Source organism: Xenopus tropicalis, chromosome 2 (assembly GCF_000004195.4).
Source record: "Xenopus tropicalis strain Nigerian chromosome 2, UCB_Xtro_10.0, whole genome shotgun sequence".
In the NCBI taxonomy this organism is placed as follows: domain Eukaryota; kingdom Metazoa; phylum Chordata; class Amphibia; order Anura; family Pipidae; genus Xenopus; species Xenopus tropicalis.
The window spans coordinates 77,693,249-77,764,883 of record NC_030678.2 but is presented as its reverse complement, the minus strand read 5'-3'; the positions used below and the strand labels follow the sequence as shown (position 1 = coordinate 77,764,883).

At 41.3% G+C, this 71,635-nt stretch overlaps 3 protein-coding genes and 1 long non-coding RNA gene across 8 annotated transcripts; 2 read left to right on the top strand and 2 right to left on the bottom strand.

The window, feature by feature from the left end:
- The first annotated feature begins 7,052 nt into the window (after positions 1–7,052).
- Positions 7,053–9,827, top strand: gpn2 (GPN-loop GTPase 2). 2 transcript variants are annotated; one of them, XM_012957094.3, is made up of 5 exons: positions 7,053–7,541; positions 8,197–8,353; positions 8,497–8,657; positions 8,846–8,973; positions 9,623–9,827. In XM_012957094.3, exons 1-5 carry the CDS (start codon positions 7,104–7,106, stop codon positions 9,693–9,695), a joined length of 957 nt encoding a protein of 318 aa, XP_012812548.1. In that variant the 5' UTR covers positions 7,053–7,103; the 3' UTR covers positions 9,696–9,827.
- A 418-nt stretch (positions 9,828–10,245) lies between these two features.
- Positions 10,246–15,663, top strand: LOC105946735. 2 transcript variants are annotated; one of them, XR_001170154.3, is made up of 3 exons: positions 10,246–11,348; positions 11,721–11,878; positions 15,278–15,663. It is a non-coding gene; the product is annotated as an uncharacterized LOC105946735 (long non-coding RNA). The 2 variants fall into 2 exon arrangements; XR_004221302.1 differs by lacking the exon at positions 11,721–11,878.
- Positions 15,075–18,441, bottom strand: pigv (phosphatidylinositol glycan anchor biosynthesis class V). 3 transcript variants are annotated; one of them, XM_002934645.5, is made up of 4 exons: positions 18,301–18,441; positions 17,291–17,408; positions 15,730–16,821; positions 15,075–15,516 (listed from the first exon to the last, which is right to left on the bottom strand). In XM_002934645.5, the coding sequence occupies exons 2-4, from the start codon at positions 17,375–17,377 to the stop codon at positions 15,274–15,276; spliced, it is 1,422 nt and encodes a 473-aa protein (XP_002934691.1). In that variant the 5' UTR covers positions 17,378–17,408; positions 18,301–18,441; the 3' UTR covers positions 15,075–15,273. The 3 variants fall into 3 exon arrangements, with proteins under 3 accessions (XP_002934691.1, XP_004911603.1, XP_031752747.1); XM_004911546.3 differs by having other exon boundaries at positions 15,184–15,516; positions 18,232–18,318; XM_031896887.1 differs by lacking the exon at positions 18,301–18,441 and adding an exon at positions 18,222–18,280 and having other exon boundaries at positions 15,184–15,516.
- A 20,435-nt stretch (positions 18,442–38,876) lies between these two features.
- Positions 38,877–69,205, bottom strand: arid1a (AT-rich interaction domain 1A). Its single transcript, XM_002934639.5, has 20 exons — positions 66,627–69,205; positions 53,697–53,897; positions 51,633–52,037; positions 51,399–51,512; positions 50,739–50,979; positions 50,469–50,558; positions 50,222–50,389; positions 47,856–48,141; positions 47,579–47,718; positions 47,267–47,376; positions 46,550–46,759; positions 46,259–46,463; positions 45,431–45,563; positions 45,041–45,195; positions 44,779–44,914; positions 44,541–44,657; positions 44,328–44,418; positions 42,982–43,876; positions 42,702–42,832; positions 38,877–41,891 (listed from the first exon to the last, which is right to left on the bottom strand). Exons 1-20 carry the CDS (start codon positions 67,293–67,295, stop codon positions 40,227–40,229), a joined length of 6,162 nt encoding a protein of 2,053 aa, XP_002934685.2. The 5' UTR covers positions 67,296–69,205; the 3' UTR covers positions 38,877–40,226.
- Between the last annotated feature and the right edge of the window lie 2,430 nt (positions 69,206–71,635).

Below are 71,635 nucleotides of genomic sequence, written 5' to 3'. Positions count from 1 at the left end.
TTTAACAAACCTAAACAAATCTATGCACATTGTGGCATTATTTATGCTAATTGCTGCACTATCACTTTAATGTTAATGTATAATGAAACATTACCATATTTAACTATAGCATTTTTTACACAAGGTATATTATATAATGACCCTTCACTTATGTTTAACTTGTTAACTTATTATACTATCACTTTAAGAAAGTTTCCTGAAATGCTGTGTGCTTGGTGGGTCATAGGTCAATTTGGCTTTAAATGAGATCACATGGTTATGGTCTTTGTACACTTGATAAAGGGTATTAACCCGAAACATGTCGTGTTACCACTACCCATAATAAATGTTTTGCAGTTAATCTGCTGGAGCTTTTTTTCCTATTTTTGGATTTTTGCAGTTGTATTTGGTTGCAGCACAGAGCAACAACTAGGAGCTAAAGCATTTTTCGTAAGTACTTTATACAAAGTTCACCAATAATTTTTCATTTTTGGGAGAATATAAGCAGTTTGCAACAGTCAAAGAAGAGTTTAATTTACCCCCTGCCATGTACTTTCACTATCTTCAACGTAGACATGCCTTTTAAAGGAACAGTAACACCAAAAAATGAAAGTGTATAAAAGTAACTAAAATATAATGTGCTGCTGCCCTGCACTGGTAAAAGTTGTGTGTTTACTTCAGAAAGTCTACTATAATTTATATAAATAAGCTGCTATGTAGCCATGGAGGCAGCCATTCAAAGGAGAACAGGCACATAGATAACAGATATAAGACTATTGTATTCTACAGAACTTATCTGTTATCTGCTATGTAACCTGTGCCTTTTCTCCTTTTTTTCAGCTTGAATGGCTGCACCCGTGGCTACACAGCAGCTTATTATATAAATTATAGTAGTGTTACCGTAGCAAACACACCAGTTTTACCAGTGCAGGGCAATAGTGCATTATATTTTTATTACTTTAAAGCTCTTTCATTTTTTAGTGTTACTGTTCCACAATTTCCAAACGGACTACTGCAACTGAAAGAAACTAGCCTGGAGCTGTACCTAAACAAGCCCACTCTGCAGAAGACACTTTTGTTGTGCTATGCTCTACTGTGGCAATCTACCCCTAATTTTCTAGCCAGATTTAGGCAACAAGATGTTGGAAGATGCCCTAGTGTAAGTTGCAGAAATAACAATGTCAATCAGAGATAGATTCATTCAAATACAATTTTTGAACCAGGATTTTACCCATGTCTTCTGGGATTATGGTTGAGAACCACTGTGCTGCAATATATCAATGAAACACTATCATTTGCTAACATCGTTTCCTAGAGTGCGCCTTCTGGGTGTTCTGGAAGGCCTAGGGTGTCATACTGTTAACATCTATGTTATTTATAACTGCTTTTCTACATTAAAAAAAAAAAACTTTTATTGCTATGGAAATCTACTTCAGCCCCATCAGTTGGTTTTTGGAATAAACTAGTTAACAACGTATTACCTAAACAAAAGCTGGTTAATATGACAAGAGTTTGTCCAGCAAGTTTACTGCTGTTTGGATCAAATGGCTAAACACAAAATCTTGCACGTTTGCAAGTTTTCTTCTTCTTTTCTACTTAAGTCTTCTTTTATGTCAGAAAAAAAGTAAAATAAACATATTGCCTGCAGAGTGGTGCTGGGAACTGCATGATTTGTACAGTGAACAGCAGGTTTGAAAAAAGGGACTGCACAGGATGAATCGCAGAGCTTGACTTGGGAGGATGCAATCCTATTATTGTGCCTAGAACTGTCAAGCTGGTCGAACGACTTAGGGTAAAGTTGATTTGTCACGGAAAGCGAAGGGACAAAACACTGCAAATATCCATTTTACCACTTTAGTAGCTGTGCTGCATAGCAACAGGCAATTATGACTTGAAAATGGCGCAGCCTGGCATTTTTGATTGTGGAGGTTTGTAGTTTTGTCTTCTTTTGTTTTTTTACCCCTTACTTGGAGTGATAAATTGCTGCAGCAAAACTAGCAATATTCTTGCATCATATTAACTTTAATTGGCTCCCCTGTCACTTGCACGGGCTGGTGCTACCATTTTCCAAACTCATTGCAATTTTTTTTTTGTCTTTTCACCGCATGTAGGTATGCATACTATTTTAATCAGAACTACTTTAGGACCAAATAGTGGTGACTATTTCATAAGGTATGTGCAAAAACTAGCATCCTCTCCCTTTCAGCCAGGGACAGGGGGCGGTTTCTGATTAAAACAGCTATACATGGGCCTATAATACCAAAGGGAATAGGAAATTCAGCTCTCTTCAACACTTTGTTTATGTAATTATGGGATAATCAGGAGCTGAGCAGTACAGTGTTCTGTGTGTTAGAGGTGAAAGCTGTGTGAATGGTTCAGACTGTACTGTATTGTTATTACTAAATACTGGTTTGGAGACTAAGTAGATATTTAGAGAAGATTACCCAAAGTAACAAATTTTTAGTTTAGTTTTTACACTTTTACCTGCAGTAAAACCAACAAAAGCAAAATCTTGTTTACAACATACATTTTACTTTTCATCAAGCTTACTAAAGGGTGTTTGAGCGGAAACATGTAGTTTGTACATGTTAGTTTGCAGTTATTCTGCTGTCATACAATTTCCCACAAAATACCTTTTCTGTGTATTAAATTGCTTTGAGGTGAAGGCAAGACTGGGGTGAAAGATTTGCCATGGTATCCGGGAAAAGTTTTCACTCCACCCCAAAGTCAGTTTTATCATAAGGGTTCATGGTGTACTGATGCACATTGTTATTCACTTAAACTGTAAATGAAAGTAGTAGATAAGGTAGAAAAAATGCAGACATCATTAAGTTCCATCTTGTGCTCAAACAATTCTGGTACCTCTACTAGAGCTGTTTAAATAAAATTGCACATTCCTTCCAAACCTTCTTCTGTACATATTCTCTTTCTGCATTTAACATATTCATAGTTTTATACCACTATAACCTCCATTTCTTTAAAAATAAATGTTTAATATGAGGGGTGTGGTGGAAGCAAACCATGAAAGAAAACCATGTAAGAAAGAGTTAATTCAGGACAGAATTGGTTCACACAGAAATACCAAATGTATTGCCACAGATAACAATAATTTAGGTTGAAAAATAATAACACACTTCTATCATGTTTTTCGTGTAAATAAAACCTGGCTTAAGCTGGCATATACATTTGCTAACATTGCTTTTAACATCTTAATGGAGAAGGAAAGGTGTAAATAGATGAACACACCTATAGTTTTATTTCCTGAATGTAGACTTAACTGCTACATTTTTATTTTCAGAAGTGTGATGTTCAAGGTGATGTTCATGTTTAAGGGCTGTCACTTTGTGCAGCCCTTGATTGCTAATGGGCATATGCCAAACACCATGAAGTAGTTAAAAAGTGTTTCCTGTAAAAAGTTGTTAAACTGTTTGCCTTCAACAAATCAATAAAAACTTACCCAGTAAAGCCCTGTAAAGTATAGACGTGCTCTGTTTAATGATGTATCGCTAATTTCTCACTAGAACAGCGCGGCTGTGCAGAATTGACCTGGCAACAAAGGAGCACAATCGGATTGGAATTTAGAGTAGTCAAGGCTGGGCATATAAGGTTAAGCGTAAAAGTGCTTCCTGGCATAGTATGCTAATAAAAATAAAAGAAGGAATCCTACTGACTAAAGTGCACATGTTTCTGCCTGGGGCAAGGCTTTTACATGGTGAAAGGAATCTGGCCGAATAAATACAGGTATCTGATTCCACTAAAGCACTTGCCTGTTTTCCTGGCAAACTAATGTGTGCAAAGCAGTGCTGGGGGAATATGTTAGTACTGATGTAATGGCTGCAATATTTAAAGGAACAGTAACACCAAAAAATGAAAGAGCTTTCAAGTAATAAAAATATAATGCACTGTTGCCCTGCACTGGTAAAACTGGTGTGTTTGTTACAGTAACACTACTATAATTTATATAATAAGCTGCTGTGTAGCCACGGGGGCAGCCATTCAAGCTGGAAAAAAGGAGAAAAGGCACAGGTTACATAGCAGATAACAGATAAGCTCTGTAGAATACAATAGTGTTTTATCTGTTATCTGCTATGTGCCTGTGCCTTTTCTCCTTTGAATGGCTGCCCCCGTGGCTACATAGCAGCTTATTTATATAAATTATAGTAGACTTTCTGAAGTAAACACACAACTTTTACCAGTGCAGGGCAGCAGCACATTATATTTTAGTTACTTTTATACACTTTCATTTTTTGGTGTTACTGTTCCTTTAACCCTATCTCAGGCCCAGCCCTTGGCTTGATTAACGCTTATGGGTATTGCTTGAAGTAAAAGTAAGCAAAACCTAAACATTCTTGCACTAATAATAAAAAAAAGTTTTCAAAAATGTCCAGAGTGGATTGTTGTCCCTTAATGACACAGGGTTGATGTGTATGGATGCAAGTTTTTGAAAATTTGCCCTTCAGTTTACTCCAGCATGGTGCCCCTTCCTGTGAGCCTGGCATGTGGCCAAGGCACAGCACTTTCCTAGTGAGCTGGGTATTTGCAGGGCCAGAACTAGGGGTAGGCAAAAGAGACAAGTGCATAGGGCAAAACAGTGGGGGGCACTAGGCACGTACCTCTGTTGCCTACCCCTAGTTCCAGGCCCTTTCCCCCCCACCTTCTGCATGTGGGAAACCTACCTCCGCTGTCTTCAGTGTCACTAGCAACCCAGCAGTGCTTCTTGCCATCCACCTGTTTGCATGCCCCCAACCGCTCGTTTGTGTACTGGGTATTTGTATGAATAATAGATAGAAATAATATAAATGCCATGCTCTGCTGTAATACACTAAATAATAGTGTGTTGAGGGGCCGCCTAAATTGAAAAAGATCTGGGGATTTTTGTGGAAAGCAAGCTGTGAAACTCTGGACAGTGTCATTCAGTGACTACCAAAGTCAGTGCTTTAGCATGTCTTGCATAAAAAAGCCATTAACTTAAGGGATGAAAGCATAATTTTGCCTCTTTATAGATCCTTGATACCTTGACTCTTCAGTGCAGTTTGAGTTCTTAAAAAGCATATAAATGAGCTGGAGAGAGTGCAGAAATGTGCGACTAAACTGGTAAAGGGGATGAAAGAATAAAAAAAACAGGGGGATAAGATTACCAATTACAGGTACATTAGAGGGCCTTTTAGACAGATGAGAATATTTTTCCACACAAAAAAAGATCAAAGAACTGAGGAACTGAGCTTTCAGTTGCAGAGTTGTCAACTCTCCCAGTTTACCAAGGAGTTAACCAATTCAGGCCTACCATCTCTCTATGTCAATCTGTTCTTTTAAAAATTGGCGTGTCTTGTTTACTGTGCATGCGCAATAAACATTCAGCTCTGAGGAATCCCCTTTGCATTGTGCATTCAGCGCCCACTGACATCGCTGCGGCTTTGCACACAATGACATCACAGAGTCCCTGCACATTTAGCCACACCCATAAATGTATGCAGTGCACTTCATATGCCCCAGTTAAACCCCAGGCCTGTTACAAGTTCACATCTCTGTAGTCGAAGTAGTGAAAATGGGCAGTAAAGTTGTGAAATGCTCTGCTGGTTAAGGTTGTGATGGCAGATTCTATGAATGCCTTTAGGAGTGGCTATTTCTTGAGCAAGAATAATGTCCAAGACTATTGCAATTTTAAGTTTATATATGAGGGTGTATAAATTCGGATCAGATGAAAGCGCTCACAGTCCATTATAACTGACTTCAGATCGTAATTGTTCACACCATAAAATGCCAACATGGTACACGTTCGATCCATTGTCAATACACAAGAGACTCCTGTCTCTCCTTCTCTGACCATATTAACACCACTATCAAAACCTGTCACTTTTTCCTGCGCAATATTGCCAAAATCCGTCCCTTTCTTTCTACTGCAACAGCTAAGCTGCTCATGCATGCTCTCATCCTGTCACGACTGGACTACTGCAACCTGCTATTAACCAGCCTCCCTAACTCCCATCTTTCCCCCCTACAGTCTATATTAAATTCTGCTGCCAGAATTCTCCTCCTCTCATCCAGGAGAGTTCAGGCCCTTCCCCTGCTAAAGGCCTTATCGTGACTTCCTATTAAACAAAGAATATCGTGCAACCTTCAAAGCCCTCCATTCCTCTGCTCCTCACTACATCTCTTCCCTTGTGTCTCTGTACGTTCCTGGTCGACTCCTTCGTTCCACGCAGAGCAATCGTTTGGTTGCGCCCCCCACTACAAGTGCGGTTTCCCGCCTTAAACCTTTCTGCCTTGCTGCCCCTTACATTTGGAATGCCCTCCCTGATTTCCTCCGGAGAGAATCCTCCCTCAGTATTTTTAAAACCAAACTAAACGACTACCTTTTGGAGCACTCGCACAGCCCCTGCGAACTAGCACTTATATTGTAGTGTCACCCACTGTGACCTACAGCACTTATATTTGCCTATTTGTGTCTGTAAGTTACCCTCCCATATAGATTGTAAGCTCTACGGGGCAGGGACCTCCATACTCTTGTGTCTTTGACTCTTAACTTATTGCAACTGTATCTTGTATTTATTTGTGCTTATTATAAAACTTTGTATTTATCTATTTTAATACCCGTTTATATTTATGTATTCTACTGTACAGCACTGCGTACATAAGTAGCGCTTTATTAATAAAGTTATACATACATACATACACTGGGGTTGAACTTGATGGATGTTGCTCTGTATGTAATTAAGCAGCATCACAAAATGTCCAGGGACACTATTTGTTTGCACTTCTGTCGTACTACAAATGCACTAACTTAATGCTTGGTGTTAAGATTTATAATAGGAATATTACCCTTCTATGACATTTTAAGAACATTTTCCATAAAGAGTGAGGACAGAGACAAACCGCTGATTTTTACCCAAAAGCTCATGTAAATGCTTTTATAGTGTTAGTTTTATATTTAGCGACATTTCTAGGGACAAAATAAGGCGACTATAAGCTATCCCTGGAAATTGTCGCCAGCTACGAACCCTCTTTCTCTCAAGCTTGTAGCCCTATGAAACGACAGGTCAGTGAGAGCCGACTGAACGTAATGTACGCCTGTGTGGACGTATTACGCACGCACGCACGCACGCACCGGTCACGTGACAGCTGCAATGGCCGACACAGACTGTAAGTGGGATCCTGGAGCAGATAAGTATCCGCTGCTTGGATTCGGACAGGCGGTTATTGGACCCCCGGGCTCAGGAAAGAGCACGTATGTGCGAGCAATGCAGGCTTTGCTTGCTCAGATGGGCCGCAAATCCGCCATCATTAACCTGGACCCAGCGGGAGAGGACGAACCCGGGGCAGCAGTGAGTCTGCGGGAACTGCTTGGACTTGAAGAAGTGATGTCGGAGTTGCGGCTGGGACCAAACGGGGCTTTGCTGTACTGCATGGAGTATCTGCAGGAGAACTTGGACTGGTTGCGGGGCAGGCTGCAGGGCCTGCGGGGGACATACTTCCTGCTGGACTGCCCAGGGCAAGTAGAGCTCTACACACATCACCCGGCCCTGCCCGACGTTCTGCGGCGCCTGGGTGCCTGGGGGCTTCGGGTGAGAGGCTGGTGCATTTGGGATTAAAAGTCTAAGGGTGACATATATTGGACATAAAGCGTAAAAGTTATTTAACTGATGGCCAACCTCTCTGTGCTTTTAGTGAGCCACAAGAACTGCCTGCCAGCTGTAAGCTTGCAGGGAATGCTAGGAGCTGTAGCACTGTAGTTATCTATATTGGATGTATTTGGCCAATGGTACTGTCTTGGATATTCAAGGCTGCTGAACATCTTTATTGCACAACAGCTCTTTGAACCAGCACTTTTGGGTGTACCCTTTGTGGCATTTCTTTAATATGTAATTGCTTTGGTAATGTAACATTGTGTCGGCTAGAAAAATTAGTTTTAGCATGAAGATGGGCCTAGCATCTTACAGGCTCATGTTCTTGCTCTGTTCAGATAAGTGTGTATTTATTAGCTGTGAGAAAGTTAAATTAGTCTTATGCGTCCATGTTTCTTCTTGTTGGTGTCTTGTATGCTTGCTGAAGGAAGGTGGGCCATTTGTCTTAGTTGCCCTATTACATTTTTGTGCATCAGTGATAAAGGAGACTGCATTGGTTGATGTCATTGTCACTTTTTATGCTATTGTTATTTATAAAGTGCTTACAGCAAAGCAGCCTTGTAATGTTTTTTTTTTTTTGTGTGTCTCCTTCTAGTTATGTGCTGTTCACCTAGTGGACTCCCATTACTGCACAGATCCAGCGAAGTTCATCTCTGTTTTATGTACTTCACTTAGCACTATGCTTCATGTGGAGCTGCCACACATCAATGTCCTGTCCAAGATGGATCTCATTGAACAATATGGCCGCCTGGGTAAGAATGTGTGAAACCGTAAAGACAGTCAACTAAAATATAGTGCTTACAGAAACTGATTAAAATTAACTAGAACAATTTGTTTGTTACTAGTTGGTATTTGCAAATGGCAGTGCTGCTGACATACCTGCTCCCATCCACAGCCTTTAACCTGGACTACTACACTGAGGTCATGGACCTTTCTTATTTGGTTGAACAACTGACATCTGACCCCTTTTTCCGCCGCCACAAACGTCTCCATGAGAAGTTGGCAGAGGTTATCCAGGATTATGGATTGGTGACCTTCATGCCACTGAGTATTAAGGTAATCAATCTTTGATGATGCTTAGTACCGATAAGAGGGAGAGAAAATGTACCAGTAACTAAAAAGTTCTTTAAATTTGTAAAGTAATGCCATGCAAGGTTTAGTTAGCTATTTCTATAGGCCAACTGGGGTAATATATACACAAACAATATATGTACATTGCACTGAAATCTTTCATTTTCTCCTAGGATGAGAAGAGCTTGCGGTTAGTTCTCAGTGCTGTGGATAAAGCCAGTGGATTCTGCTTTGGGGAGACAAAGCAATCACTTGGGAATCTTATGTCTGTGGCAGTGGGGGCAGATTTCCAATTCACATCGTATCCTTCACATGATTGTAGGGGTTAGTAGTAGGACTGGCGAACATTCTTCAGTGCACAGATTGAGGGGGCACAGTTAGGTATCATAATGCACTGTTGTTTTTCCTGTGTACCCCTAAATGCATAACAGTCCACTATCTCTCCCTGTGTTCTTCTCTCCATAGCTGCTGTATAAGGAGGGGTAAGGAGGGTGGGTAAGGAATGAGTTTATGATGTTTACTTTAAAATGTAAAAAACAAAGTCACATTGAGATCTGTTGAGTGTAGGCTCAACTGAACGATGGGTTTGTTTCATTGTTTCCCCAAAAAACTGTCACCTTATTTGAAGTATATGTCACACAGCAGAATGTTTTCCCAATGCTCCTATTGCCTGTAATTTAATTTATGTGATTTCTGTTGGCTGTTTTAACTTTATTCCAACTAAGCCCCATTAGCCATTTGCTACAATTTTTTTTTTTCGAGGTATACTGAAATATATGCCTTCAAATTTACATACATAATTAAATTAGACAAACTGCTCAAGTTATATGTCTCCTTTAATTGTAGAGACAAGCATTAAGTGGTAAAATAAATGGTGGGGGAAATTCTCTGCTTACATATCAGTTTCACTTCATTCTACCAAGGTTTCTCCTTAACCAATGCTATCCCAGGACACTGGCATTCCAGGAGAAATATGTGGAGAAGGATAAACGCACCGTGGAGGAAGAAGCTTTAGACCTATGAACAATTCACCTTTCCAGAAAAGGCGCTGCTTCTGTATTCCATTTTCTTGAGTCTAGTGCTACAGCATTTTTGGGTTATATTTGAAGGGGTTTGCTAAATTATGTTTTTTTCTAATAAAAATGTAAATAGACATGTCTCTAAACAGCTTTTTGACTACTATAAAGTTTGGTAGAATGCAGCTCATAAGTATTCAAATGCTGCAAGCTTTTGTGGGATGATGGGAGTTGTATTTTTTAACAGCTCTAATACAAGTTTTTCACCCTACTCTAGATCCTTGGTGCATGAGTGTGTGTTCACCAGATCTTTGGCCTGTGATTCATCATCTCAGTGATTTGGTTGGATAATAGTGCAGCCCTCCTGCCTGCAGAATGGCCAGAGTTGTACTCTAAAGTAAAGCAAATTACTGTCCAACAAGAGTCTCCAGTTTGGGTAGACTCTAAGGCTGATGCATATTACTTGGGGTTAGACCAATATCCGCATAAAAACACGAGAGAATGCAAAGTCTTGCGTTTTTATGTGTATTTTGGCTACAAGTGCCTGCACCTGAGCATATTCCATTCATTTGGGTGCAGGCACAGGTAGGAGGCGTATGGCGGTATTTTTGGCAAGCATTTTTCTGCTTGCCGATAATATATGGCATATGCCTGGTCTGACGTTAGCCTTAAGGATTAGTTTCTGTTTTAAATCTTGAACACTGCCTGAATGTATAATGCTGCCTGTTAAGTTTGGTGGAGGCAGAATAATACTCTATTCTTTATGGTTACTGCTGGGGCATCTGGTACTTAAACAACAACCTTAATTGTACACAAGAAAATCATATTATACAAGATTTTCTTTTCCTGGACTGGAACATGTGGATTGCCAGAAAAAAAACTTCTCCCCTGGCCGCCATCTTAAAACTACTGAAGTCTCCACTATTGGGTGGGAAGTAATGTCCACTGCCATGTTCCAGTCCAGGAAAAGAAAATCTTGGTAAGTATGATATGACTTTCTTGTTTACTGTTCTTTTCACATAACACTGGGCCGATAACGGGATGTACCAAAGGCCAAACAAGAGGACCACGGTTGGGGTAAAGAGATAAAAAATTTTCAGCGAGTAGAGCAGACTGGAGGACAGCTGACCCAAAAGAAGCAGACTTCTTAAAAAACACATCAAATTTGTAATGGTTAAAGAAAGTATGGAAAGAGGACCACGTTGCAGCTTTGCAGATATCTTCTGATGAAGCCCTGGCTTGGAATGCCCAGGATGCCGCCATAGCCCAGGTAGAGTGTGCTCTGACAGAGTAGGGCATAACACTGGATTGAGATATGTACGCAGTCAGGATACATAGCTTGATCCAATTGGCAATAGTAGAATTGTGGAAGGTTGAGTTCCTGCTCTCTGTCCTGGTTGGATAATCAAAAGGGAGTTAGTCTTCCTGAAGGGTTTAACTCTAGAGAGACAGATCTCGAGACATCTTTTAACATCCAAGGTGTGCCAGGCAGCCTCCTGGTCAGAATTTAGGTGAGAAAAGAAACAAGGCAGAACAATGTCATGTGAGATGTGAATTGTAAAATTATTTTGCTTTCTTTAGGATGACCCTATCCTAAAGAAAGATGATTTTCCCTTCTGAACTGGATAAAGCATGAATCTCACCAACTCTTCTACCCAAGGTATTTGCTAGTATGAAACACACTTTGAGGTTGAGGAACTTGAACGGAACAGCTTCCAGAGGCTCACACGAGTTTGCAGTCAAAGCATAGAGTACCAGGTTAAGATCTCACTTATCTTGGCATTATCTTGTTTCTGCTCAAGGCCGTGGGGTCTAGAGAGAAAGGACCCCAAATGTACTGATCATGTGAAATGCTGTCTGGTAAAGTTCCCATTCTCCTGACTGAGGCAAGATCCTCTAACTGGCGATCATTCCAAGCAAAAATAAGGATGATCAAGTCTAACAGATTCTTTGACTTTGTCCCTTTGTGTTTGTTTACATAACTTACCGCTGCCATGCCAGACTCAACTCTATGGCTTTTAATTTCTTCCAGTTGGTGGAGGAGTTTACTCTCAATAAAGGCCACATGCCCTGAGTTCTCAGGTTTCCAAAATGGGCACCCCATCCTGTTCTGTTGGCATCCATTGTGATGATGATCCAGGACAGAGGATGAAGACTGACCAGAATGCTCAAGTTAAAATTTTTGGACAGGTGAATAATCTGGTCTGAAAAAAGGTTATTGTGACTCCACAGAAAATCGTATTGGAGGGTTGTGGAATGCATTTGAGCCCATTTGATGCAATCCACAGTTGCATCCAGCTTCCCTAAAACCTGCTGACAGTTCCTTGTTGTTGAGGCTAGAAACCTGATGAGGGATGAGACACAATTCTGAATGTCTATCAACCTGCTGTGGGTTAGAGAAAGGCTGGAAGACACGGTCTATTAGGACTCTCTGGAACTCCAGAGATTGAACAGGGATTGGATAGCTCTTCTCCCAGTTTATAATCCAATGCTTTGTAAATAGGAGGACACCTCCTGAACCTGTAAGGAAAGAAGTTCCCTGGACTGTGCTTTGATCAGCATATTACTTAAGTAGGCACATTTTTGTATGTTCATCAGCCTCCACCAGCTGTGGAGAAACCAAACGGTAAGGGCCCTGTACTGGAATTGTTGATTTAACACCTTGAATCTAAGAAACTTCCTGTGTGTTGGCCCAATGGAATTGTGAAGGTGAGAGATTGTCTTTTAGAGTTTTCATCTTGAAAGTTGGAACTTCCAGGTGTGCTAATTTAGGTTTTTGAGGTTCAGAATAACTCTGAACTCTTTATTTGGTTTCCTCTTTGGAAAAAAGTGTTAGTAGCTTCCCTGGTTTCTTTGTGAAAAAGGGACTTGAGAAATGATTCTTTGTGATAGTAGCTCTTGAATTATGGCTGCAAGCGCGTTCCTGCCCTCTTTGCTAGACAATGACACAAATGACTGCTTTCTTAACTAAGGTATTTTGGTCTTAGTAGATAGGAAACTGGCTACAGGATCGGGTACAGAGGGTGGTTGTTAATGGTACAGTCTCTACTTGGAGTTAGGGACCCCTCTGAAGGTTCTCAGAGGGGTCCCTCAGGATTCTGTTTTACGTGTTTTTTTAACTTGTTTGTTAATGACTTAGGGGAGGGTATTGTGATAACACAAAACTCTTCAGACCAATTAATTCTACCCAGGATGTGGCATCCTTGCAGTAGGATCTTGACAAACTGGCAATCTGGGCGGCTAAGTGGCAGATGAGATTTAATGTGGATAAATGTTCGGTCATGCACCTGGGATTTAAAACTATGCAAGCCACTTATACCCTTAATGGGACTGCACTAGGCAAATCCATAATGGAGAAGGACCTTGGAGTCCTTGTAGATAATAAACTTGGCTGTAGCAAGCAATGCCAGGCAGCAGCTGCAAGGGCAAACAAGGTTTTGAGCTGTATTAAAAGGGGCATAGATTCACAGGAGGAGGGGGTTATTCTTCCCCTTTACAGAGCTCTAGTAAGGCCCCATCTAGAATATGCCGTTCAGTTTTGGTCTCCGGTGCTCAAATGGAACATTATTGAACTAGAGAGGGTACAAAGAAGGGCAACTAAGCTGGTAAAGGTTATGGAAAGTTTCAGTTATGAAGAAAGACTGGCCAATTTAGGTTTGTTTACACTGGAGAAGAGGTGCTTAAGAGGTGACATGTTAACTATGTATAAATATATGAGGGGATCATAATAACCTCTCTAATGCTTTATTTACCATTAGGTCCTTCCAACTGACTGATTAGAAGAAGGGAGGTTCCGTTTAAATATTTGGAAAGGAATTTTTTACTGTGAGAGCTGTGAAGTTGTAGAATTCCCTCCCTAAAACAGTCATACTGGCTGATACATTAGATAGCTTCTATAAGGGGTTGGATGGCTTTTTAGCAAGTGAGGAAATACTGGGTTATTAGGGACTGGTCCGATTGCCATCTTGGAGTCAGGAAGGCCCATCACATGGGAGGATTCACAGCCTGTGGATAGACACAGACCAAGAATTCGCCCCATGCTTCAAAAAGCTGATTGTTGTGCCTGCACCCAGAGATATTGCAATTGCAAATTCCGCTTTGTGTGCCTGCACCAGGGCTGGAGCAATGGTGCCAGCACATCAGTAAGAATTTTTGAGCTGGCCGAGAATCTGTGTGTGTGGCATTGGTCCAATGTATTGCTGTCTGATATCAGCTCAGAAACACTGCACTGTGCACTGCTGTTGTTCTGAGAAATTGCTTAATTAATATGTTAAATAATATAATTAAAGATAAAGGAGTCAATTAATCATGCCCCAATACTTTTTACCATGGGTAACTGATTAACAATTGGTAAAAAGATATCAGGCTTTACTAAGTTTTCAAAGAGGAAATCAGCTCCAGCTGAACACATTTTAATAAAGTGACACAGGCTTCAGCATTGATAATATGGCAATTTATTAAAAACTTTTCCTGACAGTCGCAAATGTGTTGATAAATGGAAAAACTATTGAAATGCTAAAAAAACTCCTTCAGGAATTCCCCAGTTCAATATTAATAAACCTGCCGCATACTTTTCATTTACCTTTGCTTTTTGCAAATTTCCCGACAGTGTTTTATATATTTATATATATATATATATATATATATATATATAATGCACTTCTAGGATTTAAAGAATTGTGAGCAAAATGTAAATGCAAAAATAGAAAGGTTTATTACTAGGGTAATAAACCTTTCTGTTTTTGCATTTACATTTCGCTCACAATTCTTTAAATCCCAGGAGTGCTGTCCTTGTTCCAGTGCATTTTGTTTGGTACTAGCTATTTTTGCTACAATAAATACACATCACTTTTAAAATCATGATTCTGGTCAAGCTGGTCTTCACTACAATAAATATATAAATATGCATACTATTGCCTGGACTGGCAATCTGTGGATTCAGGCAAATGCCAGAGGGGCTGCTGTAAGATGGGGCTATTTTGTATCCCAGTCAGGGCCTACAAGCTGATATGTTTAGCAGCAGCACCTTGGCCTTTCTTGCATGTTTTTGGGTGAGCGCATATGTGCAAAGTCGAAAGCATTCACAGCCAAAATATATGCAAAAAAATATTTATTGCTCCACACTCATTTCTACACTTTTCGATCCTCCAGGGATCTTCGTCATGATATATTTGGCTGTGAGTGCTTTTGACTTTGCACATATACTGTATATAAATATATAGATATTTTTTAACAGGTCAATAAGAACATAAAATTAAACAAGGAATACATGGGTTGACTTGCATAACATTTAACAATTAGTTTTCATTTGTCCAGGTCATGATATACAGTATCTAATTGAGATGAGTCTACAGCATCTGGACTTGCTGAGTAATTTTAAAAATCATCAAAGTAACTTTTTAATCCCTATAACAACTGTTCACACATCCAGTTACCATAACAAGATGACATACTGTAAGGAAATTGCAAGATTAAAAAAAAAAAAACACAAAGTAAGATATTGAAAACTTTTATATAAAAATAAAAAATTAAGATACATTTTCAGTAAACATTCCCTTTAATTTTCTCAACCACTATATTCTCTGCTAGGTCCATGGAAGGAAATTGACGTGCAGAGCGGAGCCAAGTACCCAGTAACCCAAGAAATATCCCAGCAAAGAACGAGTGGGGCGCTGAAGTGACGTCCAGGAATGGAGCAATCGAATTGCTGGGTTGGAAGCTGACATGCCTGTCTCAGATCCCCACATCCATGGTTCATTCTGCTGAAGGCGGAGAGAACAGAACCAGAAAAGCACAGGAGAGGAAGAAAAGAGAAAGCGAGTGATAACCTGCAAAGCAGAAAAAAAGAAGTTTAAATACTAAATTATTAATAAGTGCTTGCCCATTCAGTCTTATATCCCTCAGCCATTTTGTTTACTTTCTACCATACTATGTACGTGCCTGTTCAAAATACAGTAAAAACAAATATCTCTATACCCCCTTCCTCTGACACATTTATGTTTTTTACTGGCACAGTGTAGCCTTGAATTGCACTCCTTTACCTGTACATGCATACAGAAGACTCCAAACATCATTAGAGCAGTAAGATGCGCCACATAAACAAATATCCGAGGTCCATAATATCCACTGGAAGACTTTTGCCGCTTTTCCCAGAGCCCCAGAGTCAGGCATAGATTTACATTGGCACAACCATACTCCCATATTGCCCGAGTACCTAGCAAGATTACTGGTAACGCCAAAAGAAAGTTTGGCAGCTGACGCAGTTGAAAATAGCGAAGAAGTCCGACACCCCAGTAATCACTTTGTATGTTTGAATAAGCCAATGGTAGGCTGGCAGCACACCATGCTGGGACTGGTGGGCCACGAACACGGTAACTCTTTTCTATCGCAAGCTGCATCAGCTCTGGGGACACTTTTTCATCTATTGCAGATACCAAGCAGAAATGGTGGAAACTATAATGCTGGAATAAAGCAAAAGGTAGCATTATTACAGCGGTTGCTAACAAAATTTTAGATATTCTTCTACAACTCATTGTCCCTTGTACGACTGATTGGGCCCCAAAGTACAGCAAGAAACCAGCATTGACTAGTCCATTGGCACGAGCAGCAGTGGCAAGTAAAAACAGAGAGCAACCTCGGAAAGTTCTACACTTCTCTAATTGCCAAAGTCCAGCAAAGGTGGCCATTGCAAACAGACTCTCTGAATATGCTGCAGTCATAAAGATAGAAGCTGGGCTCATACAGAAAAGAAGGGCAGCCAGGAATGCAGAGCGGCGTGATTGAAGGGCCACACAACCTAGTCGGTACAAAACAATTGCTGCCAATACAAAGCAGGCAGTATTCAGAAGAGTGGCAGACAAAAGTAGTCTGCTGCGCAGGGAAAGCATGAATCCCAGAGGCCACAGCAAACCATGGGCTAAACCTGCTAGGGTGAGTGGGAACAATGGAAAGAAAGCCATATTATGCTCAAAAACATAGCCATGCTCTGCTATGAAGAGAAAATGCTCTGCATCCCATCGTCCAAGACCCCCCAGTAGCAATTCTGTAAATTGGTCTCCATAACCTGAAGGTGGGGCTCGTGGCGGCGAGAAGGCATCAGCAATGTGGTCTGGGATAAGGAGGTTGAACACAACCTAGCAATAAGAAGAGAGAAAGCAAGATATATTACATTTAGAGGCATAGTCATAAAGTTGTGGAAAATACATTATGCCTGAATATGTTGTCAAATGAATGGCTCTCCCTTTACCGGAGAGAGAGATAATAGTAAGGGCACCCCATGAAAACTGATAGTGTTCTTGCTTAAGACACTTAAATCTGTTTTACATCTTTTAAAGCTGTAACATCTCTTTAGGGCAAATCAACAGGTGATAAATTGCTGTAAATGACCTTTACTTGTGCAACTATGGGGACTGACACCTGTAAAACACTTAATATGTGCCAATCCAGCACACATGCATAAGAAAATGCCTTCTTCTTTACCTTGAACCCTTGGGGCTGGCCCACTGGCATGTTTGAGCCAGTGCCTTAGAATATATATGCCAGCATGTAAAAGGTTAAAATGATCTGATCAATGTCAGAGGATAGTGTAGGAGCATTTCTCACCTGCATTGCAAGTGTCGCTCCACGGCAACACAGGGAAAAACGTAGTATCTCTTGCAGGAATGGATCCTTTGATAGCCCACATTTCATAGCTGCTCCAAGACATTAACTAGTACCCAACCTGTTAAAGGATAATAACACAGACCAAGTATGGATTTTGTAAATTGCCAATCATGGACCTTGCTTGCTTGAAAGATTTAATTTATATAAATGCCAGCGTGCATGCATGATTGCCCAAAAGGCACTACTGCTACTACAAAATGTTCATTGAAATAAATAAGACAAGTAAAAGGAAGGAAAATATTTGTAGTTAGAAATGGTTGGACATTAAGGCTGATTCTACATGAGCGTATTCTCGGCAAGCTGAAAAACAACTGCCAAGAATACGCTCCGCTACTATTCACTTCCCCTACCTTGTGCCTGCACCCAAATGAATGAAACGGGGGGAGTTTTTTTAAAAAAAAGTTTGTTTCCCCTATCTGGAGTGTGGGCTTTATTAGTGGGGGAAACAATATAGGGGTGATAGGTTCCCTTTAAAAGAGCTACTTACACAGTGCCATATAATACTGCACTTGTTCTATGTACTTATGACAATCAATAGATCCATACTGAAGCTCACTGGCCCCCTCAAGAGCCCAGCCCCCCATGTTTCCCACAGTGTGCCCCCCAGTATATCATAACAGGCACTGTGTGCCCCCTCAACTTTTCACGGCAGGCACAGTTTAGCTCACCAGTGTCTTATACAATGTACAGTGATGCCCTAAGAATTTCATAACAATCACAATTCACAAAAGGCACAGGCTAGTCCCCAGAATTTCTCAACAGGAATAGTGTAGCCCCAAGTGGGTTGACAGACCCCCCCCCCCCAGTTTTCATTACAGACAATGTGGCCCCCTCAGCGTTCATACCACGCAAAGTGCGGCCAACAGCACACCTGCACTCACTTTACTTTCAGTTTTCTGCCTTATTTGGTTCTAGACCCCTAGGATTTGCTATTCTCTGCACCCCCGCACCTTGTCTCCTGTTTTACAGTTCTGCGCAGCTTCCCGTTGCAAGCTACTTCTTGTAACTCCGCCCATATGTTAGAGAGATGTGGGAGAGAGCAGAAGCTTATCGGCGAGTCAGGACTCCAAGCAGGACTACATCTCCCACCATACATTGGCACATTCAGGAAGTCACACTAAGGCGCATAAAAATGACGTATGCGCACTTTCTACTGCTTGAACCCATTAATGTATTCAGCGACTAGATATTTACTATATAAAATGATACAATCATTTGTATGTATAATTACCATTCCCTTAGATGTCTGTCTCCAAAAAGACAGCGTATGCATAGACGTTTTCATATTAAATATACAGCATTTATAATAGGTCTCGACACAACGTAGATTGCCCATTGTAATTCCACAACAGATTTTCTCAACTACCTATCTGCCTGCCCCAGATGTTATCATGGTACCTGTTATTATATTAGATGTTATCAGGCAGGGCACCCACACTTCCCCAGTGCAAAAGGTGGCAACCCTATTTTGGTGTGTGTTGAGGTCTGGGTTTTTTTTGGGTGCACTCAGGGTTTTTTTGGGGGTATGCTGAGTTTTTTGGATAGGGCCATGGTTTTACTCCTTAACTATTGCAAACTAAATATATGCATCATCCCACTAAAATAAGAAACTTCTTTATGATCAATAAAAATTCAGTACTGTTTCTGAAATCATCAAGTTACTCTTTATTTTCCTGCTTCTTTCTCTTTTCTTTCTCTCTTCATGCAGAAGCCGGGTTAAGATTTCAATTGACAGATAATATGTCTACTAGGTGGGCTCCCTTTCCTTGCAAATGTGTTGCTCACTCACTTTGGCACAAATCCTCCATGTAGAGGAAAAGTATTTCTGTCAAAGTCAGTTATATGAGTTTCTTATTTCAGCAAGATGAAGCTTGCATTCAGTTTTATGGGCAACATTTTGATAAGAGATTGGGTAAGTGCGTGGGGAGCCCTCTAAGTATGGATATAGCTGTGGGTGAGCTGCGGCACTGGACATGGCCCGTGATGCCAGGTAGCAACCTTAGCTTTTTACTGTGAACCCTCCGCCTGCCCACCCACAAACAGTGCAGTTGCACCAAAAAAAAAAAATCTCTGACCTGTTGAACTAGTGCCAGGTACATTTTGGTGCAACCAATTGCCAACATTCAGATCTTATGTGGGGGTCTCTAGTTTTGCGTGATTGATGGTTGGGTTAGCGCATGTGTGCTGGCATTAGGTATGTGTATGGGACTAGGTGAGGTAGTATTTAATCCCCTTCTTATGTAGATGATGGGGGGGGGGGGGGGTGAGACAGGATGTGCTGCTCCTAGGTATATGTGTATATTTTGTGATATGTGGACAAACAATCCTTGTTGAAAGGCATTTTTAATACCTTAAACACAAAATGTTTTATTGTCCTATATATATGTTGATAAAGGGTGAGTGCAGAGGACCTCTCGACTTGTCTGTATGAATTGTTTTGAGAAAGCCTTATTGCACTGACATTAAGTTTATTAGATTAACAGGAAATATACAATATGCATCATAACAAAATCAGACAGGTGCATAAATTTTGGCACCTCAACAGAGATATTACATCAATACTTAGTTGAGCCTCCTCTTGCAAATATAACAGCCTATAGATGCCTCTTATAGCCTTGGGTGAGTGTCTGGATTCTGGATGGTGGTAGTTTTGACCATTCGTCCATACAAAATCTCTCCAGTTCAGTTAAAAAAATCTTTGTTCAGAAAACACCCCAGTACTCAGATGTTCCTGGGAAATGATAGACATACCACGGTTATCTTTTTTGTTGAAAGTGGAGTAAATTATTATGCAGGCTGAGAGGGGTTCCCAAACTTTTTCATATGACTGTCCAGAGGGGATGATTTTGACATAGTTGGCCAGCTTGAATATACTGCAGCATACAGACAAACAATCCCTGTTTTATTTAAAAGGGAGCACATTTTTTAGCAGTTTAATGCACAAAATATCTTAATGCCCTATATATATTGATAGTGAGTGAATGCAAGAGACCTCTTAATAAGAATTTTGTGGTCGGGGGCGTGGCTTAGCCAGCGACGTAGCACCGACACAGGGCTCCTCTCTGAGACACCTCCGAACCACTTATCCTGAGACCAGAACCGCTGCAATTATACCCAGACGACCAGTAAGGGTCACAGAGCACCGTGTCTAAAACATGGCACCACCTAAGCTCCAGCAAGACATAAGAGATAAACTTGAAAAAGTCCAACGGCTGGACCAAGATGGCGGCGAAAGCGAAAACTCTGGAACTCCCACCACTCCAGACACTGGCAAGCAAGACATCGCACCCTCAGCCCAAACAACTGAACTAAGCACCATACTGGAAGCTATAGCAAATTGCCAAAATACAGTTACTGCCGCACTCACAACTACCTTCACGGCGAAAATAAACAAGGTGAAGATAGACATTTCCTCACTCCGCCAAGATATGCAAAATATCCGGGCCCGTGTGACTGAGACAGAGACCAGACTCAGCGCAGCAGAGTTAATCATCTCCCCTATGCAAACAGCAGTACGACAGCTCGATATTAAACTCACCGCCATGCAAGCCCATGCAGATGATCAAGAAAATCGCATGCGACGCAGCAACATCAGGCTCGTAGGCCTACCAGAACGCGCAGAGGGCACCGAGCCAGAGGCATTCCTGGAACAGTTCCTGATAAACACCTTCACCAGAGAGGCCTTCTCAACGGCATTCGTCGTAGAATGGGCACATCGAGTCTCAGCCAAACCCCCGGCACCGGGAGCACCGCCGAGGACATTCATCGGCAAGTTGCTTAACTACCGTGACCGAGACACACCAGAGACAAGGGACCCATCGCGTTTGAAAACACCAACATATCCTTTTACCCGGACTTCTCCATTGACCTACAGAAACGCAGAGCCAAATTTGCACAAGCCAAGAAAAGACTCCAAGAGCTCAGAGTCCTGTATGCAATGCTATACCCAGCAAAGCTCTGTGCCAACCACAACGGGAAAGCCACATTTTTCACATCTCCTGAGGAAGTGCAGACCTGGCTGGAAGCTAGCTACAGAGCTCCAACATCGCCTAGAGGCCATGAGTAATAAAAACAGCACACAAGACCCCAACCAAGTTCTGATCTCATAGACACTAATGCGAACGCCACAGACAGCGATAGACTCTAACCTTAACAACTGCCAACCTACCACTACATGCCTGAGTGACCCTCCAGATTATACCCCCCCAACACTCGGTTGGTTCATAGTTCTGTTTGGGGTACAAGGCTGTGATGAGTTTAAATTACCCTCCAAATGACATGCTGACATTGTAATACAATTAAGCCGCCGGCGATGCATAATACAGCTCACTGTGGGAAACTATGCTGCAGGGAAACAACAAAGAAACTAAACAGACCCTACGGGTACTGGGATGGAATGTCCGGGGCCTGAATGATAGAATCAAAAGAACTACGGTGTTCAATTTCTTAAAACGCTATACCCCTGAAGTGATATGCCTTCAAGAAACCCATATCACGGGCAGCAAAACCTTAGCTCTTAGGCACCCATGGGTAGTATGGGCATACCATCTAAAGGCATTCTTTTTAAGTACTTACTGCATATCTAAATTCCCAGATCCCTGCTTGCTTCTCTGAGATATGGTGCTGGCAGCCTACAGCAGTGTGAAGCCTACAGTGACATCACTGAAATCTCTCTCCCCTTCCTGTAGGTGCCAGCGACAGCCTTCCTATTCTCTGAGCATGTTTGTAACTTGATCCCGTCTGCTGTTCTGAGCTACACATGCCCACCAGCCAATCAGAAGCAGATCTGGCAGAGGGGAGGGGGGGAGGGAATGAAACACATGTGCAGTATGAAGCAAGGAGGGAAAGGAAGGGAGAATACCTTTTTAGAGATGGCTGCCTGTTCTAGAAAATGTGAAGTAAGTGTGACTGAGTAAATATTTGATAAGGTGAGCCAAAAGTGTGGTGTTTTTACTAAACAATAGGAGGACTATTGGGCAGTATGCTTTTTAAATTTTGACTTGCATTCTCCTTTAACTGTATAATAAATTCACACCCACTGCTATTACTGAATGTATATATACCACCCCCATATCACCCTGAAGTAATTCGTAAAGGAGCAATATTTATGTCGCAATTCCCAAACATCCCCGCTATCAGGTTAGGCGATTTCAACAATACCTGGGACACTAACCTAGACAAACTACTGTCACAAACCCCGCCCCAAGGTGCAACCCCACATCACGGAACCTCATAGGAAATAGGAATATATGACTTATGGCGTCTCCACAACCCAGAAAAACGCCAGTATACATGCCATTTCGGCCACACACAAGACTCTAGACTAGACTATGCTCTAGCCAATCACCTGGCGCTAACACTCGCACCCCAGATAGAACCATCTACCTAGGGGAATATCCGACCACTCTCCTATCCTAATAAATCTCTCCTGGCATAAAAGATACCAGATACCAACCCCATATTACTATGGGAAACATTCAAAGCATACCTGAGAGGTTCCTTAATTACCCAGTTACCAGCCTCAAGCACACTAGTTTAGCCACTAGACTCATAGACTACTGGAAACAACTCAATTTATCCACGATGTGATGGGATCCCCAGTACCACTCGACTCCAAGGTATGTCTACTGGCCATGCTTGAACACTTATACCCCAGTACATACAAAAGAAAAGCAATAGCTGAACTCCTCTATTTAGCTCGCAAACACATAACAAGCAAGTGGCTATCAACAGAATCCCCAACCTTAAATGGCTGGAAAACACTTGTAAACCAAGCACTTCCCTATAGAGAAATCACCTACAAGAACAGAGGGCACCATGGCTCGAAAACCCCCGCACAGCAATACACTGAAAATAAATCACGTATAATTGATCACTATAAAGATGCCGAGTGCCTCCGTACGACCACGATGTTTTGCATTACTAACCCATAACCGATTCCAGGATCTGTTTACGAACTATGTATAAAACTGCACGCAAAATAAAATGAACTACTTATAAGTCTTGCCATACTTGAAACTACTACTGTATACATAACAAAACTCAGATGTCAACCCTGTTTATATTTTTTGTAAACTCAATAAAGTGTTGAATCAAAAAAAAAAAAAGAATTTCGTGGTCACACCCTCATCTAATGATTTAGCAACCACAACTTTCCCTTTTTTTGGCGCTAGGTACCTAGGCAGTGCGTGATGAACCCATGTAGGTTTATAGCTACAGGAATGTTTATGGCAGGGTATGGGGCCTCTTGGCATGTCCTCACAGTGGGGCAGTGTGTTTGGAGCCCCTAGGTACAGCATGTGTATCACATGTGGAGACGGGGTGAAACTGTACCCGGTGTCCCTAGTGATATGCCTGCGGGGAGGTGGGGCAGTTTTGGTTATTCTAGTCTGTGTATGTTTCGTTTACAGCAGAACTGACCCTTGTAGGCATCCAAGCCCCTACATAATATCAACCTGAGATAGAGTAATACCTACCAGTTGCACAGTTGGCCCACCATCTGTCTCAGAACAACAGTTAGCTCCAGCCAAGGTCACATGCAGTTCTTGTTATACAACAAATGAAGGCCACCACTCACAAGGAGAAACGTGTTTTTTTTGTCCAACAGCACATATCAGAAGGTGGCCCTCCATCTGTCCCTGATAAACTACCTTCAGGAAATTTTGCAGGCAGTTTTTGCTCTATAACAGCTGGGGCAGGGCATGGCTTACATGGAGGAATATGCAATAATCCAATAGTACATATGAGATGGTGGCCTTCTAGCTTTTTCTGAATATCTATTTTTAGGCAATGGTGTAGGCGTTCTGATAAGTGCTTTTTGAATAATGAGAAGAAAGCATGTTCCATATGAGCAGGTGGCCTTTCTTCTGGTCTTCTTCTGGTTGTCACTCAAAGTTATGACCATTCCTGTGAGAAAATGAAAGGACATGCTTAGTGTGCACTAGGATATAGGCTCTTGATTCTATTGCAAATCAAAATATGTCTTTTGTGGATTTACCCCACACAAAATGCAGTAAATGTGTTGATTTTACAGTACCTAAACTGCCATTATTTTTCATTTTGGGGCCCCTACATTCCACATATTTAGGTAAACCTACAGTATGCACATTGGGCATTAAACTGCATATACAGTGGCTTGCAAAAGTATTCGGCCCCCTTGAACTTTTCCACATTTTGTCACATTACAGCCACAAACATGAATCAATTTTATTGGAATTCTACGTGAAAGACCAATACAAAGTGTTGTACACGTGAGAAGTGGAACGAAAATCATACATGATTCCAAACATTTTTTACAAATAAATAACTGCAAAGTGGGGTGTGCGTAATTATTCAGCCCCCTTTGGTCTGAGTGCAGTCAGTTGCCCATAGACATTGCCTGATGAGTGCTAATGACTAAATAGAGTGCACCTGTGTGTAATCTAATGTCAGTACAAATACAGCTGCTCTGTGACGGCCTCAGAGGTTGTCTAAGAGAATATTGGGAGCAACAACACCATGAAGTCCAAAGTATACACCAGACAGGTCAGGGATAACGTTATTGAGAAATTTAAAGCAGGCTTAGGCTACAAAAAGATTTCCAAAGCCTTGAACATCCCACGGAGCACTGTTCAAGCGATCATTCAGAAATTGAAGGAGTATGGCACAACTGTAAACCTACCAAGACAAGGTCGTTCACCTAAACTAACAGGCCGAACAACGACAGCGCTGATCAGAAATGCAGCCAAGAGGCCCATGGTGACTCTGAACGAGCTGCAGAGATCTACAGCTCAGGTGGGGGAATCTGTCCATAGGACAACTATTAGTCGTGCACTGCACAAAGTTGGCCTTTATGGAAGAGTGGCAAGAAGAAAGCCATTGTTAACAGAAAACCATAAGAAGTCCCGTTTGCAGTTTGCCACAAGCCATGTGGGGGACACATCAAACATGTGGAAGAAGGTGGCCAAAATGCAAAACGCTATGTGTGGCGGAACTAACACTGCACATAACTCTGAACGCACCATCCCCACTGTCAAATATGGTGGTGGCAGCATCATGTTCTGGGGGTGCTTCTCTTCAGCAGGGACAGGGAAGCTGGTCAGAGTTGATGGGAAGATGGATGGAGCCAAATACAGGGCAATCTTGGAAGAAAACCTCTTGGAGTCTGCAGACTGGGGCGGAGGTTCACCTTCCAGCAGGACAACGACCCTAAACATAAAGCCAGGGCAACAATGGAATGGTTTAAAACAAAACATATCCATGTGTTAGAATGGCCCAGTCAACAGTAAAACTCAGTAGAATATTCCCAGATACCTCAAAAATGTGCTGGAGGGCATGTGGCCAGGAGGGAACTCTTCTTCACATTATGTGGCACTGCCCGAAATTGGCTGAGTTCTGGAAAAACATTAAAAGTACAGCAGCCAAGATCTTCTTCTGGGAGATCCCCATTGAGGCTACCAATGCCCTATTAGGTCTACCCCACCCACATATCCCACATTCGGAGCAGAAACTCCTAAACTATATATATACAGCAGCCAGACTAACGATCACTTCAAAATGGAAATCCCTAGAACCCTGCAGCACAAGAGAGGTCATCTCCCGCCTAAAGACCATGAAAGATCTGGAAGAGATGACAGCTAAACTCAGGGGAACAATCCCACAGCATGACAAAATATGGTCAAAATGGGACTACTTTATCTCCCAAAATCAAATAACCCAAAGGTACAGACCTATGCAATAAGAGCTATCACCCCATTCACATCAACTTAAGAGCAAAAATAGAAACAATAGGTAGAAACCAATACACTCTCCTGGGAAATATGCTGGAATGTTATTGTTTTGATGTTATTCTATCTGTTAATTTCTCTGCCATTTTATCACTATGTATAAAACTTGATCTAAATCTATGCTTGACTGACTATAACAATCACAGTACTACATTTGGAAGAAACAAACAATGTGTGTTAAATAATGCTGTCAAAACCAAATAAAATTTAAGTTACAAAAAAAAAGAATGGCCCAGTCACAGTCCAGATCTAAATCCAATCGAGAATCTGTAGCAAGATCTGAAAACTGCTGTTCACCAACGCTGTCCATCTAATCTGGGCAAGAATTTCAGTCTCTAGATGTGCAAAGCTGGTAGAGACATACCCTAAAAGCCTGGCAGCTGGAATTGCAGCAAAAGGTGGTTCTACAAAGTATTGACTCAGGGGGCTGAATAATTACGCACACCCCACTTTGCAGTTATTTATTTGTAAAAAATGTTTGGAATCATGTATGATTTTCGTTCCACTTCTCACATGTACACCACTTTGTATTGGTCTTTCACGTGGAATTCCAATAAAATTGATTCATGTTTGTGGCTGTAATGTGACAAAATGTGGAAAAGTTCAAGGGGGCCGAATACTTTTGCAAGCCACTGTAAATAATCTTATAGAAATTGCCCTATAAATTCTATAGGGTTGATTCACTAAAGTGCGATAACGCTTATCGCATGCTTTTTTGCGTTAAAAATGACGCAAAAAAATGCGCGATTCGCTAAAGTATTATCGCATGCGTTACGTCGCATATTGCGTGCGTTAAATAGCGCGCAACTGCATGTGTTAATTTTACCGCATTGCGTTAATTCTCCCGCAGAAATAATACGAACGCATGATTCACAAAAACTTAGATGCGCTAAATATCGTGAAAATTAACACCTACTTGGGGCAGGCAGTAATTATAGAAAAGTACAGTTCATGAGCTTTTGGCAACACAATAAGGACTTTGCAGTGGGATTTATTCAAGTATGTGTTGGCCCTAGAGTGATGTAGCCTCCAGTTTGCAGAGAAATGGTAATTTTCAAAAAAAGTAGTTTTACGAATGTAATGGTGTGTATGGCTAATATGGTGTGCACGTGCTAAGTAGCACACATGCGTTAATTAGCGCGCGCAACAAGTGACGCGCGTTGCATCACATACCGCATGAAAAAACTGTTTGCAACTTAAATAAAGCAAACAGCATCGCGTCTAAATTTACGCAAATATCCTTTTAGTGAATCGTGCGTTAAGACGTGATAAAATTTTTGAATCAACCCTTATATCTCTTGCCATACAGCACTTAGGGGCCAATTTATGAAAATCTGAGTTTGCATTTTTAGCATAATTGAAAATGAATGGAACAGTGTGATTCTTGCCAGTTGCACGGTTTCTTTTTTTTTTTAATAAAATTTTGATAAATTTGCTGCTAAATCTCTGTAAATTGTCTGTATTGTAAAAATGTACAGCACTGGTATAGTATCACTATATAAAGATATAAAAACATGCATAATTAGTCACACACATGTAGAATATTGGATTTTACCTGTCCTAGAAAATGTCCATGCTCCTCAAGGAAATCTGCCATTCCACAGCCTCCCCTTGTAGAACCATCTGCATTGCTTTAGATGAAAGTTTGGTTCCTCAAGCCTAAAAGGATGGCCTCTTACCCTACATTTTCTGTGAATAATGGCCTCTAATACATTTTTAAAGAGAAGTTGTGTCCCCTGTAATTGCCTTGTTTTCATTAAAACAAACCCAACTTAACTGAACTAATAGTTCAGTTGTTTTACTCTTTTACTAGACTATGAACCAAAGCTGCACTGCATTCTTCTGGTGAGGCCTTACTAAGATTCTGTAAAGAGGCAAAATTCAATTGTCAAACCCTTTAATACCCTTTTAAACACAAAAGGACACACTAACTGACCTAGTATTGCAATCCAGAATAACTCCCAAATCCTTCTCAATTAAGGAGGCCCAAACACAAGTCAAGTTGTATGTGTAAGTATAAACTGATAGGCACGGTATCCACTTGTCAGTGCACACACAAGGTAGATTGTGGCCCAAAATTGGCCCCAGTAGTGTGGTGAAAGTCAGATGCCGTGCCTGTCAGTGCATATTAAAATCATTGTGGAATGCAGCAGATCTAAAATTTCTCCACCAGCAAAAAAGTTGGAAACACCACTAACACTTATCAAACAAGAACTATTTCCATTCAGCTGCTTCCCTGTTCTTCATTTATTCAGTAAACTTCTGTGTGTAAGACATGATTTCATGAAATCTGTGTATGTCACATCCACTGCTACCCCAAGGTTTATATTTCTGCTCACCTCGTAGAAGACAATTAAAGCTTTTGATAACATCCGTTCTATATAAAACAATGCCAGAACAGCCATTTGATTTGAAATGTTATTCAATATATTTTCCCTTATAGGTATCTAAGTAGCAACAATGATTTAGGACTTCAAACTTGTCACAGGATCTTCCCATCTTGGAAAGTGTCTGTGACACTCACATGCTCAGTGTGCTTGGAGCAGCTGCCGAGAAGTTGAGGTTAGGTGTTGTAGCAAATTATCAAAAAGAAAATTAATTTTAACCCTCATATAAAGGTATGATGCTGCAGGGATGATTATTGAATTTTGATGCTAATTGCACTGGTTTCTGAGCTTATGTAGTAATTATCTTTACTAATTAGCCTTATATTGTGACATTTCTATTCTATATATCCAGTATATTGTGCACTGGGGCATAAGCTCAGTTACTGACAGCAGCACAGAGCATGTGCAGGGAATCAGCAGAAAAGAAGATGGGGAGCTACTGGGGGGCATATTTAGAGGCACAGATCTTCTCTGCTATAGGGCTGTGAATGCCTTGGGCTGGTACAGAAGCCCAAAACATAATGTACAATATTTCTAACCTACTTGTTTAGTTAAAGCTTTAGTTCTTCTTTAATATATCCTCTGAAAACTTTCCTACCATACTAAACTAACACAACTATAGTTATAAACAACAAAGTGGGAATGGGATCTCTCCTTCAATAATGCCACCACATTAATAGCAAATCAACAATCAATTGGTACAGGTACCATGCCAAACATCAGAGCATTATGAAAGCCGAAGTAAAGTGGCCTGGCAGCCTCAGATTAGCTCCTTCCATATCCTGGGCTGAATGCCATTAAGTCTTGGATCTCTACATTAAAATGTTCTAACTTTTTTTGTACTGCCTCCTGAAACAGCTCGTCACCTATGGACTAACCCCTGGCCCTGATACTGGTGGCATTAGGAAGATGTGGCAATTTGCCGTGCCTCGCCTTTGAGAGATTATGAGTGACTTTTTCTGGAGATACTGAAAGTTTTACTTACTACAGCAGAAGTAATAGTTATAGGATTCACTGCAGTGGCCAATACTTTCTGGATACTGAGACTAGGGGGGGAATTCAAAAAAGTGGTGATATTCCGACAAAATAAAAGTGGAGATAGATTTGTCGGATTTTCCACCTAATTCACAAACATCTATCTCCACTTTTGTGAATTTGTCTTTTAAACAGACAGTTTTCAGATTTTGTCATTTTCCCGACATTTTTTATTAATTTGCCTTTAGCTGTTTGTAAATCTGTCGGTGCCATCAAACCCAGTCTCACAGCTACAGGAGCCTTGGGGTAAGGATTTTACCAACAGGATTTGGCATTTAATTTTCCATTTATCATTTCACTTTGGGGCATTTCCTGAGGGGTAATTTTAGTTTGCCCAGGGAAACTATACATTTTTTTCAGGACAAGCTGGGCTTTCTAGTTTTTTCTATATTTACTCATTACTGGTCAGCAGCAATCCGGCCCACACACCAACATGCCCAGTAAAAAGAGGTCCAACAGGACTAGGGCCTAGCGGGTTTTTATCCAGTGCCCTGTTGGGCCAGTCCAATCCTGTACCCCAATATCCCAGTGTGGGTGCCAGTGTGTATGTGCTGTTTGCTGATCCCCAATATGGCTGCTGGGAACAGGTGGGGGGCAATGCTGTCAGGCAGCTCTGTAGTTCTGGACATGCCATGGGGGCACAGATAAATTGGGGCAAATGTCAGTGAAGTTATTACAGAGGGGGCACTGCTGCTAAAACTAAAAATTTGCCTGGGAGGCTTTACTTTTCCTTTTAATAAAAATATTTACAATATATTCACTCAAAATGTTATTATTACCTCATTGATTAAGCTAAAACTAGCATAATCATGCAGATGTGAGGTAAAAACGTTTTATATATAAGATATAGATTGAACTTTTTTTAATCAGTTTTTTACTTGTTTATAAAATGTTAATGAGGCTTTTTGCACCTATTGTTCCAGGGTTAGACAGAAACTTGTCCCTTAACAATAGGCTGCTAATCCCCATTAATATGTTAATGAACCCCAATGAGGCCCCCACCTTAGGTGTGAAATGGAGACTGGGGGAAACCAAACAAAACAGAAGAGTTCAGAATTGGTCTGACACTGAGCTTTACTCCATTTTGAAAATGACGGGGAAAAATGTCGAGAAAAAATGTTGTTAAAATGTCGTATAAATGTCGTTTAAACGACAAATTCACAAAAGTGTCTGTAAACTGTCTTTCTTTCACCAAAAACGGAAAAGTGGCGGTTGAGTCGGAATTTAGGCGGATTTCTGTTTGTGAATCTGGAGAAAGTGTTTTCCACCAGTTTTTCCACCACTTTTACTCCAAAAAAGGGCTACCTCCACTTTTGTGAATTCCCCCCTAGGTCTATTGGAGGACAGATGCGGGAACCAATCAGCCTTGAGGAGTTTAGCTCCTTTTTTATACTAAGTAGCAAGAATTGAAGGACAATGGTTCTTAAGAGAATAAACTGCCCCATGGTTCAGCAACTTATAAATCTTCAGGGTTGCCTTATGCTGCTGGTAGGATGTTGGAGATCAACTTAGTTTTAAGTTGATCTGACCCTGTTAGAGGTGTGTGGACAGTGATATGGTGAGAGGATGGGGAAGGGGCAGAGCAGGAAAAACACTTTGTTTGCAATGCATGAGCTTTTGTGGTATGCTCCAAAATGTTGTAATGCAGTGTTTTTTCACAGTAATCCTTGCTGTAGTGTAAAATCTAATCATATAAAGTTGGGTAGTTTCTTGTTTTTATGTATCTACATCTGGCAGTGCATTTCAATAACAAACCTTCCGACAGTGTTGGATGGTAAGCCTTTTGTGTAGTTCGCAGTATATCAGTTCTGTTTTTGTAGACATGTAACTATAGTCATGTACAGTGATCTTTTGCTCAAACATCCAAAAAACAAATCTATGTAGTCCTAAGTTTAGGCTAGGGCCCCTGGTTCCAGTAAAAGCAAACTAACTCTACAGGGTAAAATAACATAATGACCCCTTTCAGACAGCACAGTACATACACAATTGTTGTGCTGAGATTGAAGTGAAAGAACTTGATTGGTCTGCACAGAATCCAGTTGTACCCTTATAGCTTTGATAAGAATGAGGCCTGATGTCCAACATAAGTAATGAACCTGGAAGCAAGACCTACTTGTGTTTACTGAAAAATCATTCTGCCCAGCAGAACGGATGCTAATGCTGCCTTTAAAAGAAAAAGGTTTTTGGTTCTGTAATGAGAAGTTGGACAGGCTGCTATACTTTTGAAAACGTTTGGGAACCCCTTAGCCTACATAATAATTTACTCCACTTTCAACAAAAAAGATAACTGTGGTATGTCTGGTATATTTCCCAGGAATATCTGAGTACTGGGGTGTTTTCTGAATAAAGATTTTTAGTGAAGCAATATTTAGTTGTATGAAATGAAATCAAATGTGAAAGACTGGCTGGGTACCCTTGTAATTTTGCTTATTTGAATGCATGTAACTGCTCAATACTGATTACTGGAAATTCCAAATTTGTGGATTTTCTCCCGATATCCCCACCTACGGGTGCGAGATATTGGGCTAATCCGGTTGTTTGGCCCAGGGGCCAAACAATCGAGTTACAACGATTGGTATAGGTGTCCATTGAGCCGATGTGGTCCCCAATCCGACTAATTTTTAATCCTGCCAGATTTAGGCCAGATGTCGGTCGGGCAGGCCCGTTGTTTGTGCCCATACATGGGCCGATAAGCTGCCGAATTGGTCTAAGGGACCAATATCGGCAGCTAGAATCAGCCCATGTATGGCAACATTAAGGCATGTTATATATTAAAAGGAAGTTGCTACGTTGAAAGCTCAGCCAATGATAAACAAAACTCCAAAGAATATGCCTTATGTACAGGCATCTTTAGGCTCATAGTAGTTGGAACTAGCAAAATCTACAGATACTAAACATCACAGTGTGGCCTGTTCACAAGATAAGTAAAGCTTAACAAAGACACAAGTTAGAAATGCTGCATATAATGTTGCCCAAGGCAAGCACATCCTTTTAGAAGAAAAGATTTGTGCCTCCAACAATGCCCCCAGTAGCTCCCCATCTTCTTTTCTACTGATTTACTGCACATAACTCTGGGCGGCTGCGAGTTACTGAGCTCAGGGACACACTTACAATATACTGTATATAGTGAATATAAGGGCAGTGGCAGACAGGGAGATTAGTCGTCCCGCAACAAATCTTTGTTGCCGCATGCGACTTATCTCCCCGTAATGCCATCCCACTGTAATGTAAATCGCCAGTGGGATGGCATATACGCCGCTATGATTTCCAGAATTTTCCTCTCAAGGCAACTTCTGGAAATTGTAGCAACGTGTAAATCATCCCACCGGCGATTTACATTCTTGCCGGTGGGATAGCATTGCGGGGAGATTAGTCGCTTGCGGCAACGTAGATTTGTCGCAGGCCGACTAATCTCCCAGTCTGTCACTACCCTAAAGGTCTTCTTATCAGCTGCCTACATTATGATCCTGTGCAGTCACTGACCTGTACACAACTCTGAAGGCCTAGAGATAATTACGATTACACGGATGTTGAACATTCAGGTTGGTGCAATACGTTCAGTATATAAAATACAACATTTTTAGGCATAGTTGTTTAGTTCTGCTTTAATTTGGTAGCTTCTATTGTGCAAAATTCCTTAGCTTTAGACTGAGGGAATTTGACTTTTGAAAATCTTTGTCCAACACAAATTTAGTTGTCATCATAATCAGCATGTTGGCTTAAGTACACTAATTTTTCAAGAAATTGTGATTCCTCAGCTATCCCTGTTCAGTATAAATCCAATAAACCATATTGTATTGAAAGGGGAAAAATGAGCTCTGGCCTGCTCCTGATGGTGATCAAACAGAAAAACCCAGAGATTTGTAGATTGTAAGCTCTTTTGGGCAGGGCTCTTTTCACTTCTTGTATTGGTTATTGATTGCTTTATATGTTACTCTGTATGTCCAATGTATGAAACCCACTTATTGTTGTTGCTTTATAAATTTTAATAATAATAAAATACATGCTACAATTTTCATTAAAATGCTGGCTACAAAAGAATGTTTCAGTGGAGAACAAGCTTTTCCTGTGAACAAAAGTATATAGTCAAGGCTCTGGCCAGAAAGAATTGTTTTGCAGAACCATCTTTATAATAAGGTGTTTTGTCTTTTTATGCATAAAAAACTGACTTCTTACTCAGATAAATGTCTTCTACAAGCATATATAAAAATTCTTGATAGCAGACATCACCCAACTACTGCAGAATGTTGTCCCAGAAATGACTGCTGCAGCCTATCAACATGTACAATTCTGAATACACAATATGCTTGTAGTTCCATTAATAGGGGATGTCTGATTGCATTTATAAGCTCTAAAAACCATCATCAACATGTATTTTTTTTTCTTCTACGTGGAGGGTAAAATTAAGTCTAGATGATACCAACATGCTTGTAATTAAGCCAGGAAATCATTTTTCTGAACTGCAATGTAAATATTCTGCAACAAAACAAATTTTCATTAATGTCAGTCAAGGTTTTGGTAATGTAGCAGCATATTCAGAATGTAGCAACTATTTCAGAATATTTATAGAAAATTGGCTTTATTTGTAAAATGCTGCTTAAAGGAGACGGCCGGGTGAATTAACTGGGGTATAATCACTTGCCTAATAACCTGTGCTGGGTGCTTCTATAATAGAAAGCTGCACAGGCCTGGGGTACTTCAGAGTGAGCACCACAGAGTGACTCCTCTTTCACTTGTTCATTCTTCAATGGCATTCAATGCACAGTAGCTCATAACTCTTACCTTATAGTCTGTCTTTTCACTCTGTACATTTGGTGTGAAGAAGAAACAAGATGATCACTGTAGTGCTCACTCAAAAGTACCTTGGGCTGGTGCTCTTTTCTGCTAACTGGAGGATTTGCCTTAGGTATCAGGTAAATGATTATCATTTCCAAGGGGGCGTCTAAAATTTAGCACCACCCACTGATTTCACCTTTCCTTCTCTTTTAACTGCAAATGGTGTATGTCGTTGCAGTAAAAGGTTTTATCTGCCAACGACGTGCGCCGTACGTTGTTTGGCAGATAAAGATACTCTCTGTAGAAGCGGCATGTGCGAGAGTCTGCAGAGAGTTTTTAGCGATGACAGACCCCTGGGCAACAAGCCAGGGGGGCTGTCATGTCGGCCCTGCGGCGCGATTGCCACAGGGCCAATCCCCAAGCAGCAGACGCAATCGCATTGCGTCTGCTGCTTGGCCCCGCTTCCTGCTTCCCCCCCCCAGTGCCGGCCCACTGACTTGATGGACTTCCTGCTCCAGGACTGCAGCACCGAGGACCAGGTAAACTTCAGGACAGGTAAGGCTGATTTTTTTTTTTTGCATTTATACACACCTACATACACTTATGTACTTATGTACAGACATGTATACACAAACACTTTTTTTACCACTTTGTTTTTAGTTTCTTTTCCCTAAAAACTGTTTATTTTGACAGCGTGACTACTATTGGCTTAGATATTCTGACCACTAATTACACTCGTGTAAGTCGGATGACTTATTTTGTTGTTTCACTAATTTGTTTTATCCCTGTATTAGTGTTCCTGATCTGTTTTTAGCATAGCTTTGCCATGTGTAACTTTGGTGTAGAAAAATAACTTTACCTATTTTGAATTCATCAGAATGTGTACTTTCCAAAAATATATGGTTTTCTGGGGGTCTCTGTATAGTTAGGGGGTGTTATGGCACATAATATGCTGACAGGGGGCTCTGTATGCAAAAGCTGAGCTGGCAGGCGAGAAATCCATATGCGCTTTTTTTATTTTGGGGTCAGTACATACCGCAGACTTTGGTATATCTATGCATATTGGGCATCAAACTGTTCAGTAGGCCTCTGGTGTTCTTATTTGGGGTGATTTGCTTTTGTACACAAGAAATTGTGTGAGATAAATGTGTTCTTTCCAAAACTATATGGTTTTCTGGGTTTTTCTGTATAGTTAGGGGGTAATACGCTGTCAGAGGGCTCTGTGTGCAAAAGCTGAGCTGGCAGGCGATAAATCCATATGCGCTATTTACATTTTGGGTTCAATACATACCACAGACTTTGGTATATCTATGCATATTGGGCTTCAAACTGTTCAGTAGACCTTAGGTGTTCCTATTTGGGGTGATTTTCCTCTGTATGCAAGAAATTGTGTGAGATAAATGCGGCAAATTGCAACATTTTTAGGCGATTTTCTGAAATGTCATAAAAATCGGCAAACAGGAAAGCTTTACGGCTTGGTACTTTGGAGTAAAAAGAAATGTTTACCCATTATAGATTTGAGGGAATGTGTACTTTCCAAAAATATATGGCTTTCTGGGGTGAGCGTACTTTTTTGTAGCATTATCCCACATAAAGGATGTAAATGTGTTGATTTTGCAGGAGCTGAAATGACAGATGATATGGGGGTATGTTCACATTGGCCTAAATGCCACATACTTAGGTAAACCTATACATATTGGGTCTCAAACTGTTCAGTGGCCCCCTGGCATTCATATTTAGGGTGTTTTATTTGGTTTCTTTATGACCTGTAGGAGATAAGATACTATAGACTGGAAGCTTTGAAGCGATTTTTTAAAAAATTTCACAAATTTTGCTAAAAACCAATAACTTTAGGAAAGCACTGTGACTTGATAGTTTGGAGTAGACAGACAGTTGTGCCTATTCTGTATTCCCCAGAATCTCTTCTTTCCAGAAATGTATAATCTTCTGGGATAAACCTTCTGTTAGTGGAATTTTTGGCCTTGAAATCTAAAGTATGCAGCTTTCTGGAGCAGTGCTTTGGGAATTTGGTAGTGTACTGCTGGGAGTTTTTGACCTATACATGTGAGAAATCTCCATAAATATATATATATTATTTTTTTTTTTAAGACGTGTAGAAGCATATATCTTACTACAGAATTGGAATTACACCAAAATTCTACCATATTTTGAAAGCTTAGTTTTTCCTGCAAAAAACAATATATAGTTTTCCTGGGTAAACTAAAAGTCCCCCCGAGGAAAGGCCCTTAAAGTGAAACTGCAAAATGTTCAAAAAGTGTCTGGCAATACAAGTTCCGCTTTGACCAAAACGGCTGGCAGTGAAAGGGTTAAAGGGGACATATTGGATAAATGGGAAAACCCTAATTTTGTAGGCAATTATGAATAATATACAGTGCTGGTTTCCCTTTGGGCTAAACATTAACCCTATCTGTAACAATGGCCCCTTTATTGGAGCTCCCTATAGATCCTATCACTTCTCCGTCAGAGTTTGAAATGAAGAGTGGGTGTGTCCTAACAGTCCCTGCCAGAAGCACAGTAGGAGGGGGAGAGCCAATCACAGCCCTGCACTCCCGCAAGCACAGACAGGCTTCAGTTCCCAATCAGGTCAGCCTAGCTGCTGATTGGTTCCTATCTTATAGTGCAGTGTATGCTGGCTCCCCAGCTCATCCAGAGAATTCAGCCAGCAGGAAGTGGAACTGATGGGCGGGACTAGTGGGGTTTTGGGGAAATTTCTCAATAAATCAGTCTGAAATACAACTTTTTAAGCACATTCCTTCTATATCTAGAGGAGTATAATTCACTGGTACATTCTTAATTTTTATATGTCTCCTTTAAAGGAGAAAGAAAGGTCTATGTAAATACAGCCATAAGCACTCACAGAAACACTGCACTGACTTCTCTGTCAAAAGATTGGTTGTGTCTGAAATTCCTGTGCCAGAGACACGCAGCTCGCTCCTGCTCCCCCCTCCCTCAAGAATGCTAAGAACTCACTCCCCCCCACCCCCTTAGTAATGTGGATCTGAGCCAGCTGACTCATTCTTACAAACTAAACATGTACACTTGGTCTCTGTCTAAGAGTGAGGCATTATGGGAACTTTCCACAGATCAGCGTTTTTTCTGTTTGGCTTCTGATCATCTGAACAGGGGAAATATGGGGAGACTTAAGGGCACTATTGAGACAACTGAAGGTATGCCTGCAGCTTGGGATTAACTCTTTATTAGCCTTTCATTCTCCTTTAAAGAATAAGTAAAACATTTTTTTTACTTTTCTACTGGGCAGGCATGCTGTCTGTTCCAATGGAAACTAATCAGGCATGCACAGTAGACACCTCTTCGACCATCAGACTTCACAGTCAAGGAGATTGGCTAAGAAAATAGCTTCAAGCTGGACTAGGAAGTAGCAGGGAAATCTGAAGTTTTGCTTCTTGTGATACATATGCATGAGAACGGGTGCAGGGAGAAATTCACGTTAATCTGGGTGCTTTATAGAGTAATTTTAGGGGCTTCATGACTTATCCTTTAATGAATATGAAGGAATGATCAAGTCAAATATAGGCAAACATTTGCCAGTTTTACAAAAAATGTGTATGCGCAGGATCCAGTCATATTTGTGTCAGCAGCATTTTTGGATTTTACTTAAGGGTTCCCTACCTGTAGTCTGCAGAGAGCTTTTCAATGACTTATTATTTATTATAATGTACCAAAACCATTGCATTCTAAATAGCTTATCTGTGCAACGTGGAACCTAGACTTTACTACAAAAGGAACTTATATGTAAATGGTATTAGACCATCTAAATCACAATCCAAGTCTGGCTGTGACACAGCCTTTAGTGCAACAGTGCATTTAGATGTACCGATCAAACCCTTTATACCATATTGAAAGTTTTCTGTTGAGATCTTTCATGACCACTGATTTAGTTTATCTGCACAAAAATCATATGCGGTCATCTTTTCAGATAAGGGTGAAGACACACAGAGCTACTTGCAGCAGCTTCAAGAATAGACAATGCCACGAAAATGTGTATGATAGGGTATTTTCTGGCATTTAGCAGCCTGACAAGTAACTGCTACTAAGTAGCTCTGTGTATGTATCTTTCAGCCATGATTTTGCCCTACAATAGCACCTAACCTAAGCTGTTCTTTATAGGGCCTAAAACAAGCAAACAGTTTCCTCCTTGAAGCTGAATTATCAAATAGGCATAGCAAAATCATGGGGGAAAATACAAGGTAAAATAAACTAAGGATTCTAAGGATTCCATTGTTCATTTATGAACAACGGACAAATCTGAACCTGGGCTGTAACCCATAACAACCAATCAAATGTTTGCTTTCATTGTGCTACCTGAAGCTGGCTGAAGAATGCTAATCACTGACTGGTTGATAGGTTATTGCCCAGTGTTGATAAAATGACCCCCCCAAAAAACATGCTCATGCAAACAGGTGGTGCCACAGCTATTTTGAGAGTGTATTTTGCTGTAGATTGCACAAAATTTTAAGTAAATGCATGGAGATGTTATGGTGCTGCAATGATAGCCTCCATTTAAATAATGCTCCTCACAACTCTGTTAACAAGATTTAATGTACATTTATTCTTAACACGGGAACATAGAGTATAAAGATTTCATACTGAATAAATGATATATTCATTAAGCAAAAATAAAAATAAAACAAAAAAGGAATAGGCTGAAATTTACATTTTTTTGGAGCTACAAATATGCAGAAATTGCTGGAAAAAACTTCTCAAATTGTCTGGGGAACTGAAACAAAACAAAAAACAATAACAAAAAAAAACTCACACCTTGATTGGTAATGGGAAAAAAACCTTCTAAAAGTTGATAGGATTGCTGGATATACAAAGGGTGAGGAAGTGAAGTGTTCAGGGAACTCCTGCTCTGTAGGCAAACCGTCCACACAGGTCCCTCCCTCCATATACCTGGAGAAAGGGAGTTTTTAATAGGCTTAACCGTATCCCCCATTTTCTACAGATGAATGGGGAAGAGCTTGTGTGTTTGGGAAGGAAGTGGGTTGAGGTTGGATACAAGAGGTGTGTCTTTAATGTACATCATCATATATATACAGACATCGCAGCTTGCAACCTACAAGCTAAAGGTTAAAACCAGTTATAAGAGGCGATCTCCGATTATTACAATCTAAGTTTAAGAGGTAAGGGTGTTGCTTCACATGAAACTTTGGGGGAAAAGCGACTTTTCTGTGTCTCTCTCTCCTCCGGAAAACTAAAAGCGCTCCATGTCGCTCTCTGTTTAAAAACCTACATCATAAGTCTCTGAGGTTGTGGGGTTTTTCCAGCTCCGGTCGGATTCTGCAGGGTTTCTCAGCACAGTTAAAAAGGTAAAGTCTTAAGGTTTTTTTTGTATTTTTTTGTATTTTTTTTTTTAAGTTTTCTTCTCTTTAAAGGTTAAGGGCACACAATTTCTAGTCTAAAGATCGCAAGTGAGGAAAGAAATCCTGCAAATTATTTTATGGTGACTTGGGGGGAGGGGGGCATTCTCCCTATTCGATGGTTCAGAAGTCTGTATCTCCTTAAAAAGATGAGCCAACCCCTTGGCTAAAGGCTTAGGAGAAGGGGCAGTAAAGAGGAGGGGGAGAAGTACAGTGGAGCCCCTTCCTCCCCCAGTAAAAAAAAAAAAAAAAAAAAAATAGATATATATATAATAATTCACTGAAATACAGTAGCTTTGGTTAACACCAAAACACACAGAGAGGAGGAAAGAGGGCGGGGAAAGGTCCACAATGGTGGCCAATTCTCCTCTCTGGGGCAGACAGTGGATTGAGACGTAGTTTTTTGCATAAATAAAAAGGTGGGGAGAAGAGAAGGGATGGTGTCAACAGGATTCCGTTCTACGGTGGTGGGAGACTCAAAGTATTCTGGGAAGGTGTCTCCCTGCGGCCGTCATGACTGGCCAATCAAGAAGAGAACATCACAGATTACCTGTGACACGGAGCAGTTCATGAGTGGAGAGACAGAGATGTCCAGCAAGCGAGCCTCATACAAGGTGAATTCTGGGTGGTTCTCCTCAACTTTTGCCAACGCCAGCAGGGCACGTGATGCCCGCCGCATCATGTCTGTGCTGGTAGGCTCAAATGGTGCAGAGGAACCATGCAGGTGGGCAGCCTGACTCTGCTGAAACTGGGTGGCAGCCAGACTGTCCTCTAGAAAGCCAAGCAGGTTTCCAATACTGCCTTTCTGGAGGGCAATTGCCCTTGCTGCTAACGTGTCACCTTGAGCCAGATTGGCTAAAAGCACAACTGCCATTTCCCTGCACACATGGTTTTTTCTGTCACTTAAGAACCTTACCAAGGTCCCATACAACTTCTCCAAGCGACTGAAGGGCGGTGTGGCCAGGATGAGGTCCACGTTGCTGTCCTGGATACTTAACTTGCTAAGGGCTTCAAGCACCAGTCTCTGGGGGGACAGCACCGCATTGGGGCCCAGTGTCACAAAGGGGTCCTGTGCCTCAGCTGAAGGACACACCGCCCAGTGTAAGAGGCCATCCAGAATAGGCAGACATATGCTCTCAGGGTAGGGCGAAAGATCCAGCTGCCCTGAGATGTTTGCAAGCGTAACCAAGGTATTCTCACGCAACATCTCTAGGCAGTCCCACCACCACTCTGCTTTGTTACAGCTTACTCCCTGATCCCTCTCTTCCTCTTTCTCATAAGTGAGTGGTGCTTGCTTGCGTTCTGGATGCTTATGATGGAGAAGCACTAACTTTCCCAGTAGCAGCAACAGCCCAGGGTGTTTGGACATTTCCAAGTCATTGCCTGGCACAAAGGACAAGCTACGCAAGATGTTGGATATGCACACACAACGTCTGGACAGAGCATCCTGCCAATCCTCCAGTGTGCACAATGGGGTTTCATCTTTGCTGCGAGGCTCATCCTCTAATATTTTCATACCATGCCTGTTTCGTGGTGGAGGGCTCCCACCCAGTGAAAATTCACAATCTTCTTCAGTGGTTTCACCAGTCTCCTGTGATAATGAGCTTGGCCGGGCACACAGCACATCATCGATAGTAGGAGTGGTGTCCTCTGCTGCTGGAATTTGCTGCTCCCGGGATCGGCGTTTAACTGGGGGCCGCCTGCGTGGAGGGGGTTCAGGACGTCTTTCAAAATGTGTCTGGATGTGTTCAGTGGTGTCCCCCCCTCCAATTCGCCAGTGCAAGAGGCCACTTTCAAATTCTTGTAAGCGCCCCAACTGATGAGAGCAGTCTAACACAAAGGGATCTTCTTTTGAAACCACTTTTATTGGGAGCCGGTCAAACTTGCTGCTTTGTTGTTGAGTATCCTCGTTACTAGAAAAGGGAGTATTATAGGCCTTTCTCTCCTCTAGACCCTCTTCATCCTCACTTTGGGGGTCACCATCTGTCACAGACTGATGATCATCCCCATCAACCATTTCAGCATCACCTGAGAGAAGGCTTGAAGAATCAGATGGGAAGGGTTGAAGCAATGTCTTTTGAGCATGTTCTCCAACTTCATACTCTCGGAGGATCCCAAAGATTTCAATCAGGCACCGTCTGAAATATTCCACTAACAGCTCTAATAATCCAGGGAGCTATTTATGGGGGGAAAAAATAAGCGTTAAACATTTAAAAATAAAATGTTCATAACATTAAAAAAAACAAACAAAAACTACTTAAACCCAATGGGAAATAGCTTGCCAAAGGAAGAAATAAAGGAGACAGAGGCATTCAGGCAGTGGGTCCAAATCTGCATGAATGTTCCAAAGTAGTCTCTGTGGGGATTGTGAAGTGCAACAAGTCTAAAACAAGAGATATCCCTGGAAGCCTCTTTCCTTTGGCCCCAGCAACAGTAATACATAGTAAAAACCTTGCAAACTCCCAGCATACATAAGCAAGTGAATTCACAGACGCTTGGTTGCATGGCTACAGCTACTGCATTTTCTGTGAAATTGTTTGCTTAAAAGTACAGAAAGTATATTAAAATGACAAGCCTTTATAAAGGACACCAGTTGTTAGCCCAAATGTGTTCTTGTGTAACCAAGAACTGCTTAAAATTCTTGTGTGCAGGGTCTTCTCTACAACTAACAAGGCAATATGCAATATTTCCAACACCCAATATAACAAAAGCAGACACTGGTTTAATGAAATTAGAATAAAACCTGTTGCTTACTGGGTCTGGACAACCAGTGCACCAGTTAATTCACTGCCCTGTAAGGGTTCATTATGCATCAATACATATTTAATACTAAGTTGTGTTTGTTACTGGACCATTCATCAAATCTACTTTCAATTGCTCTAGTTTAACAAAAAAAAACAAAAAACATACATGCAGGAAGAGAAAGGATAGTGCTAGGTCCAAGCAAAAGGGTAGGTATAATGCAGAAGTAGGTGTGTATCCTTACTTGACTGAGGTTGAAGGTCATGATGCTGTTGTCATCATAAAGCAGAATGTTTATGGTGTCCAGAGCCCAGGTGCTTTCAGCCAGGAGACCAGACTTTAATGACATCATCACACGCCAAGCCTCAGGAGTCCCTAAAACCAATGATAGTAAATTGTGATGGTCAGCACCAATTTTATTGTATATATACACCATAAACACTATTTGTAGAGCACTTGTGTATACTAAGATTATGCTTAAATCGTTCTCAGCAACTTATGTTTGTCATATGAAAAACATTTACCTATATCCTTGGCTGTAAGCCTTCGTCTTGGCTTGAGAAGAGGCGGCGTGGCTTCTACTGACCCTGGAGGAAAAGTAATGTCCCTGCGGATAAGTGGTGGCTGAGTCGGTGTGGGCACAATGTGGGAGGCAGGCACAGGTGGTCCAGCCTTCTGCATCTTCAAGAACGGAGACTTACTGGGTGAAGTATGGGCTTCCAGGGGACGAGGAGTTGCTGGACTAGGTACCTGAGGCAGATGGTTGGGCATGCTGGGAGAGGCCTGATACCCAGACTGTGGGGGCGCCCGTGTCATAGCAGGACCAGGAGCAGGCACATAAGGTGGCTGCTGCCTGTTAACATGAGGCTGCCATTGACCTTCATGACTGAGCCGCTGGTCTGAGTGCATCATGTCTTCCCCACGTGGGGGGACAGAATGGTAGCCTTGCCCCTGGGTGTTAGCTGGAGGGGGCCCAGGCCTGCCTTGGTAGTTATAGCTCATATCATTTCTGCCTTGCCACATGGCTCCTTGTTGGTTTCCCTCTCCTGAGTTGCTCATTACACTGGATGGCAGAGGTGGTTGGGAGTTACTACTAGGAGCAGCAGACACTCTTTCACGCCCAAACTGGAAAGGAAATTGGTTCTGTCCACTGGCAACTGGTCGGCGTTCTGTTCCCTGGGGATAGCTGCCTCCGTACTGCCCATAGGGGTCCTGTGGCTGCTGAGCGTTCGTGGCTGCAGGAGGCTGTCCAGGGGTAGGGGGTGCTCCAGACCCTGGGGGCTGCTGTTGCTGAGGTGGTGGCTGGGGCTGCTGTTGGTTCTGCCCAGCTTGCCCACCACTGTATGGGCCACCATACAGTTCACCTTCATGACGTTTTGGAGAAGGTCCATAACTACCATCCATTGGCCTTTTGTAGTTCTATGGAAAAGATGAAGTACAAACAACTAGCTTAATATTCTGTGGCAGTCACAAAATGGAGGAACTGGGGCAAAATGTTAACTGGGAATGAGGGAATGCAGAAACACTGTAGCAAATAGCACTATATTAACCATTCAATTTAAAAAAAAAAAAAAAAAAAAAGAATGCACTTTGTCCCATCTTTGAGCAGAGGAAAGAGGCATCAAGACACACCAAATGTATATGCAGCAAAGGTTAAACCACACTGAAAGTGAAATATGATACAGCTTTTTAATTTAGCAAAAACTTTCCAGGTGACTCTTTTCTAAAACACACTAAAGATAAAATTGACTGATTGGCATACTGTCAGGGGTACTATCATTTCTCACCAATTGGGCTAGATAGAGTACATAATCAAAGAGGGAGTGCGCAAGTATATATATTCCAGAGACTGCAGTCATTACTCACTCACCTGTTGCTGGTACAGAGGATTCTGTTGGCTAGGATAGGGGCTGCCTGCAGCTGTGCCCTGCGTGGGATACTGGTTCCCATAGGAATCATGCCTGGAAATAAAGAATATATCTTAGGTAGCTCAAAGAACTGTTGAATATGGCTTCAAAACATTTCCATTGCAAGACCGCATCTCCCACCACTAACAACAAAGCATTTGGCTTTTCCTTCTCACCTCTGCTGCGGGTAGCGTCCAGGAGAGTACATGCCACTGTCTGTGTTGGAAGGCATCATATTTTGCTGATTCCCTCCACTTCCCATTCCACCCTCTGGGCCTAGTCCAGGCTCACCCCTAAAATGTAATAATGTAATAAAAGAAATACATTTAAAATAAAAAAATAAAAAAAAGGCTGTGCAGACCACCTCATTGCCTCATGCATAATCACACTACCTTCCAACATATTGGAACTCACCTGACTCTGTCATAACCACCATATGGATAGTGCTGACGTTGTCCAAGGCTAGGCATACCAGGACCTGTGCCACGGCTATAAGGGTCTCCTATTGTCCCACTTGGACCTTGTCCTGAGGGCATAAAGGGATCTGCTCCTTAAGGAGAGATGGAACATCACACTTGAATCAACAGCATCAGTAAAATAGTGAAATAAGACATAACAGGACCTAAACAAGTACACATTGACTGTAGAATTACTTGGACTACTCTACCACACAAACCTTTTCTCATGTTCCCATAAGGATCCTTGCCTGTCTCATAAGGCATCCTGCCCATCATGTCTGCCTGGTACCCAGGATTTGGGGTCATGGAATTTCTTTTTTGGTAGGAAGGATCTGAACCATCATATGCCTCCTGAAGACCCACAGAATTATTTCTGCAGAAGGTAAGAGATTCACATAAATGGGCAAAATTGAGAGAAAATTAATGAAATTTGTGAACGGCAATAGGAAAATGCATTGTGAAAAACAAAGACCAGGTAAAAAAACAAGTGTACAAAAAGATTATATGTAAATGTGTAGGCAGATTAGGATCAAATAAAACAAAACCACTGGTTGTTTTCTAATGCAAACAAGAGCAATTCTCAAAAACCAGCGACAATGTTTACTTACCTCATACCAGGCATAGGTGGCATATGGCTATGAGGAGTTGATGCTGGCGTTGGAGGTTTAAGGTCTCCTCCTTCAGCCATCGAACTGCTTGTAGACTGAGGGGTCTGTGGCCCCTGCATAGAGCCAGAGCCAGCTGCGAATTAAACAAAAAAAGGATATGCTTGACAGGCTTAGATCAGCACTACCTATACATTCCATCCCAAAGTTCATAGCCACGACACAGATTTTATCTGGTCCCTTCAAAGCTTAACACTTGACATTACAAATCTTAATGTGATGTTAAAGGCATGACCTTTTCATTATAAGGGCACCTTTCATGCAAATATGGTTGCCCTTGCTGCAGTTGAGGAAACAAAACTAATTTGTCCATAAAACTCCTTTCCAGCACTGCCATGCGCACAAAGAGGGACATCTTGGTGTGCAAGGCCACATTGGAGCACATGCATAATAAGGGAGCACCCCACCTTTGTCATTATGTGCATGTGCCACAGAATCAGCATCAGATGAATACATATGGGATATGGGGGCACTCGTACATTATGCACGTGTGTGCCACAGAATTGGGAGCTTCCCCCAAATGCAGGTGGTGTAGCGCTCTTGGGGAGGGGAGTTCCTTCACAAAACACTTTGGTTTACCCTCAAATTAAATGAATGGTTCATTTTACATGCAAAAGTTCTTTTTTTTTTGCATTTTTGAAAATGATAGTAAACACATAGTTTACATATCATTACATATTGTACAGTTGATTTTCCTCCAAGCCCTGGATAGAGAACTATGAGCTTTCTATAAAGTATAAGATTGGCAGCAATAAACCATTGTATGCCTACCTGGTGAAGGGGGCTGGATCTTGGCTTGCTTCTTGGATTCAGCAGAGGCAAAGATGTCCGGTGGTGGATCTTCTCCTCTCTCAATTTTGCATTCAAAGGCATACAGACACTGTATATACTGCTTTTTCAATGAGCTTGCAGCACTGCTTGAAGTGCCCACATTCAGGTTTGTTGCCAGCTCTCGCCACTTCTTGTTTTTGTTTACCTGGAAGGTGGTTATTCAATATATAAATTAGAACAGCAATTTGGGTGAAGACAGAAGCATCTTACATAAAAATATAACAGACTTACCTGCGTGAGCCCTCCAATTTCCTTGACAGATACATAGAGGCGGTACAAGTCAAGAGGCTTCCTGCCCACAGCTGGTAGGTTGGTCATGCCCATGGCCTTTTCTTCTGTGAAGGACAGGTAACGATCCACCCACATCTTCCTGTCAGGCTCTACTCCAAGTTCATACAGCTTTGTAATCTTTTCATTTGTAGTAGTGGAGGAGCTGGACTTCTGTATTACAAAAATATAAAAGTTTTAATTAAAGACATGCCTTTTTAAAATAAATAAATGAACGTTAAGTTTTACAGTCACTAATTCTTGCAAATGATCTTGTACAAGTATGCAAAAAGTGCTCAAGAGGGATGACCTACCAAAATGTTTCAGTTGCCAGTGACCAACAAATACATGAATACAATGCAGAAAAGCAATTTTTGTTATTACTGAGCAGTGCAAAGCATATAACAATGAATTGGGAATTTTTAAACATAGTATGAAGACTGTTTGGTTATGTGTTTCAAAGGAGTGCGTGGATAGGTAAGCAAAGGAAGAATAGACACAAGTACACTAGGCATTGCAATACTATTTGATTTTGCAAGCTTGCATTTTACTTAACACTATAGAAGGGCTCCTGTAAAAAAAATTTTACATATAGAACATTAACTGGAATGTCACTTAAATTTCCTGTTATAGCAACCCCACACTTGCCATTTTAAAATAGTTAAAACAAAAAAAAAATACCTTAGATTTGGTCTCTGATTTTGGTGTGCCATCTGCCTTGTTGTTCATTTTTGGGGTTGGTGTTAACTTGACATCAGGAAGTCCCATGAGATCTGGACTGCCAGCCATGCCTGAAGCAGATTACACATGCCATGAACATTAATCGGATTTGTTTTGCAAAACACACTTTTTTTTGTTTGCAACAAAGAACAGTTTCAGTATAGTAGGCCTGTCACGGGTTTTAAATACTCAGTACCCAGCAAAAAAAAAAAAAAAGAAGCAAGATGCAGGTATAACCAATGTTGTATCAGTCTTTCTTCATCTTCCCCTTACCTGAGTTATTAACCATGTTGCCACTCATGTAGGGATTTCCCTGTGTGTTCATTATAGCCGCCATGCTATTCATGCCTTGACCATAAGCTGTGCCAGATCCCATCATTCCGCCCTGGTTCATGTTTGGGTATCCTGGAGACCTATGGAGTAACAAGTAACAATTCAATTTTTTTTTCACAGAAAAGTACCTATTAAAAAAAAAAACAAAAAAACATATAACAGCAAATACAATACCTAAAAGTAAAAAATCTTAACGATGTGGCCCTGCCTCACTCACCTGCTCTGTAAGGAGTTGGGGGTGGCGTGCATGCCAGCTGCCTCTTGTGCTTTGCGGTTCATGCCTGCAGGAGGTGGGCACATGCCAGAGGCCACCTGTGGTGGCATACTGCCCATGTTAGGCCCATACGGACGGTTGCCCATACCAGAGTGGCCCATACGTCCTGTGTACTGAGGCATTCCTCCCTGCCCATGCATCTGCCCACCTGCAACAAGTGGGGTCATTCCTCCTGCAGAATATCCGGCGTTGGGCATAGTATTATAGTTAGGCTGACGAGGATACCCACCTACATAGAATACACACAGCTTTTTAGTTAAGCTATAATTTTCAAAGGAAAAAAAAAAAAAAAAAAAAAAAAAGTCAAGCTCTTGAGAAATAACCCCATAAATTGTCAATACAGCCTGGGCAAATAAATCTAAATCCCTAAATGCACTTGTAATTTGACAGACTTCTATTTTAACATAAAGCAAAAAAAAAAAAATTACAAAGAGATCCCTGATCTTTAACTTGTACTGGAATAAGAAACACCCCAAAAATTCCCTCCCTGTCATCCAGTTGCTAAAACATAGCTCTATAGGCTAAAAACATTTTTTTTTAAACCCCAAAGAATTAAATGCTGCAAGTTTAGCAATTTGTCTTGAATCTTTTTAAAAAAAAAAAAAAAAAAAAAAGAAAAAAAAGAAAACCATTTTGCTCCAGCTACACCCCACCGACATCTGATATTATAAAAGTGTGGGAACATTTACACTTATTCAATTATGAATAGAATTAAATAAAAACAAATCTACATATAATTTTTTTTTTATACCACACCCCCAACCTACAAGATTTTACTACTTCGCTGTAATGTGAATGTGGTTCATTAAGAATATAACTAGCTGAAAAGGAAAATTGTGACTGAGAAGGGTACAAAACATTAGAAACATAGTTCATATAGCAAAGAGCAAGTGCTCTATATAAAAGGTGCCTATAAAATGGTACCATGGCATATAATCAATTTTAAGCATATACTTACAGAACAATGTGACAAATATATGCACTCCACTGGCTACCTGAACATCCAGTGCACAGCTCAAGTAATAACAGTAACACCCAGATATTAAAGAACATGTAAAGCTTACATTTGCCTACAATGTATATCAGTTGGGCACGTCTCCCCCACCCAAATGGCATCATTTGTACTGCATATATCTCCCCTCTTTTTTCTAGCACCATCACATTTTCCTAAAGCAAATAGCAGCTGTCACCCGGTGGCTATTTTTCCCCTGATACATAATCATATACATTTAAATCTGCAAACAGCATACACACACAGACCCTTATTCAGCATACATTTCATCAAGAATACAGGCTCACACAGGCACAACTGTCTGATTAAAGTTCATTTTTTTTCTCCTGAGCTCCGCTTTACCATTACAGTGCTCAAGCAAAGCAGAAGCAGACAGCTAGAGCTGAGTTTCTATGGGAACCAGCAATGCCATCTCTTCACTGGCTGCTAGACTGGAGGGCGTGTTTTGTAATCTGAGCTTAGAACAACTGAGCATGCCCGCCAGCCAACAGCCAAAGCAAATACCTGAGGGAGGGGGCCGAGTGGGTTACAGGAGGAGAAGGAAATCTAAGTGATTAAGGGGATGTTGCAGCCTTACTATTAACCCCAGTACAACCAGGGTGGCAGATATTGAAAGATTTCAAAGAGGCTGTTCACTGATTACATTTTTGTGTGTGGGGTTTTACATGTCCTTTAAAGGGACAATATACACTTCTTTGTATCATGAGCTCAAATGAATAGGGCTTGTGCTGAAGGTACTTTTTGCCAATTGTTTTAATTAAGAAATATCTACGGTCTGCTAACCCTTAAAGTATGTTTTTTCTTTAAAGATAGACAGAATGTACCCTCAACAAAAGTCCCATTTATTGTGTTACTTTTAAGCAAAGGTTTTTAGGTGTATACCATCCCTTTAAAATGCATATTATTTACATTTGACTAGTTGGTACATCTTAGAAGTCTACTGAGGATGGCAATGTATTTTAGAGCTACAGAGTATCCTGAAAATACGGACCCCCAAAGGTTAGCGGATACTAGAAGTGTAAAGATGCATTATTTAGAAAGGAGTCATTCCTATTCTGCATCTCTCCAGCATGGAAACATTCCTTTCATTTCCTCTACTGTTCTTTATTTTGACTTCCAAACTGTTGCTTAGTTCTTTTGGTAACTAAGCCCTAGTGAGCAGTTAAAATTAAAGGCTTGAGAGAAAGAGGAAAAAGGGGGGGAATCTATGTTAAGAAAAAAAAAAAAAACGAGAAGAATATTAAGAAAACCACAGACACTAGTGGGGACTAAGCAGCTACTAAGGCAAAACACTAACCTTGAGGTCCATACTGTCCTCCCTGAGGACCATAGCTTCCCATGGAATTTTGTTGATAGGGTCCCATCCCAGAATGCATTTGTGCCGCTGTTGACTGGCGGGGAGAAAGTGCAGGACCAGGCTGAGGGGATCCGTATTGAGGTATCTGTGCATTCCTCTGCATGTATCCTGTTGCAGAAGAAAAAATGGTTATAAATGCAGTGTTGCACAGCTCAGTCTTTTCTGTCCATTATAGACCTTCACAAACCTCGCTCTTGTCCAAGGCTAGCCTGGTTCATCGTAGGGTGGATCAGGCCATCAGACTGCCCACTAGGGGGCCGTGGGGGCATCTGAGTTCCTGAAGAGGTAAAATTAACAGTAAAGTTTTATGTACAATTCCATAAAAAGCATAATGACACTTATCAATTTATAACCAGATAATTCACATACTTATAATCATTTATTAATCCTCACTTTAACTGTGCTTCTTCACCCCCCCCCCCGCCCCACCCCCAGTTTAGGACATCCCTGCACTCACCAGGGACAGCAGTTGGAGAGAGGGGTCCAGAGCGAGATGGTGCCACACTTGCTGGGGAACCTACAGGAGAAGGGGATGGACCCCTAATGCCAGGGAGGTGTGGGGAAGTATGCGGTGAGAAAGGAGACTGGGCAGGATTGCTCTGCTCGCCTTGGCTGCTGGAGATCCCAGATGTGCTGACTCCTGGACTCAGAGCTCCTTCTGCACCCATTGGGAGATCATCAATGGAACCAGAAAGATCCTAGAACAAAAAAAAGTGTTAAAATTACAAATAATGCAACACAAATGAATTAAATTAACAATAAAAATAAAGTTCAATCTAAAAATGTATAATTTTTCTTTGAGTTCTATTCTATTAATAAAGCAGATTACAAACTAGAAATACTGTATTAAGACCTTCAGTTGAGCTCAATTTAATTACAGACTGAAGGATAACTGGTAAAGAGATGAGAAAATATGCACCTACAAATGAAATGTATTTTGCTTTAGACAGTGCTGAGAGTTTTGAAGTTGATTTTAAATTAGTTCTGTAACTCTGAAATTTGAATATAAGGTCTCATATGCAATTTAAAACATTAGAATTATATTGATAACGTGTAGATAATCAATTTTCACTAAAATTGCCAACAAGAATGAAATTTACACAAGAACTTTACTTACAGGTAGACTAGAAGGCCGTGGTTGCATTCCCATACTCAAGTCATCCTGGCCTTTGCTTGAGCCCAGAGAAGGTGTGGATGATGCTTGTGATGTGAAGGAATCCTGAGAGAGCTCCTGAGAGAAACATTAAATGTGCTTAAAGTACAAGAAATGTCTGGAGGACAAATACAAGGTGTGGAAGGCAGTACTCATTTACAAGAACAGATAATATTGTTCTACAGCTCTTAGTCTTACCTGTGGTGGAGGAAACCGCTGTTGAGAGTATGTTCCCGATTGTTGTGCTCCTGTCGAGGGATAAGATGAAACCTGCTGCTGTGTAGAGGTGTACTGGCCAGTTTGTTGGGTATATGGTGACTGGCTCTGTGAGCTGGTGGGGGCACCCTGCTGCTGAGTGTACGGTGAAGGGGATGGGGACTGCTGTTGAGTAAATGTGGGCTGTCCCGATTGAGTAGGGGTTGGCTGGGAGGATGGAGCTTGTTGCTGCGAATAAGACTGAGGACCTGATTGCTGCTGGGAATATTGGGTTTGTGGGGGTGTTGTCTGTGGTTGCTGGGGAGGGTGGAGGCTCTGCTGGTTGTAGTAAGGAGACTGGCTCTGTTGAGAGTAGGACCCAGGACCCTGCTGAGTATATGGAGACATCTGTGGGAAAAATAGGAGCAGGCAAAGGTAGTTTAACAAGAATAGCATTTTTGTTTTTTACCGCTTGAAATCACAGAATAAATGGGGGCTATGTCATAAAGGGTTTGAAAAGTGGGTACAATCAAATATATCACATTTTATATTGCAGTACAACTCCTTTTATAAACAATTAAGGTCCCCATACACGCAGAGATCCGCTCGCTTGGCGATCTCTGCACCCGATATCCCCACCTACGGGTCTACGGGTGGGCACTATCGGGGAGCGTGTAGTTAAAAAAATAAATAATTCGATCGTTGGGCCCTGGGGCCGATGCGGTCCCCGATCCGACTGAATTTTCTAACCTGGCCGATCGAGATCTGGCCAATTTCAGGCCAGATATCGGTCAGCCAGGCCCCTCGTTTCTGCCCCTACACAGGCAGTTAAGCTGCCGAATCAGTCCAAGGGACCGACATCGGCAGCTACAATCTGCCCGTGCATGGGGACCTTAAGTGGTAACAGTATTTTTGGGAAGCCATGCCAAGACTTGTGCTTCAGGTGTCTAGTAATGGAAGCAAATTAGATATATTTGTCAACATCACCCAATGATAACCACCTGAAGCTGCTGAATACTAACAGAGATACATTAGTGTTTTCATATCAAAAACCTTTTAGTAGTTTTCACTAGAATCTTGAAGGTATCAATGGCAGTTCTGAGTGCTTCGCCAGAAAAAAAAAAGCCCTATGAGCCTTAAAGGAAACATCAACCCTATTTTAGCTTGCATCGTGTCAGCATAGGGTGCCTTATCCCCCCCAAAACCACTATTTTCACGCCCCAATTCCACTTCTACATCCTGCACCGCCGCCTTCTTCATTACAGTATTAAGCGTTTCACCTGACTGCCATTTTCCCATCCTGACATCATCGCCCCTCCAACCTGACATCTCCAAGGAGATTTTTTCAATGAAACTATAAAAAGAACTCTTTGAAATACATGTCCTCAAGAAAGCTGTCTCAAAGCGCGCATGCTCCCCACGCCAAGTGGAAAGGAGAATTTTGGAGGGGGCCTGAGAAAGCTACATATATGCAGAGAGATCAAGGGAACCAAATCGCACCCGAAAATGAAAATTTTCCGTGTGGCGACTAATCTCCTCGTGTGTCACTGCCCTTAAGGACTAAGAGTGGCAGGTATTTAAAGAATGCAGTGAGGCTTTTTACCGAAAGATTTGTTTGGGTTGACATGTCCTTTAAAGTGGTATTTCACAGAATGGTCTATTTTTTGCTACCTTACATTTTTTTTCTATAGTTTGTAAATGTGTTACCTTACTTTTCTGCTTCTTGCCACATTTCAGATGGAGGTCAGTGACCCTGGCAGCCAAAAAAAACTGTTCAAGGCTATAACTACTGTTATTGCTACTTTTTATTACTTTTCTTTCTATACAGGTTCCTTATTCATAATCCAGCCTCTCATTTAAGCTATGGCCTGGTTGCTAGGGTAATTTGGATCCTAGCAACCAGATAGCTGATGAAATTCCAAACCGGAGAGCTGTTAAAGAGCTTAATTCTAAAGACAAAAAAAATAAAAAAATTGACCAATGGCAAATTGTCTAAGTCTATATCATACTAAAACATTAAAGGTAAACTGCCCCTTGAAGCCGGTCAAGAATATGATATCACTGTACCTGTTGCCCATACTGCATGCTCATGCCACCTTGTGGTCTTCCTTGCATGGACATAGGATATCTCTGTGGACTCTGAGAAGAGTAAGGCTGCACTGGGTATCCAGAGTGTCCCTGTTGAGCTCCCTGCTGCTGGCTGTATGGATTACTGGACCCATATGGCTGGGGTCGCATTTTTCCCATCTGATCCATCGGTGTAGCCGGCTATGGGGGTAGAAAAATGATAAAATTCATTTTAGAAAATATGCAAAACAAATATTGCTTCACTGCAAAGTGCTTGCAATTCATAGAAAAAAAGTAAAAAAAAAAGGTCCCGATGGGGACCGAAACGTAATGTTGGCTGTTCCTGCGTTTTTAATACACAATTGATTGTTTTTGGAATATAACTCTGTGTTGCTGGTCTTTTTTGGATATATATATATATTTATTTTTTGTCTTATACTGGCTTAAACCTCAGATTCAGATATGCCAATTGTAAATGGATCCTTCGTGTTAATTTATCTCATTGTATTTAAAAAAAAAAAAAAAAACCACTAGCATTTCTTGTTGTTAATTGATGCCAATGCGGAGTCTAGGCATATTCCCCCAGCAACAGTTATGTTGAAGTGGCTACAAATAAGTTGACATTAGCTGCCTTTTGGCTACTCCAGAAAAAGCGGACAGTCTACTGATCCATCAGCTAAGTGGCCAAACAGGCAGAAATCTTCTTCAAATTGTCCAGATGTGAAATAGCTTGTTGACGTTAGCTTTAACCAACAAAGCAGAATTTGAGAGACTTACAGAACCACTGCATAAGTATATGCAGCAATGAATGATTTAAACTGTACTTTTAGATTACTGGTTTTAAAAAAATTTTCAGTAACATTATACCACAGAAGAGTACTATCACCCAAATTGAGGGTTTGCATGTTGATGAAAACTGAATATAATGTAATCATATATAGCTAATTAAACCGTACCCTCAGGTTTAAAGCCTTAGTGACATTCCTGGAAAACACTATAGGATGCAGTTTGAAGTGACAACACACACACAGGTTCATTTACAATAACCCACGGCATGCAAACGACAGTTCATACACCTTGCTTCCTCAGCAAAATTTCACTGTAATTGTAGGGTCTCTTAGCAAGTTAGAGAACTTTACCATGTATCAGGCTTTAAGGTCAAGGTGTTGGAATGAGGACTAATCAGACATTACCTGTTCCCACAATAATTAACCTGCTTGTTACCTCTGGGATTAGGCTTGTGAAGGCAGCCGGTGAGAGCTATTTATATCTGAAAAGGCAAGCAGCCGAAGTGTAACAGGTCCCAGCTGTACACCCATCTGAAGTGCAGCCAAAAGCCGGCTGTCTGGTGTGGAGTGCTGGCAGGCAATGAATGACAGGATCTGTGCTCTGGGGACATTATGAGGGAAGGGGGGGGGGGGGGGGGAGAGGAGGGAAACCAACAGCCTTTCTAGATTTCCCCTCCTGAGTTTGCCACACCTAATCAACCCACCCTCACAGCCATAGCAGATAAAACAGGAGGGGCAGCGGACTCTGGCCTTGGGAATTGGCCACATGGCTAATTTGCATGACTGCAAAGCTGGTGAGGGGGTGGAGAATAAGCCCAGAATACTTGAGTGTGAAAAACAATACTAAAGACAGAGGAGGAGATCCGTTTCCACAAGCATATCAATGCCAATGTTACACTTTACTACCAGCACACAGTGACACGCAAGTAAAATGCTTCTTTTCATAAAGTGATGTTCCAAGGATTTAGCCTTGATTGTATGGGTAAATGTAAATACTGATGCATTTTTCAAGACAGTATTTGTTGGTCAGAGAGCCTTAAGACATTTCACTACAAACCACAAAAGGCCTTGCCATCCTCGGACATATATAATTATAAAAAAAAAATTGTTTTTAAATTAAAGTACAGGTTCAGGACCTGTTATCCAGAACACTTGGGGTCTGTGGTTTCCAGATAAGAGATCTTACCATAATTTGGATCTCCTTACCTTACGATTGCTAAAAATAATTTAAATGTTGAATAAACCCAATAGGATTGTTTTACCTCCAATAAGGATTAATTACATCTTAGTTGGGATCAAGTACAATGTACTGTTTCATAATTTTAGAGAAAAAACATTTTCAAAAATTAGATTTGCTTATAATGTCTATAGAGTCTATGACAGATATCCAGAAAGTTCCAAATTACGAAAAGGTTAACGTGTTCCCGGATAACTAAACCCGTACCTGTACTTAAACCAATAGCGCAATTAGGTTTAAAGATAATGACAGACATGGCAATTTTGAGCATTATGACGCTCGACAGAAACACCCAAAAATACCCCCATTTAAAGTGACTGGGTACCTACAGGCAATTTTCATTCAAGTGACAGGAGCTTCCCTCTTGAAAAAATAGGATCTAGATAAAGATTACTAGTTTTTAGAGAAGGGGAGCACCAGCCTGGAGGGGGGGGATGGGGGTTTAAATTTACTGCCCTTAACTAAGTAACAAGGTTACTTTGTCAGTGAAATTATTCTAAATACACAATGGTGTCAGAGGAAAAGCTCATTCAAACTGTGTAAATGTTTAACAGTTAAAACACCAGTATTTAAAACATTCAATACATTAAATCAGATCGCGGCCAAATATAGAGTATTGACCCAGGTGTGTATAAAACCCAAGGTAAGTTGCTTTTTTCCCCAGCAATCAGCGAAATTTAACAAGTCAAAAAAAGATTACACAAAAAAAAGAAAAACTCTCCACTGTTGATAAGTGGTCCAGATGCTAGAAGCCCCAAACCTGTAGGTTGAGGGAGTGTTCAACCATAAACGAAAATCAGCTTCAATTGCATGTTTAATGCGCATACACATTTAATCATAGGCACTGACTATGATTAAGTGCGCATGTGCACAAAAGACGTCAGGTGTATTATTTTAGATGAATTAATAAAATCAAGTGATATCTGATGATGGTTTCGGCGTGTGATTGAAGCTGCTTCTCACTTTCATTTATGAGTGCTTTCATACATATACACACACGTTACATATATAGTATTTGCAAGTCCAGAGGTGCATAAACCTGTGTCATTCTTTTTCCTTGATTTAACAATCCAGCTTTTCTGCCCTATTCACCTTTGCTTCCCCCACTATTTCCCTTCTAATCCTGTCTGCATTTACTCAATCCCTTTCATTTCTGCTGCTACCTTAGGGCTATGGCACACGGGGAGATTAGTCGCACACTGCAAAACTCCCTGTTTGCGGGCGACTAATTTGCCTGAGTTGCCTTCCCCTCTCATGCCACCGGCGACTTACATGTTCGACGGTGGGATGGCAGGGGAAGGCAACTCGGGGAGATTAGTCGCCCGCAAACAGGGAGTTTTGCCGTGGGCGACTAATCTCCCCGTGTGCCAGAGCCCTTAAACCCATTTTCTCTTTTGCTATCAGTTTCGATGGCCAGTAATCACCCGAGTCAAATTTTGCCGCTCCTCTGCTTATACTTACCACTTTCCTCTTCCTTTTTTTAAGTGCTGTCCCCATTTGACCCTACTTTGTCACCGTTACCCTCTTCTGAATCCAACTGCATTCCCTTTAATTTTTATGTGAAATTGACTAGGCTTTTCTCCCTTTCCTCAACTACTAAGGGCAATGGCACACAGATTTGTCGCCGAAGGTTACATCTGCGCTACCACCAGCAACAAATCTACCAAAATGACTTGCTATAACATATTAGCAGTGCCACAAGTAAAATAAAATTACTTGTGGCGATTCGGCTTAATCGTGGGAAACTGTCTCCTTTTAAATTTTTCCATGATTAAGCCAGATCACAACAATAATTTGTTGTTTAGGTAAATGATTTTTAATGCTTCATATAGGCAGCCAAAGGCTGCCCTCCTAAAGTTGTGCTACACACTGGACCTTGGGGGCCTATATGGTATATACAGTAATTTACAGATTTTATTGCCTATTAAAATGTAATTTTAGAAATTGCATCCTTCTGTACCTATTGCTTAAATATAAGGACCAATTACAAAATCTTAGAATATCACTGTCCATATCCCAGATTTTAGTTAAAGGCACACTACCCCTTTAAATGCCAGCCACTAGGTGACCTGGAAACAAATAACCCTGGAAACTGAATCTATAGTATCTACCACTTTACACTCAAGGATCACTGGTCATGTCTATACAGACAGCTGGAAACCTATCAATATCAGTAATTGTTTTAAACTTTGGGAAGACATATAGGACATAGGATACTAGTATAAGGTCAATGTTAGACAATGTAATTTGTGATAATATGCCAGCAAACAACAAAATTGCTATGTAGTTGTGCATGTTTCTAACTGAGATATTCTGTGCCCAAACAAATGAGCAACAGGGATTTCAATGAACACGCCACATGTGAGCATTCCTTAATAACAGAACAACCCACCATGCTTTTTCACCTCTAGCAAGGCAAAGTGCACTGCAAATGTCTTACAGTGACTGAGTGTGGTCCTAATGACACTCTTGGAGGCAGCAAAGCCACACCTAGGCCATAAAAGGCCTGTGTTGCATTTTGGATTACTATCCTATGTCCTTAAGTATTTAAGTGAAGTCTGCCCTTCTAAAGGTGGACATACAGGCACCGGTATTATCGTACGAAACATAGTTTCCTACGATATTCGGTGCATGTATGGTGGATCGACAAGACGACCGATATCACAGAAGTGCAGGATATTGGTCATCTCGTCAATCGGGTGGGACGTAAGATTTTGCGCCCAAGCAAAATCTGCATTTAGGGCTGAATCGCCAGGTGAAGGTAGAATCCCTATTGTTTCTACATCCATATCAGACGATTCAGGTCTGAACGTCAGTTAAGGGAACGAAAGATTGTAATTGCAAGGTGTATAGCCGATCAACAAGACGACTGATATCCGCAGCTCTTCCGATACTGGTCGCCTCTTCGAGCCACCATACACGCACCGAATATCTTATGAAACAAGGTTTTGTACCATAATATCAGTGCGTGTATGGCCGGCTTTAAGCAATTTAGTTTTTCTTCTAAGAGATAAGTGGGTCTAAAACTTGACAAGTATACACACTTTAAGCCATGAAATTAGTTTGTGCCACACAAGGCACAAGTAATCATGCATTATTTAACATATACCAACATCACCCCCCCCAAACTTTGATTACAGAAATAGCCTATTAATGTACTTTTTGCTGAGCCATTTACAATGTGTGAATGACAATATACCTTTAAATGAATGTAATAATAAAAGGAGCAATTTATTGGTAGACTTCCATTTAATGGTCAACAAAGGTCCATGTCCTGTATTCTAAACATGGGTTTTTTAATGCATGGGTCCCCATGCTGTTCAGAGAGGGTGCACTTTTAATTATGTGAAATTTCTTCCCACAATAGCAAACATTAAATAAGGTGCATGACTCGTTCTAAACTAATTTAAGTCACAAAGCCGATTCCATGTTCCCCTTGATAAAAAGGTTAAACACTATTCTAGACCATGATTCACAGATCTCACCAAAAGCTGTCTAGCGTCTAGTTTACAACCTGTAATCGTCAGGCTTCAAACTATCTATTATGGCTCTTACACACAGATTTTTCTTGCTGCATTCCCCTTCACATCAAGTTGCGTTCTACCTGCATTCAGCATTTGCATGCTCCTCAGTGAGTACAGTGTGAATGGTCTGCTGCTGCAGGGGGATACAGGGCAAAAAAAAAAAAAAAAAAAGAGCCATTAATTTATTAATTTACTGAAGGTGGTTATGCACGGGCAGATTTAAGCTGCCAACTCCAGTCCTTTAGATCAAATCGGCAGCCTATCTGCCCGTATGGGGTCCCCACAATCGATATTTAGCAAAAAAAAAAAAATCAGACAGGTGTCGATTGGGCAGGTTTGATTTTCCCATCAGATCAGGAACCACATCAGCCATTAATGTGGTCCTCGGTCTGACAGCCCATAAGCGGTCACTGTAATTTGATCATTTGGCCCTAGGGCCAAATGATCAAATTAGCCAGATATCGCCTACCTTAGGTGGCTATCTTACAAAACAAGCAGATCTTAAAATGTATGGCCACACTACCGGCTCTTAATTATGGGATCTTGTTTTCTGTGATTATATCAATACAAATCTGTTTGTGTAAATTTAATTGATGCAATTAAGCAAAGGTGTTTCAGGCTAATGGCATGGGGTAAGTGTAGACATGTACTAAAGATGTTCTTATTCTAATCCGTGCAAGAGTGATAATTACTTTAGGCTGTTTGGGAGAGCTTATTGCACTTTGGGCAACTTTTGGTCCAGTAGCTTGGTGGACCCGACAGGGAACTGCTGTAGATGTTTCACTGTATGAGGACAAAACTAATTTATAAGCCACATCTTGTGGACTTCTGGACACATCAACCACTCTTTAACTGCATGTGGTTCTCAGTTACCACTGCTCCACCACATGAGAAACCTCTGCAAAAGCATGTCACTCACACAGATATAGACACTGACCCCAAAACATCTCAAAACAAACCATTTACTCCGCTATTTGCAAAATTAATCTTTAATAGTAAATTAATGACATCAAGTCTCTAAAAATAAGGGGCAATGTTTCATGGTTATGTGACCAGCATATCATGGTTGGAAGAAAATCTATAGAAAAGACTGCAAGATACTACCCTGTTAAAACAAATGCTAGATGTGGCAGTTTCTTGGCCCGTGTATAAACATTTGTACACAGGCTAAGAAACATCCGATTTGCTCAACATGTCTGGCATTAGGGGCCTATTTAACATGCGGTATAAAATTATGTATGCCAGAAAAATGGTGTAAAAAGCTAAGCAAAACCAATGGCAAATTTATAAAGCTGTGTATTTTCTTTTACACCCTCCTACAAAATGTCACACTTCTTAGCTTAGATCTTACACTAGCCTTTCTAAACAATACACTTAGGGGTATATTTATCATGCTGTGTAAAAAGTAGAGTAAAATATTACTGGTGATGTTGTTTATACAGCCAATCAGATACTCTGATTTGGTTTGCTAACTGCTGAAATCTAATTGCCACTTAGTTGCCCTGAGAAACATCACCTGTAATGCTTCACTCCACTTTTTACATAGCATGATATACCCCTTACTGTCTAGTTTAACGGTGAACTAAACAATAAAAATAAATATTGCTAAAATGCCATATTTCACCATCTTGGGAAGCATACCTAAAAAAAGACTGTGGTTGCCTTTGGCTGGTGGTTCATAATCCTAAAACAAAATGTACAATATATTTCTACTTCTTTAGTTAAGCTTTAGTTCTCCTTTACGCTCTCACTAGTTAGAGTGAAGTAGGGAAAAATGCCTATTTTCTCTCCCAGCTACTCCAGGAAGACCAACACTGAAGTCAGTTAGGTTAAGATTTGGAATACAGATTTACTGATAAAAACAAACAAACAAAAAAAAACCAGTTAACTATGGACAATTCAGCAAATTTGTTATTTCGTTATGAGCTTAGGGAGGCCTTACAAAATAATGGAACTTAAATCGAAGGGGATTGGGGCAAACCACAACACACTGCTCTGTGGGGAAGGATCGATATCAAATTGGCTTTCCTTTCCTGCTTTCTGTAGATCCAAAAACATTACACTATATGAATTGTACAAGGGCTTGGTTAATGGGTTTAAAAAAGTATGTAACCTGTGAAAGCAAGTACCATAAATGCCAATATGGTGAGCTTGAGCTTCCAGAACTATACCTATATTAACTGACTGCTTACCTTCACTAAACAAAATGGTAGCTCAACACAGACTTGAATAATCCTACCACCACTCACCAGGTGCTAGCTCTAAGTTCTCTGGAGGGCTTTAGGCATCTACCTTATAGTTCATTTTACCAGTGGAAAAGATTTAATAGAAAGCAAAAATGCAAGCTCACAGTTTACCAACTACATTCACTAACCTAACCTGCTTCTGTGGGAAAACTTTTCTTCCACCAGCTCCTAGACATCATGTACTGGCCTCATAAGGGGATTAAACAAAGGATGTTCTAAGCAACACTTGAAAGTGTTCCTTATAAAGTTGAAAATATAGGTTTTTGTATTAATTTCTGAACAGCTAAAATCTATCTGGATGATTCTACTCTCTCATCCTACCACAGCCAAAATTGACTTCCACTATATATAAATCCCTGTTGCAAACCATCCTATTCCATTTTGGTCGACCTATAGTACACGTACATTTCTGTTGCCTAAACATTCAAAGGATTGGGCCAAAGTTACTTTCATAGCATATTTATTTTTATTTTGCATTAGTAATAAACTCATAATGGGAGAGGCAGAATGGATTATCAAGGGTTAACTAATTAAGAGCTTCTGGAATTCAGGTTTCCAGATTAAAGATCCCATACCCAATGTATATGGACCGCAACCTGGAGGCACAAAAGTGTTGCTTTACAGACAACTTTCTAGCAAATAACAAAACTAGTTTAAAAGAAAGCTGCCATTGCCTAACATCCTCAAGCATTCAGTCTGTATACTTGTTACTGATGAGTTGTTCTTTGTTGTGCTAGGATTATTTGTTCAAATATAGTATGCTATTTTATTTAATAGATAAAATAGCAGTAGAGAGACAGCAAAGATGTGTGGCATGTGTTCTTTCCTGCTACACATACACAGGGAAATAAAAGTGACCCTTTTGTTAACCTAGATGCCAACCACAGCAGATGTGTATACCTAAACTGTACATGGTGAAAAAGAACAACTTGTACACACAACCTTACAGGAAGCAATAATACCAATATTAAAACAGAAATAAAAGCAGACCAAGTGAGTATGCATGGATGGATTTACCTGCTAGACTCCAAACAAAGTGAATAATTTTCTTCCTCCCTGCTTAAAGGAATAGTAACACTAAAAAAATGAAAGCATATCAAAGTAATTACAATTTAATGTACTGTTGCCCTGCACTAATAAAACTGGTGTGTGTTTGCCTCAGAAACCCTACTATAGTTTATGTAATCAAAGCTGCTGTGTAGCCATGGGGGCAGCCATTCAAGCTGGAAAAAAGGCATAGGTTACATAGCAGATAACAGATAAGCTCTGTAGACTATAATGGGGTTATATCCGTTATCTGCTATGTAACCTGTGCATTTTCTCCCCAGCTTGAATGGCTGCCCCCTGGCTACACAGCAGCTTTGTTTATATAAACTATAGTAGTCTGAGGCAAACACACCAGTTTATTATTAATATTTTGAATTACTTTAAAACACTTCCATGTTTTGTTGTTACTGCTGTTTTAAGGCTATCCATGAGCCACATTTTGGAAATGCTAAAAGCAAATGATGAATGTTATGTACAGCATCTAGTCATGTATTCCTTATGAAAAGTCACAACTATTGCATTCTGAAAGTAATGAGGACAAATATGAAAGATTAGCAATGTCTGCAAAACACTGTAGATTATGCTGGCACTATATAAATAAAAAAGATAAAAATATCATAATTTGTTATACCCTCATCAAGCACATCTTCAGCAGGACACCAAACCCCCCCCCCCCCATTATCCCAACTACAGGTATGGGACCGAATCATGGCTCCAGATAAGTCCCATACCCCCACCATCTTTCTTTGCCTGAATTAAACACTACTCTACCGCAGCGTTTTTCAACCGCTGTTCCGCGGCACACTAGTGTGCCGCGAGATGTTGCCTGGTGTGCCGTAGGTGAAGACAAGACTCCCCCGGTCCCCTCTGGGACACCTTCCACTTCCTGGCTCCATGATGCCCGGAAATCGTCACTGCCTGTGACGTCATCCGGCATCGGATCCAGGAGGGCGGAGCAGCCAGAGAGGAGAGGCAGCACTATCCTGCCCTAGCACAACCCGACCAGGGGGAGCAACTGCCCAGGCCCTGCCCCGACAGACCAGATCCACCAGGGGCCAGGCCCATGAACAGCCGCCCTACTCCCCACCGGAGGACAATCCCGGGACACCCCTGGATGCCGCAGCCTGACATGTAAGAAAACAATAATAATATATATATATAATATAAAATTTTTGTGTGTATAAAAAAAAAAAAAATCAGTGGGGGGGTGGGTTTGTGGAGAAAATGTCCCGGAAAATACTTTTTGTGTTTATTTGATTCCTATTCAAGAGAATTACTTTATATATAGTCAATATAGGCACAGAGTAAAAATTTTTAACATTTTCTAATGGTGGTGTGCCTCGTGCCTTTGCTCAACTGTCGATTGGGCAGATCTGATTTTCCCATTGGCTCGAGGACTGAATCGTTGATGCTTAGGTGGGCATATCTAATAATTTATATCCAGCTTAACATCTGCTCATGTGGCCTAGAAACAACTAAAATCAAGAAAACTTCAAGGAGATATATTTGAAAATCCACCTGATAATTGTATAAGCATAAAGTAAGCTATTGACAAATTAACTGCATACTTACCCAACGTGAACTAGCCATTTAGAATGGTGCTATTGAATGCCATGGTGGCAGTTTATTGGTCAAATCTGGGCAACATGTGAAGCCACATTGCCATTAATAACTGGCGTTCAGACAGGGCATCTCATTTATTATTTGGGCACCTCTAGAGGGGCTGGCTCAAGTTATTTCAGAATGTCAACCCTAGACAACTATCTTGAACTATAAAAGCATTAGCATTACAAATATTAACTTGCCCAATTTCAGAGGGTTCAAAAAGCTGCCCCTAGCAAAAAAAAAAAAATGAAGTTAGCACTCTCAGAAAGTGCCATTTTCAATAGTCACATTAATGCTTACCTTTTTACACTAATACAAAAAAGGAAATGTGTATTAGTCAAAGACAATGTTTATATTATGCATTCTGTCCCACAACAAGCGGCACTCATATGTCACTCAATATTTAACTACTAATATACTTTAAAAATGTTTAATGCATGTCTTACTTTATTTGGCAATTCCCTGTTCTCTGTTTTTACTAACTTCTGCTTTATAGAATGTCATGCAATTTTGTTTCTAAATTATATGCGCTCTTATTGTCAATGTGACAAATCGCAATTTAAAGAAAAACCTGGATAGCAACCCATTATTTATATAAGGGGTTTTTCTGTTAGTTGTACTGTTTGACACTGGAACATGCTCTTTGTTGAGCTGGCAGTCAGCTCTCAGCTCCTGAACGTAAAATAAGGGCAAATGTACAAAACATCTGTACACCTGTCCACGTGCTCATGGACAATAAAGCAAGCATGACCTTATACCTAATGTTGAATTTTGTATATACTTAAAGAACTAGCTTACCACAAAAAAACGAATTTTATGATGGAGCATCAGAATAAAAGGCACCTGGAATTTCTTAAAAAAAAATTCTTCAAAGGCCTTGCTCTATGCCTTATCACTTTCTCTAAAATCTTTCCATCTTTCCATTAAGCAAAAATGAAAATACTGGTACATCATTAAATTAATGATCAAAGATTTAGCAACTGCAGGTCATTTACAGACTATGACCCAACCTTGTACTGATGACAACATAGCATGAATGGGTGAAGGCAATTTATCAAATACCAGGTTAAACAGGTGAAAACATTAAATCTGCTTTTAATGTAAGTTAGTATCATTGTATAAACACTACAATTTTCAAGAAGATTTGACCAAATAGGATATGCGAATTTAAATATCAGATTTAAAAAAAAAAAAAACAACACAAATATACAGCATCAGTGAATAAAAAACAAAACAAACTGCCAAAGTCTGACAGGTGGCTATGTTCTACTCGGGACTGTGATGGAATAGAAATAATCAACTGCCAATCTCATAATTATATGGAGGTTTTAGACATGTCTCCCAAGATTCCTAAATCTTAAAACAACTTTAGGGCTTATAAAAACCCACTTTACAAAGCAGAATGGGTAGTGTATTTGATGTTTCTAGTTTAAAATCTAAAAGATAAGATAAATGTGCTAGGTACCAGGATGAAGGCACACTTACAGTGAGGGGCTTTTTTTAGACAACACAGGATACTGAGACATACTAAGCACTTATTTCTAATAATTCTAAAAGATAACATGTAGATGACTATACATGAAGTGTTATCTACAGTTATAAGAGAGCTTACCATGAAGGTAATGCTTTGCATGTGTGAGGAACCTAAGCAACAAGGTTTAAGCCATTCAAGAAGAAAATAGATGGACTGGTTATCTCCAAAGGGGCACAACAGAGGCACACATACAGTTCCTAAAAATCTGATAAATGTACACCACACACTTAAGACTTTAACAAACTCTATCAAGAAGCACCTAAAACACAATCACAATATTTCAACATCTGCAGATATCTTTACACACATGAATTCTCCTTATTTAACTCTGACTTCATTAATAAGAATCATTAGCTCCCCCTGCCCAAGTCCGAGCACAAAGATACCGACTACCCTGTAACAAAGCTCTCACACCCCAGCACCATTTCTAGCCAAGTACGGTGGTGTATTTATCAAATGAGGGACAACGTGCTCACACAATGGCACACCAGCAGCATAAGCTTGAAATGGGCCACCGCATGAAACAACAATGTGGAGATTTTGCAGCCATGGCACATTTAGGCACCACACAATAAGTTACCCCCAAACGCGCAAGTACGCACATTACTGCCCCCCGAGCAAGTCTAACATTGTTACTACTATCCGGTCCCCTACAAAACAAATATGAGATGTGAAGCTTTCCTTTGCAAACACGACGATATCCATTATGCGGCCCTCCTTCTGGGTTTTAACTACAATTCCCAGACCCTCGCCAGGTCAACTGGAAGTTGCAGTGCACCAAGAATTGGACGGCCCTAGGATGGACACCGATTTGGGGTCTATGTTTTACCCACCCGCCCCACTTAAGGTAGTTATTGATGCCCTACTTTAGCACTTGTGCCAGTTCTTGTCCTATTCCCACCAGCTTCACCAACACCCCAATGTGCTTGTGCCCTCGCCAGAATGTTACCTGCGGTGTCCTAGGCAGCCCTTGACCGCTGCTCCCCGGACTGCCCGGGGGATGCACTCCCCTCTGGCCCGCGGCCCAGCCGGCCGTATAACCTTCGGCTCCTTTGTGTTGATCCGGGTAGTCTCCCCCCGGGTAGGCCGGATATCCCCGCCCGGGGCTGGGCGCTGTCAGCAACTGATTAAGCGTAGGGGTGGCAGCTGCCGGTTGCGGTGGTCCGAATCGAGGTGGAGGTGGCGGGTAGGCCGGAGCCGGGGGCTTGCCTGTAGAGACGGGCGGGCGAGGCGGGGGGTAGCCCGGCGGGTAGGCCCTGTTAGGGTAGGCCGGGTACGAGTTATAGGCATCCGTGGGAGGAGTATAGTCCAAGCCAGGGCCAGGCTGAAAAACTCCTCTCGGGTACGGAGAGAAGCCGAACCCACCGGGCGGGTGCGATGAGGCGGAGGAGGCCGCAGGCGGATCCCCAGGCTCCTGGTGTGAAGAGGCCGGCACTGTTCGTGTCCCATTGGCCGCCTCTGTTGAGTCCGTTTCGTTTGAAGCAGTGACCGGAGCCTCTTGCTGTGACTCGTTCGAGGGAGGAGGGGGATCTCCGGGACTCTTTTTCAGGTCGGGGCCGGCAGCGGGCGGGGTCCCCCCCAAACTAGGGCCGGAGGCCGGGGCCACCTGGGCGGCCATGGAGGACAGAGAAAAGGACGGGGATAGAGGAGGCCTCCCCTCCCGGGGTATCGGGCTTGGTTCGGGCAGGAGGGGAGGGGGGATCCGCTTAGTCGGACACGAGGCGGTAGAGAGTAGGAGGAGAGGCCATTTTACCGAGAAAGGAGGAGGAGGAGGGACAGGCCGCAAAGCGCGGAGCTGGAGTCCAGGACTGGAGGTGGTACAGGCCGCAAGACCCGGGCACTGGAACACGAGTTAGGAACCGGGCTACTTGCTTCCTGCACTGGGCCGAGGCACAGAAAAAAAAATCGTTGACTGGGCCGGATCACATGGACCGGGAAGTAAAGCCTGGGTACTGGATCACTCACACGGTGATACAAGCTGCAAAACCTGGAACTGGAATACAGACAGGAACTGGAGCTGGATCACATTGACCGGGCACAAGGGGAGATAAAGCTAGGGGACTGGAGTGCAACCCGGAGCTGGGTGGCTGTCACTCACATTTAGTAGCATCAAAATCCCGGGACTGGATCAAAAGGATATGCTAGGTCAGAGATAGATCCTAGGCATAATGACAAGTGGAGCAAAGCTCGGAGTTAAATCATTCACACAGAGAGGGGGCTGCGAGAGAAGGAGATTGGATTTTTTTCTCACAGAGCTGAACACCGAAGAAAGTAAAATCAGGAGCTGGATAGGGGTTGGGTAAGATAGTAAAACCCGAAGTGAATTATGGACTGGAAGATCAGTTCCATGGGTAGGGTAAAGCCCGGAATATAGAATCAATTAAGTTAAAGCATAGAAAACCAAGGGCCAGGACAGGATCTTAGAGATTGGACCCTTTATCTCCCATAGGCTTACAAAGAATCAGAGGACGGTGAGGACAATAAAACCCGGATCTGGGTAAATGACCCGGGGCTCTTCATTTGTCTTCCATAGGCTTCAGCGTAAGGAGAGGTCAGGCAGTAAGACCCAGAGCGGAGCGCGGGAAGCCGAACACTAAGCATCACGTGATGCCAAAAGGCGTGTCACAGCGTTGCTACGTCATGAGGTGTGTGCGTCCGGTACTGAGCTCATTGTGCTGCGAAGCAACGTGCTGGTCACGTGTGTCGAGTGCTCTATGTGTGCACACATGTATATAGGCACACACTAGCATACATGTGAACATGGCTGTAAGTGGGTGCCGCATTCTTCGTACTAAAGCGATTTTCCATTCTAATGTTATTTTAAGACAACAATTTATGGACGTTTTAATTATATTACCGCAATTATAATTTATTTGTAGGTAAAATCATAGGACACACATTGAGTAATTGAGCCGTATATAAAATAACCTATTTCTTCTGCCAAAACTTAACGGCCGTCTATATTTGTGCGTGGAACGCTCAACTGTACGCCACAAAGTAATTTATCGGTGTGATTCTGCATTACATATATCTGTGTGAACCGTAGGACATATTTCTCCAGTTGCCCCCTCCCTTCCAGCATGCATGCACGCTTATCAACCCGTTTAGTCAGCGAGCGGCACAAAGGATAGTCTGGAGCGCCGGAATGGGGGAGGGGACCTTATTATCAGCTTGTTTTCTAGCCTCAGTCCGGATCCAAGCTCCACACTCAGGATCCTGTTGTGACCATGATAGCCCATAATTCTCTGCGGTTGGAAGGGGAGGGAGGGGACGCGCGCAATGGCTGATGGGCCAAGTAAAATGGTGGGGGCGGTTGTATAGGGCTGGAGACAAAGGAGGGAGGTAACCAGAACGTGGATTGGGGAAGTTATGTAGAAGCTAAACAGTCTTATGCGTTTCAAATAGATCATTTGTTCTGCTATAATCATTTGTAAAATAGAAACATCACGTGTCTCATTACCTTGAAAGGTAACTGTGTATTCCTATGTATATTTGAATGGGTCCCGATTAAACATTTCTCCTTTGTGTCCCCGTACACGTGCAGTTTGTGTGTGTTTACATGTACCCAGCAGTATGTGTGTCTCACTAAGTACATGTAGCATAAACAGCGGACACAGCACCACCTAGAGATTCATGCTAATACCTGAATGATGAAAGTTTAGCAACTTATTTGCAAGAAGAAGCAGTAGCACAGAGGCGCTTATTTCCAGGGCTGGTTTTGGTAGGGAAGACAATAGATCACCTTTTCCCCACAAAGATTTGAGTAGTTAGGATATTGCATATCCATACAAGTTTACATAACAATTAAAAAAAAACTTGAGAACTAAGTTTCTAAAATAAAATGCCTCCATTTTTTTTTATTCCAGCCATAACATTACACAGTGTGTGTCTGTACATATTAAGATATTTTATGGCACATACCTAATATTAAATCAACATACCTGTGTTTAGGTCACTGTGTAAAGGCTGCCATACATGGGCTGATTCTAGCTGCCGATATCAATCCCTTAAACTGATTTGGCAGCTTATCGACCCGTGTATGGGCACTAAAGACGGGCCTGGCCTGAAATCGGCCCTGAATCAACTGACACCTATACCAGTCATTTTAATTCGATCTAAATTAGCCGATATTGCCCACCCATAGGGGGGATATCGGGAGAAGATCCGCTCGCTTGGCGACCTCGATCTTACGATCGATCGATCTCACCTTGCCTCATGTCAGAAGCAGCCCTGGGCGCACTTTCCTTTACATACTATGACCTATTCTTTCATCTATTTAGCCTCATTGTTCTTATACAAAAATAAGGACTAACCATGACATGGTTAGAAGCAGGAGGGCCTGTTGACACCTGGGCCCACCAGGAGTTTTCCAATCCAACATTTGGTTGACAAACAAGCTGATCTTTACATGCAAGTTTAGTCATATTTATTTATTTACAAACATTTATTACAAATTTCAATTTGCAAAGTTTTGAGAGTTTTCACAGAAGATGATCCATAGAGGTGTAAGATGGTGTCTGTCAACCACACTGAACAACTCTACATTTTTATAGCAGGTGCAAATATGGCAATAAGTGGTGCAGGGGGAAAGAGGATTTAATCTCCTTTGAGGAAAAACAATTGCACTTTGAGGCCAGCATTCCTTCTTTATTAACATAACTGCAGAAATGCAACTTCAGTAACCCATAGTTAATAATTAGTAAATTAGGGCCCACTGTTGTATCACATAGTACCATCATTGTAAGGTTTATAATCCCATAGTTTTTTTTGTTGTGGATAAGGTGTGGCATGGTGTAGACATGCAGGGAACACTGGCCCTATTGAAATAATGATGAAAACATTGTGGACATAGCAATAACATGGTGCCTGTATCCTGTCAAACTCAAATACAACAGGTTAAAGTGCAAGTGAAAACATCAGTGATAATACTAATATCTATTTTAATATATGATTCACGCAACCATTGTGTGTCTATTCCATAAGCATAAGCTTGGCTAAACTTAGGTCTAATAATTCTTGACATTCTGCCTTGGCAGACAAAGTACCTAATAGCACTACAGATAACTGTTGTATATATATTTATGTTGTCTGTACAGTAACAGCAGTAGTAAATGCTATAAACCATGGCAAAGGAGTGCTTAAGCAAGGAGGTTTTATTGATAAAATATTAAACTGCTGCCAGTTTGCTGACATAACATTTCTTTAGCATTACTTATACAATTAAAGGTTATATATACCCAGAAAATGAATACTGAACTGGAATATATCAGTAAATATTGCCCATTTACATCTTTTCCCTTGAGCCACCATTTTGTGATGGGCTGTGTGCTGCCTCAAAGAGTTCACATGACCAGAAATAATGCAGCTCTAACTGTAACAGGGGGAAGTGTGGGGATAAAAAACAGAACTTTGTCCAGTAATTGTCTGATGTGACCTAACATGTATGTGTGCCTTGGTTTGTTTGTGTGCACTGTGAATTGTATGATCCCAGGGGGCTGCCATTAGTACTTAAAATAGTATTTTTTCATTTTGGAATTCCCAATGACAAAACATGCTAAAAAAAAGTATATAATGTAATGAAAATGGTTAGATGAAGCAGGGTTTTACATATGGGCGGTTTTATGCAATATACTTCTATAAAGACCTATATTATTTGGAGGTATAGTTTTACTTTAGCTCCTCCCTCTTTCCATGGTGATGGATATGCTATTAGCTGGCAGACTGCCAGGGTTTTCACTGAATTAATACGTGCTGTGAAAGGCTTCTCAAATACTCTGCTTTTGACCTCATATTTTTCCATTCAGTGCACTCCACAGTAATGCACTGCTGTAGTAATTGGTACAAGTCATCCTTATGGCTTTATCATAGAGACAAAGTCCAATGCTCCTTGCATTTTGGTATAATACATGATATTGGATATAATTCTAAGTCACATAACCAAGCCCATTACCTATTACT

Bases quoted from the DNA above. Each gene is read 5' to 3' on its own strand.
- gpn2 (XM_012957094.3), top strand. From the start codon at position 7,104: ATGGCCGACACAGACTGTAAGTGGGATCCTGGAGCAGATAAGTATCCG. The intron at 8,354-8,496 runs GTAAGAATGTGT...TCCCATCCACAG, and splicing joins TGAACAATATGGCCGCCTGG to CCTTTAACCTGGACTACTAC. The intron at 8,658-8,845 runs GTAATCAATCTT...ATTTTCTCCTAG, and splicing joins TCATGCCACTGAGTATTAAG to GATGAGAAGAGCTTGCGGTT.
- pigv (XM_002934645.5), bottom strand. From the start codon at position 17,377: ATGAAATGTGGGCTATCAAAGGATCCATTCCTGCAAGAGATACTACGT. The intron at 16,822-17,290 runs GTGAGAAATGCT...TCTTATTGCTAG, and splicing joins GAGCGACACTTGCAATGCAG to GTTGTGTTCAACCTCCTTAT. The intron at 15,517-15,729 runs GTAAAGGAGTGC...TCTGCTTTGCAG, and splicing joins TCTTCTGTATGCATGTACAG to GTTATCACTCGCTTTCTCTT.
- arid1a (XM_002934639.5), bottom strand. From the start codon at position 67,295: ATGGCCGCCCAGGTGGCCCCGGCCTCCGGCCCTAGTTTGGGGGGGACC. The intron at 46,760-47,266 runs GTATTTTTTTTT...TTTGTAATACAG, and splicing joins AATCAGAGACCAAATCTAAG to AAGTCCAGCTCCTCCACTAC. The intron at 44,658-44,778 runs GTGAGTTCCAAT...ATTACATTTTAG, and splicing joins GGTGGTTATGACAGAGTCAG to GGGTGAGCCTGGACTAGGCC.